The 72089-nt window shown below is 44.4% G+C and overlaps 1 protein-coding gene across 1 annotated transcript; it reads right to left on the reverse strand.

Annotated features, from left to right (window-relative positions):
* Positions 1-23207: 23207 nt before the first annotated feature.
* LOC142790716 (uncharacterized) lies at positions 23208-45844 on the reverse strand. Its single transcript, XM_075885334.1, has 4 exons — positions 45770-45844; positions 35629-36438; positions 24731-24781; positions 23208-23279 (listed from the first exon to the last, which is right to left on the reverse strand). The coding sequence occupies exons 1-4, from the start codon at positions 45842-45844 to the stop codon at positions 23208-23210; spliced, it is 1008 nt and encodes a 335-aa protein (XP_075741449.1).
* Positions 45845-72089: the final 26245 nt, after the last annotated feature.

Consider the following 72089-nt stretch of genomic DNA (forward strand, 5'->3'; position numbering starts at 1 on the left):
TTAAGACCGACGAAGTGAGCAATCAAGACATTCGTCCCTAAAAGTAATAAAACCACGTCGCGCTAAGTGTCACAGCTGTAATTACGTTAGCGCGCCTGTAATACGTCTCTAGACAGCGTTCAATCTAAATCACGAGTAGTTCCACGAAAGGAACAAGAGAGTGACCTATATAATTACATGCAACCCGTGAATGCAGAATGCGGCATTCTGATTTCGCTTGTGCATTGGGCTGTCTGTTTCTATGATAGCCGAGCGTTTTATAATCGCACCTACTCGCAAATCTGGCGTTGGTGGCGCAATCGACACCTCCATTGCGCATGCTATTGTCTCGTGCCCACGTTTTAAGTACGAAGCAATTCTTAGCGAACATCGGCGACATTCAACGTATCTATCTATCTATCTATCTATCTATCTATCTATCTATCTATCTATCTATCTATCTATCTATCTATCTATCTATCTATCTATCTATCTATCTATCTATCTATCTATCTATCTATCTAGCTAGCTAGCTAGCTATCTAGCCGCCTACGACTTTTAGCTCTCCTGGCTGTTTCGATAATGATATCGGTACCAAGCTTCGTACGGTAAAACATGACTGCATGACGAACATATTTGATTTGTCATAACATGAAAATATTGACATGTGTGTCATGATTACACGGTTTACATTTCATGCTCCAGCAGCTATTGTGGTGGTTTCGTTCAGATGACATGTTGCAAAACTGGTAAGGGATGACATGATTGCATCGCAAACATAAGTGACAGACCCCAACATGAAAATCATGACAAGCTTGTGATGTAGCAACATGACTACATGCCACGCTATTGATGCACTCATGGCCATTTTGCTAGCATCACATGCACAAAATTCGGTATTACGGTACGTGAATGGATGATGAAGGTATCTGACTGGAGAAAACTTGATTTTGTAGAGAAGCCTGTCATGTAACAACATGACTACACGCTGCGCTCATGATGCGATCGCGGGCGTTTCACTAGCTTCACACATGCCAAATTTGGTTTTACGTGACGTCAATGGATGACGATTGTATGTGACTGGTGCAAACATGATAATCATAAGGTGCGTGTCATGTGAAAACATGACTACATGCCACAGTCAAGGTGCCAACACATTTCGACGGGACGTGGTGCGCGTGCTCGCCGGCGTTCATTTTGTCACGTCACGCCAGCGTTGCCACGCGAGGCACCAGTCCTGCCATATACTCGCAGGCGCGCGCCACGCTGCGTTTCTTTGACGCATGCTCGTTTCAGCGCGTCCAGTGTCCCTACGTCAGGAAAACAGGGAGTTGCAGTGTTGTCTGAATGACGCATTGGCGCGAATTTTGCACCAGTAGCCGTCGGGCCACGCCGATGGACGCTGGTCGCGCTGGTCGCGCCTGGCGTCAGACTGTAGAGTGTTCGCGTTTTGATATTGTAGCGTCGCTGTGCCTAGCGTGCGCGCGCGTCAACGATACAATGGAGTATATAATTGGGCGTTTCAATATGTGCTCGCAGCCGTTTTGCTAGCTCCACAAGTACTAAAATTCGTTTTGCGTGGTGATGTCAATGAATGACAAAATATATGACTGGTGCAAACATGAAAATTCTGACACGCGTGTCATGTAAGAACATTACAATATACCACTCTAATAGCGTGCTCACGGCCGTTTTGGTAGCTCCCCATATACTAAATTTAGTATCACGTGACGTGGATAGATGAAGAACGTAAACAACCCATCCAAACTTGATAGTCATGACACGGAGGTAATCTACGGCATCATTTACCTCCACCTCTTAACGTTGTGCTGATTTTAAAGTGACACATCAACCTTTCTTATTCTTGCATTGCGAATCATCGATTGCCACTGTACGTAGGATCGGCCGATTTTTTTTTAGTGTGAAGCATTTCTTGGGGAACTTCGGCGACTTTTAGCATATCTATCTATCTATCTATCTATCTATCTATCTATCTATCTATCTATCTATCTATCTATCTATCTATCTATCTATCTATCTATCTACCTATCTATCTATCTATCTATCTAACTAACTAGCCGCCTATGGCTTTTAGCTCTCCTGGCCGTTTCGATAATGGTATCGATACCAAACTTGGTATAGCATAACATGACTAAATGAAGAACATATTTTACCAGACATGACATGAAAATCATGATATGTATGTCATGAATGTCATAATTTGCATTTATTTTGCTGCCACTCCTCCGGTGGTTTAGTGCACGTGCCATGTTGTAAAACTGGTATGGTATGACATGATTGCATAGCGAACACAAGCGACAAACCCCAACAAGAAAATTGTGACATACGTGTCTTGTAACAACATGACTGCACGCCACGCCCATGATCCGCTCACGGCCATTTCACTAGCGTAACATATACCAAATTTGGTATTACGGTACGTGAATGTTTGACAAAGGTATGCGACTAGTGCAAAGATGACAATCATTAGATGCGTGTCATGGAACAAGATGACTACATGCCATGCTCATGATGCACTGGCGGCCGCTTTGCTAGCTTCCCATGAGCGAAACTCGGTATTACGCAACGCGAACAGATGACATAGGTGAATGGCACATCCAAACATGATAATCGCGACATGCGTGTCATGTAACAAAATAACTACATGCCACGCTCAAGATGCGCTCGCGGCTGTTTCGCTAGCTTGACAGATGCCAAATTCGGTACGAATGTATGTGACTAATTCAAACAGGATAATCATCAGATGCGTGTAATTTGAAAACTTGACTACATGCCACAGTCAAGGTGCCATCACACATCGACGGGACCTGGTGCGCGTGCTCGCCGGCGTTCATTTTGTCACGTCACGCCAGCGTTGCCACACTAGGCACCAGTCCTGCCATATACTCGCAGGTGCGCGCCGCGCTGCGTTGCTTTGACGCATGCGCGTTTCAGCGTGTCCGGTGTCCTTACGTCACGAAACGAGCGAGACGCAATATTGTCTTGGTAACGCATCGGCGCGATTTTCCCGTCGGTTACCGTCGGCCCGCGCCAACACACGCTGGTCGTGCAGGTCACCCTTGGCCAGACTACAGTGCTCGCGTTTTGCTAACGTAGCGTCGCTGTGCCCCACGTGCGTGCGCGCCAACGCTACATATGAGTACATTATTGGGCCTTTCATGATGAGCTCGCGGCCATTTTGCTAGTTCCACATATACCAATTTGGTGTTACGTGACGTCATGCATGACAAAATATATGACTGGTGGAAACACGATAATCCTTTACACGTGTGTCATGTAAGAACGTGACAACATACCACGCTAGTAGCGTGCTCGCCGATGTTTCGCTGGCTCCACATATATTAAGTTTAGTATCGTAGTAGCACGTGACTTGGATAGATGACGAAGGTAAACGACGCATCCAAACATTATAATTATGACACGGAAGTCGTGTCCTGCATCATTTACCTCCACTTCGTAACTTTGTGCTGATTTTAAAGTGACATATCAACTTTTCTTATTTGTGATTCGCATATCATCAATTCCCATGGTACGTAGGATCCGCCAATTTTTTCTTATCTGATGCGCAGAAGAGCACGCAGCAATATGACATATAACTGAAATTAAATAGAAGAAACAAGACCTGACGTCACTTTCTATAACAAATAAAAACTACAGCATCGACAAAGCATCTATTGTATAACACGTAACCAGTCGGCAACTAAATAATAAATCGCTACTATTGAATCAAAAATCCATTTAGACTTCCACTGCATAATTTTCTCTCCTCTATGCAGAATGCCAACGACGCATGCACGCAAGGTAACCATGTGAACGCCGCAGCATTAGTGCGTTACGAAGACATAACACCCGCTGAAGAGAAACGGTCGCAGAGCGAACCAAACTCGGCGCTTAGCATCAGCAACTGCCTTGCTCTCTCATCGCAATGTGCCGACGCCGTCAATTCCGGCACGGAAGCAGCGCTCACGAAGCGTACAACGCCTCGCACTGGCCGGCGAGGCGTTTCCAGTTTCCTTTCCAGCTGCCTCCCAGAGCGCCACAGAAACAGCAGACAGGGAGAAAGTCTAGACTACATCTAGACTGAACGTTACCAGCTATGAGACGACTACGAGCTGGTTACAGGTGTGCCCTGGTCGTTTATGGTCACCCATTCGTACTGTGACATCTACAGTGTTCCGTCAATATAATGGGGAATGCAAGAACGAACATAAAGATGTTTCGTTTGTTGAAGAAGAACGGCCCACGCGTTCAGTTTTGTGTATCTGGTATGAAACACTTCGTGTTACATAACAGTGGCAATGCACACTTTTTATTTTGGGGAATTTCTCTCTGGATTTTGTTTCGACCAGTTGTGACCCCGCGATCTCCGACGACAGCGCAACTCTGGCCGACTGGGCTCGCCTTACGCCATCTCCTGACGCCGACAAGAGCTCTCGCCGAGTGGTGCCCTGTCCTCGGACTCCTGCGACCAAGTCCATCTTTCTTATATCCTACTTACTTCCGTCGTTTTCTGTCGTTCACACTCCCTGCACCTCGCTCTCTCCTTCCTTTCTATCTCTTTACCTTTTAAGCCTATCCTTATAATCTCTCCTTTACCCGCACCCCCCGTAAGCTACTGTTGAGGTGTCCTCTTACTGAGAAACAATTACGGGGCTTAATTTTCTCTTCTTTTCATTTAGAATAACTCACACACTTTTTATTCCTCAGCAGTCTACCACGACGAAAACTTGATTTTATGAAAGACGCCGTTGAGCGGCGTGTGCGACCTTTGATTTGAAGCAGTCGAGATTACTGTAAATGAACACAATACTCTTATTGCCATTGTGCTACCAAAAGATATTCAACCTACATATGACGATAAAAAGCGCTTTCACTGCAAAGGACGTGGGGAGTAAATGTAGGTCGGCTAATCATAGCTTTCACAATATTCCGGGAAAAATTCCGGCAGGGCGTCGCCTTCACAAAAGCATATAGAACCCTCATCGGATTGACCGACAATGCGGATTGCGACGTCTGCTGCACCAAAGAAGACATCGACCATCTGATATGCCTTTGACCTCAATTTGCCTCTGAAAGACAGAAACTTTCGGACGCATTGAGACAATTGGACGATCGGCCACTCTCTGTGCAGATGCTACTGGAACACCGTCATTGCCTTTCATCTGCTCAAAAAGCAGTCAAAGCTGTCTTGTGCTTTTTGAGGACTACAGGCCTATGTGACCACCTTTAACTTTTGTGTAGTGCCACCGCTGCATATGCGCCAGCCGAATGACTGACAATCCTCCTTTTTCTTCTCTCCCTTTCTCTTCTCTTTCCTCTCTCTCTCATCTTTATGCCCCCTTCCTATTCCCCCAGCGTAGGGTAGCAAACCGGGCATGTGCCTGGTTAACCTCCCTGCCTTCCCTCTTGTTGTTTACCCCCCCCCCCCGACAAAAATACCTATCACAATAAGAAGTGGCACAATTATGGCATCTAATTTCTAGAGCGTAAGTAGAATTCGGTTGACCACCTAATAAATATCAGTGCGCGATAAAAGAGTGAAAATATCTCTAAAGATAGGAGGGCAATGTAATTATTTTGGGGACTTGCTCTCTGGATTTTGTTCCGACCGGTTGTGCCCCCGCGATCTCCGACGACAGCGCAACTCTGGCCGACTGGGCTCGCCTTACGCCATCTCCTGACGCCGACAAGAGCTCTCGCCGAGTGGTGCCCTGTCCTCGGACTCCTGCGACCGTGTCCATCTTTTTTATATCCTACTTACTTCCGTCGTTTTCTGTCGTTCACACTGCCTGCACCTCGCTCTCTCCTTGCTTTCTATCTCTTTACCTTTTAAGTCTATCCTTATAATCTCTCCTTTACCCGCACCCACCGTAAGCTACTGTTGAGGTGTCCTCCCACTGAGAGACAATTACAGGGCTCAATTTTCTCTTCTTTTCATTTAGAATAAGTCACAAACTTTTTATTCCTCAGCAGTCTACCTCGAAGAAAACTTGATTTTATGAAAGACGCCGTTGGGCGGCTTGTTCGACCTTTGATTTGAAGCAGTCGAGATTACTGTAAATGAACACAATACTGACATTGCCATTGTGCTACCAAAAGATATTCAACCTACAGATGACGATAAAAAGCGCTTTCCCTGCAAAGGACGTGGGGAGTAAATGTAGGTCGGCTAATCGTAGCTTTTCACAATATTCCGGCAAAAATTCCGGCAAGGCTTTGCCTTCACAAAAGCATATAGAACCCTCATCGGATTGAACGTCAATGCGGAATGCGACGTCTGCTGCACCAAAGAAGAAATCGACCATCTGATATGCCATTGCCCTCGATTTGCCTCTGAAAGACAGAAGCTTTCGGACGCATTGCGACAATTGGACGATCGGCCACTATCTGTGCAGATGCTACTGAAACACCGTCATCGCCTTTCATTGGCTCAAAAAGCAGTCAAAGCTGTCTTGTGCTTTTTGAGGACTACAGGACTATGTGACCACCTTTAACTTTTGTGTAGTGCCACCGCTGCATACGCGCCAGCCGATTGACTGACAATCCTCCTTTTCTATCTCTCTCTCTCTCTCGCTCTATCTCTTTCTCTTCTCTTTCCTCTCTCTCTCATCTTTATGCCCCCTTCCTATTCCCCCAGCGTAGGGTAGCAAACCGGGCATGTGCCTGGTTAACCTCCCTGCCTTCCCTCTTGTTGTTTACCCCCACCCCCCCGGCAAAAATACTTATCACAATAAGAAGTGGCACAATTACGGCATCTAATTTCTAGAGCGTAAGTAGAATTCGGTTCACCACCTAATAAATATCGGTGCGCGATAAAAGAGTGAAACTATCTATAAAATTAGGAGGGCAATGTAATTCAGCGACGATAGTTAGCAAAGTCTTCACCCATACACGCGTTTCCAGAAAGAGGGAATGCTAGAATGCTTCTGTTACAGACAAAATAATACCTCCTTGCAATGATCCACATAAAAAAAATTCAGCAGCTGCCATGCTTTTACTCGCCTTGGGCCAAAATACAAGCACTAACAGAAAAATATACTTGCATTCAGGGCACCCAGAAGATTTGTTGGTGATTTTCGCTCACACACGAAAAGAGAAAAAAAGTGGCAGATCCCGTGTACAGTGGGAATCGATGATATGCGAAGCACGAATGAGAAAGGTTGATATCTCACTTTAAAATCAGCACAACGTTACGAGGTGGAGGGTAATGATGCAGTTCACGACTTCCATGTCATGTATTTCATGTTTGGGTGTGTCGTCTACCTTTGTCATCTATTACCTTAACGTTATACCAAATTTAGCATATGTTGACCTAGCGATACAACCGCGTGCATGCAATAAGCGTGGTATGTTGTCATGTTCTTACATGACACGCGTGTCAGGATTATCATGTTTGCTCCAGTCATATATTTTCGACATACATTGACGTCACGTAACAGCCAATTTGGTATATGAGGAGTCCGAAAACGGCCTCGACGGCATCATGGAAGGCCTAATATACTTCAACGTAGCGTTGACGCGCACGTACGCTGGGCAAAGCGAAGCCACGTTAGCAAAACGCGAGGACTCTATAGTCAGACGACAGGTGCGACTGGCATCGGTTGGCCCGGCCCGACGGCAACCAGCGCGAATCGTGACATACTGTATTTCGTGGCGATACGTTACGAAGACGCGTCTCCCTCCTTTTTTGATGGAGGGACGCCGAACGCGCTGAACCGCACAAGCGTTAGAGCAACGCAGCGCGGCGCGGGTCTGCGGGTAAGGCAGGACCAGTGCCTGGCGTGGCAACGTCAGCATAACCCGACAAAATGAACGCCGGTGGGCACGCACACCGCCTCACGTCGAAATGTATTCGTGGCCTGACTGCGGCGTGTAGTCATGTTCTCCCATGACACGCATCTCATGATTATCATGTTTCAACCAGTCACATACCTTCAACATCAATTGACGTCACATAACGCAAAATTTAGCATATGTGAAGCTAGCGGACCGGCCGCGAGTGCATCGTGAGTGTGGCATGTAGCAACGCCTCCTAGATTGAATGAAGTCATATTACATGACACGCATATCATTATTATCATGTTTGTACGTGTCATATATCTATGTCGTCCCTTTGCGTTGCGTAATACTGAGTTTCGTACATTGGAAGCTATGGAAATGGCCGGGAGCGCATTATGTGCGTTGCAAGTAGTCATGTTTTGCATGACACGCATCTCATGTTTATCATGTTTGCACCAGTATCATACCTTCGTCATTATTTCACGTCCCATATTACCAAATTTAGTATATGTGACTGTAGCGAAACGGCCGCGAGCGCATCATGACCGTGACATGTAGTCATGTTTTTACGTGGCACGTATGTCATGATTTCGATGTTGGGGTCTGTCGCTTGTGTTCGCCATGCAATCATGCCGCACCATACCAGTTTTTCAACATGCCATGTGAACAAACCCACTTGAAGAGCTGTAGGACCATGAAATTGAAATCATGTCATTCATGATATACATGTCGTGATTTTCATCTTATGACTAGTCAAATATGTTCTCCATACGCTCATGTTATGCCATACCAAGTTTGATATTGATACAATTATCGAAATGGCTAGATAAATAGATAGACAGATAGATAAATAGATAGATAATTAGATAGATAGATATACAGATAGATAGACAGGCAGACAGACAGACAGACAGACAGACAGGTAGACAGACAGATAGACAGGTAGATAGATAGATAGATAGATAGATAGATAGATAGATAGATAGATAGATACGCTCAAAGTCGCCGAAGTTCGCTAAGAAATGCTTCGCATTTAAAACATACGCACTGTTTAATCCCACGCGCTTTAGTTTCTGCCGTAGTTTCCGCCGCTCGAGGAACCCATATAAACGCGTCCTCTAGCGGTAGCCGGGCGCGTGAGGCGAGACTCGCTGGTTTTGCTGGGGAACCCGGTGATTGGGACGGCTGGAGAGAACAACGCCACGCGCCCGCATTTTCGGAGGCCATAGAATAAAGTCTGCGCAAGAGCCAAGTTACTTTTGCTCGTGCAACAAGCTTTCTGAGCGACCTACAGCCAGGCAGCAAGAGGGGATGTGCGTCAGAGAATGAGAGCCGTTGCCGAGCAGCGAAAGCCTCGTGGTGTTCTAAAGTGGCTGCAAAAGAACATTTTGTTCAATGAGGATAAAGTGGGTAACGGGACGGCATAGAGAAAAGTACTGACAAATTGTCCCTGTTTGTTGATGCCGTTCATCTTTTGACAGGGAGAAGTTGGCACGCGCTCGCTGGAAGAATTTATCACGCTTGACGCATATTTCGTGCCACGCCCGCCGCTCACTAAGCCTAGGGCTCTCTTAGTTTGTGTTTGAACGTCTGGACCAGGGAGCTCCCCCTTGAACTTACGCCTTTATTGTCCCGTCGGCAACTTTTTCCCTGCCACACGTCTGCCACACTCGTAGCATTTTTCGGAAGTAAAATTTCTCCAGGTGCAACCTTTGAAATTTTACGACCGTTAGAAGAAGACAAGGAAAAATGCAAAGACCGCCGTAATTCGAATAATGGTATCATCACGCCTGCAGTACCCTGTCGCTATTAAAGCCCATGTCAAAAAGCGTAAAGCAGACACAAACAATGGCGAAGGATGCGCACATGCTGGCGCTCTGTTCCTCTATCTATACATGCATGTGCGTTTGTCTCTGTGCGTAATCCATATATATCTTCAAGGATTATACGTTCCTTCTATTCCAAACATGTATTGCAGCAAATTTTGTCCATTTACGAATAATGTTTTGGTGAAATTGAAAAGGTTTCTATTCAATCATGAGTTTACTTTTTCAGCGAGAAATTGGTGTTGCTTCAATAAAGGTTTATTTGTGGTTGCTCATAGTCGAACAAAACAATCCCTGAAATGAAAATATGTGTGTTCTATTCATGCACTATAAAACCCAAAAACCTATTTATTATAAATATCTGTCCGGAATCCTCACGAGAACGAAACACATGGGTACATACTGATGAAAAAAAACGCGCATATATTATGTACTACGAGAAACTGGTGCAAACAGTAGGCCAGATAGTACGATGGCGTGGTCTTCATCATCTGTTTGCCCCTCCTCTTTTATTGGTGTTATTGATCGATGAACTTGTCTGTCTGTCTGTCTGTCTGTCTGGCTGACTATCGGGCTATCTATCTATCTATCTATCTATCTATCTATCTACCTATCTATCTATCTATCTCTCTATCTATCTATCTATCTATCTATCTATCTATCTATCTATCTATCTATCTATCTATCTATCTATCTATCTATTGCAAGCTTGCATAACGATTTTCGTCATATACGTACTTCGCAGCTTTATTGAAGCAACGTTCTCTGAATACAACTGTGAACTCAAGGCAATGTCTTATTCACATTATTACTGTGTCATTCCGGCTAAAATATCACGCAGTATGCAAGTCGTTTATAAGATATTGAAAGCTAAAGTAAGGCGAACACTGCTATATTACATGTGCATTGCAGTAGGTTTGTATCTGTAACATCTAGCTCGCAATGTGTGTTTTTAGTACGTGATTCTCAGGATAAAAATCGCCTGTCTCTGTTCCAGCCATTTGTCTTTAAGGCAGCTAGAAGCTGCTACTAGAGACAATGAAGAATGCTGCGAAATAATATCCTAGACAACTTACTGGGTCAGGCAGACCATAATCTTAACGGCTGCTGCCTACACTGCGTTGGACTTATGCCTTTGCTAACAGTAGTGGTTTTACATCGATGCTTTGTACAGTTAGCCAAAACATAATAAGCTCAGCCCCATGGGACAGTTTCACGCTTAATCCTAGTGAGCCACAATGGTCGCCCCACTTATTGCGACCCGACACCCAAATAATTAGGAGCCAGCACGCCTCACAGATTGTTCAGATTCACGCGCCATAATCTCGCCCCTCGAATGCGGACTCTCGTGCGTGTATTCTTTCTCGAGTGGCTCCTCACTCTATAAGGCCCTATATCCGGAAACGAGTCCGCTTAGGACTTGGAAAGGCAAGCTTATAATCCTTTGACTCGGTGCACGTCCTGTGCGGAGTTTTCTGAGTCGACGGCCCCATTTATCTAACGCGCACTTTTGCAGCTACACTCGAAAGCAGGATGATTGCTGGTCGTTTGAAACGGCTTATGTCCAGATTCAGCTGTACTCTTAAAACTTAGTTTGCCTTATATATACGAACTTGATTTGAATAGTGAAGGGAGAGCAAAACTTTGTCAAAATGTTTTCCCGAACTACGCAGATTATGGAGGACTATGAAATCAGAGGATTTTGCTGGTGCTGAGTGTGCTCTGCACAAAAGCTTTCGCAGCCGTTCATTCCTCTCAACCTCTGTAGACAGCTTTTGCAGTCTGGGATGTCACATAACTGTGTGGACGTGAAGCTTTAGGTATGGGTCTGATATGTAGCTTTCATATAGAAATTTTGTGTACTTGGAGAACATCTCCTCATTGTGTACTTTGCTGTCGAGGTATGTGAATGCATCTTTAGGTGTGTGTATTGCTGTGCTTGCTCCGAATATACGTTATTCTGCCAATCACGTTTTACTACTAAGCACTGTGCCATTACCGCTTCGGCGTTTTTGTTTTTCCTGGTTTTGCGCAGTGGACATGACTTTCTTTGTAAGACATTGTTACCACTTCCTACTAACTGAGCCTTCCTCCTGAAAGATGAACCGCATGATGTTTGCAGCATTCTCCTCTTTGTACTGTAGAAGCCAGCTCTTGAAAGCAGTGCCTTGAAGTGAAAACAAACATCTGGGCATACCCATAGCCAGGAAATCTGTTCGCGGAGAAAGGGGGGCACCTTTTGAATGCCTTGAAAAACACCTTTATATATCAATTTCACGGTGAAATACAGACCTCCATCTGAACTGCGGGGAGAGGGTAGTGTTAAACAGATATCTTTGAAGAGTTTACTTTGTGCAATTCAGACAAATTGCTGAAACGGTCACATAGTGCGGGCAGGTGGCACCTTTAGGTCTCTGTTGAGCGCCCCATTAGCCGGAAGTACTTGACAGTGTCTTGTTTGAAGTTAATATTTATACGTGAATCAGGGTTGTTCACCGGTGCATATTCTAATGGCAAATTACGAGGCTTGGTACAAATTATTCTTAGCTAATTTCTTCCGAAGCTTTGTATGCCGCTTGACCTATGTGTCCGAGTACTTTCCAGGAAATTGACTGCACGTAATCTCTAAATACTATGAAAAGCACTTCAAGTTTGGCTGCACACGTGGCAATGTAGTGGTGCCAACCGAGTCCAGTACATTCTTTTTATTGTTTTGTGAAATCCAAGCCCTTCTCCAAGCCACACCTTGGCTAGAGTTATCGAATAACATTTATATATATTAATAACAAATGCAATTTATGGACAAAGAACAGGCAAGAAGTAATAAAAGTAGTTTCTTCTTGAGGAAATTTACCAATATTATGTTCAGGTGGCTCATTCAAACACAGCCTTAAGACACTTGCAAAGGCCCTAAGTGGCAGTAGGCGCTCAGGAGCAGCTGCACTATGCCAGTAAACGTTAAGGTGCATCCTTATAATAAGCTAGCAACCTCATGTATTTAACATCTGTGTTTAGGTTATGAAAATGTTTTAGCACAAGTGTTTAGTCGTCTAATTAAGCTTAAAAGGCCATCCTGTCAAGTGGTGACAATAAACGTTTCGATCAAGGAACGCGCACTAGTAGAGGTTTGCGCTGACAAAAAAGACACTTTGTTGACCTTTAGATGGGTGGACTCTCGTTAGGAGCAACCAATTTTTCGAAATTTTATGCGTATTTTTCCGAAAGAGGATGACACATAGGCTCTCTTATAGACAAGGAGGGCAAAGAGTGCTACACATATGGTCAACGTGTGCGGATAGCCATATACTACTGAGCTGATGATTTTATCGCCGACTTCTCTTTTCTATAAGTAATAATTTATTTTTGCTAATAAATTTGAAGCAACAACAATAAACTGAAAGTGTTACTAAGTAGAGATGGTCGACTAAAATATTTGTGCAGTAATTGTGAACTGGCAGCTGATCTAGTTTTTAATCGAATGATCACTTTTTATGTGACCTATTCAAATATTCGACTGCTTGACATTTTCAACTAGTACTTTAAAAATGGTATCCAATTGCTTGAAAAATATTGTTCGTCTAAGAATGAAACGTTCAGCAAGTTGGTATGCCTTTCCGGATTCCGATAAAGTTTTTTGTCTGCCTGCCTGCCAGCCCCGCAGAGTGGGTATGTTCCATTGTTTTTGAAGTACAAGCAAACAAAACAGTACTAGCCTGGAAGGCTGCCTACACGAGCGCACCTTTCAGCGTAGAGTAAGGTTTAGTGGAATCTTGAACAGTGGCACACACACACGCTACGGGATGGGCAAAGAACCATATAGTTTTCCAAAAAATTCCTAATTATTGGAATAAATTTCATCTCGTTAAGAATAAAAAAACTAATAATGAACGTAACGAAATCACAAATACAAAGAAATTGAAGAGTAAAAGCATAAATAGTAACTGTGAGCTGCGTAATTGAATAAAGATAACCAATAAATAAAAAAACGCTTTTTAAAAAATGGCAACATTGGTATGCTCTACAATCTAAATCCCTTTGAACCTTTGATTAACTCCTCTAAGGCAGTTGCAACTTTCCCGTCACTGGGGCCAAGGGACAAAGCTCAGAGGGAAAGCATATTTGGTACATTTAGTTCTATAGTTTAAGGAGTCAGCGATGGCACCTGAAGTATCTTTCCGCGAAATAGAGTACCAGTTGTAGGAAAAGTAAAAGTGTTCTATTGTGGCGTGTACTCGGCAAACAGAAAATTTAAGAAAAACTGCCAGACCAGCTCTGTCTAAATAATAATTTAGATATGTGGACTGAGAGCGTATTCCAGGGACTGCAACTTCAAGTTGTCTTGTTTGACCTAATTTCTTGTTCCAACAGTGTCTGAGGGGCTGAAATTTGGTTGTGGTCGTTGATATTGGAGCAGGAACGTTTTATAACATCAATTTTGTTCTTATTCTGACGCCTATTACAAATTTTCATGCTGTAAATAGATACAAAAACCCGGCCATTCAGCGTACCTTTGCTAGATTATCCGTTTTCCCTCGGAAAGAGGCCCTTATGTCCCTGAAGCCAAACCAACTTATTCAAACTTCAGTGCACTCACAACAAGCGCTGAAATGAAATGAAAGATTTCAATACACTCACGGCATACACGTCCCCATTTTCTGAGAGATAAGAACACACCGATAAGGAGTCTGTGGAAATTACTGCAGAACTTGTGAATTGTTGGAGTGGTAGAATGATCGCTTGAAGTTCTGCTACAAAGATGAACACCAAATCTGTAAGGTGAAAGAAATAATCTCAATCTGGAGTAGACGAGAAAATACCAATTGTGCACATTTTTCCACCATGAGAAGCATCCGTTGCGATGACTACCTTTATTGGCGTGTGTGCCAGGTAATACCTTAAAATAGAGTTAAAACTTGTTAAGACATTAGTTGAACATTTCTTGGAAAACTGTAGTGTTCTGTGTTGTTATATTTGCTGTCAAAACGTATTGAAGTCAAGTCACTAATTGGAACATTATATCAAGAAGAGCCCGTTTGTCCAGAATTTCAGGCGTACGAAATACCGGCGAGTATGATCCAAAAAATAAAACCGGACGGGCAATGGTTTCTGTACGTCACACGGTGGAATTGTGCTGGCTTATAAATGATTGCATTGCTGAGAACTTCTTCCGGGCAGCAAGGGGGGGGGGGGAGTTCCCGAGATTCAACCTTGATTCCTATGAATTTAGGAAGAACTAAATATTGCATCAATGCTTGTTTTTCGATCATTACGAGAAAATGAAGCGTATAAGTAGGCACCCCAGAGTATGATATGCACCCAATCTCCAAAAGCGGGTGAACGAACGTCCAATATATCTACAGGAGCATTTTTCTGTGGATGCCTATCTGACAACTCAGTTGCCTTAGTAATCAAACCGCGCGACCATACGTTACTGCGGTATATTGAATGCAATTTTTCCAAGGCATAAATTGGTCATGAATCAAACCAACACACTTTACATTATTCTCTTGTGGAATACTTTTCAGATAAAAATTTCGACACAGTTCTGGTGAGGTCCCGCCCATCTATAGTAGCAGCGTGCAGCAAACTCTCAAGTTTCCAGTTTACGTTCACGCCTGCGACGCCTGAAAAGCCTCTAAGTGAAACATCTCAAATATTTTTGCAGGCCGGTCGACCCGTGTTGCGTTTCACGTGCAGCGATGTTCGGGTGTGACTGACCTACTCATATAGCAGACACGAAGATTTTATAAAAATCAAACAAGCATTTTATTACAAAAAGGGGAATGGAAAAATAACAAAAATGAACCAAGAGGAAAAACAAGATTGTTCGCGTGTTATAAAGGGCTGGTAGAAAACAGACCATGCTCAAAACAAACACTAAAACAAGTACAAAGAAACTTAATCAGAACTGTTATTATAATCACTGAACACCAAGGAAACGCAAGAAGTTTACAGAACAACTACAAAGACGTCGTGCTCTCGCTTTTAAATTTCTATGTGCCATGCAGCCAAAGAAATACAATTATCTAAAGATGGCTACGCTAAAAACCCGGATCAGAAAAAGTCAGAATAAAAGTTCACCAGGCCAGCTCGTGATTTACATAAGAGAGTCGACGGTGTGCCGCTGATGGTCTCGCCAGCTTAGTAGAAGAAGAAGGTGCCCAGTTTTGCAGTTGTCTCAATACGTTGCGAGGGACACTCCGTATTCGCCCCCTACGCAAGACTTACGACACCGAAATGATCGCGATCTTTGCTTTTCGGACATCAACTGCCGAAGCAGTGCACTTCTCTTCGCGGCATACGCATCCCCCTTGAGGTCATTTTCCTAATCACGTTCAGGTGCAGTTCAGGCGCAGTGAAGACTCTCATCGGATGTTTTTTCTCAGCACAAAGGCGAAGGGCCGTGCGTGCTGCCGGAGAGCCAGACGTTTGCTACATTGATAGAGCGTCATGTTATAATGGTCTTTTAGAGGGTATGTCAGTAAAGCTCGTTTGTTAAAATTTGAATACAAATGCATATTATCAAGCTCTGTCAGCGCCTGCCTTGTTGTTGATGATGACGATGATGATTCCACAGCCATGGCTCATACCCTCTTAGGAGTATCGGCCAAGAATCGATCATTTAGTTTGTTTGTTTGTTTGTAGCCTAGAATCCATGGCTCATACCACTGTGGTGGATTGGCCAGGAGAACATATAGTCTCATATGGACAATAACTACGCTATTGCTTACAACAAAAAAAAAGGGAGGGGGGAGTTGTAGAATGAAGACAGTATAATAAAAAGAGAAGAATCTAAAGATTCAGATAGTTAGAAAAAAATCAACAAGAAAGTAGACACTAATAGGTATACCTTGATTTTGGGAGCCAACCAGAGAGCTGAATTTGCCAAACCCGAATACTTTGGCCTGTCACGGATTTATCCAGATTTGAAAATTACTTCTCGACCCACTATTTTTTTAGTATCTGTTAACGTGGGCTTTATGTTGAAAAACAATTAGTTTTGAATAAAATTACACATCGCATTGAATGCATCTCAGCGACAATTTCCCAAAACAGAGGCACCAAAATTTAGAAAACTTTCTGTGATCAAATTTAAACCTAGCTTCGCAAATGGAATATCTAGAAGTCTTTTCCTAATTATTGCATAGTTCCGACATGAGCCAAAATAATGTTCAATGGTTTCTGATTCTCCGCAAAACGGACAAAGGGGGAAAGTGTCAGACCAGCTCTGTGTACATACAAATTTAATTGGGGGACACGGCACTGGAATCTGGAGATGATAATTTCAAGTATTTTTACGGACTACACTGGGCTTTCCATGGAACTTTGAGGTGTTGATAATCTGTACATTGTGTGATATTTTCTAAACTATCTGTAGAAATAGCAAATTGCCTATATCTCACCACCGAAAGTGAGGGTAACTCGGGAGGTACAAAAATTACTGGTCCATCAAGTGATGCTCGTGCCAAAGCATCTGTCAGTTCAATTAATTGTAATCCGCAGTGACTTGGGACCCACACTAATTTCAGGAGTTTTAAATGCAGCGGTGCTAATGTGTGGAACACTGCTAGGGCACGAGATTTTTCGGAGATTGTCAGAGCTGCACACACCGAAACTGAGTGTGTTAGGATGATTGTACTGGTCTCGGTCGTAGGAATTTTTCGAACAGCTAAAATAATAGCTAATAGCCCGGTTCCAAATATGGGAGTGAAATCTGGAAGCCTCACTGAAAAAGACCAGCCGAAATAATCAGACGCAATTCCTACGCCTGCCTTTTCATTGTTGACAGAAGCATCTGTAGCTATTATATTCTTTGTTTCTGTATGTACCAAGTAATCTTTTAATGTAGTGGTCAAAAATATGACATTGCAACTTGGCTTGTGAAGGGAAGATTTCATCGTACTCTAATTTAATGTTGAGGGTGGAGGAATTAGTTTCAATTAGCGTGCTAGTGTCTACATTTATGCAATCCAGTTTCTATTTAACAAAAATTATCTGAGGGGTATGAATCCAGGCCAATGTGCAAGAAAGAAAGAGTCAGGGTCACTGATAATTGTGTACTCTCATCTTCGCGCCGGTAAACTGTAGAACTTTAAGAAGGTTTGAACGGTTAGAATGCAGAATCGACAGAGGAGTGTTGGCAATCGCGCTTCTGGGTACAATACATTATTCACCACGAACCTGGGAAGTCCCATGCATATTCACACAGCTTCTCGCTCTAACAATACTAGCGGTTTAAATTTATAACCAGCGGCCCCCGAGAATAATACACACCCAAATTTCAATATTGGTCAAACATACATTTTATATATCATTACCGTCGTGTCTCTGCACAGCCCGTATTTTCTGTTGCTTAACCTGCGTAATAAACCTAACGCCCGTTGTGACTTTGCTGTTATATATTCTATGTGTAGGCTCCAATTTAGATTTTAATATAAAGCATTCCTGAGTTCTTGACTAAATCTACTTTTGGAAAAGGTTCCCGATTATATAATACAGAAATTGAAACTGTATCTGCTATAGGAAACGCCAAGAGCGCACTTTTACTGATGTTCATTGACAATGAAATGGATTGCAACCAAATTTCTAGAGTAATAATATATCTTTGCAATTTTTGATGTAGTGAGTAAATGTCGCTCTCTGCAGCGAAGAACGCGATATCATCTGCATAAATTTAGACACTGACATCCTGAACAGTCGGAATAGAGCTCACCAGTATATTGAATAATGTTGGAGATAGGACGGCCCCTTGGGGAGCATCACGTTTCTGTTTGAATTTACGCGAGCAACAGCCATCCGTCACGCAGTACGATTCCCTTGAATTTAGGAATTCTGCTATCCACTCAGTAATATAATGAGAAAACTTTAGGCTCTGCAAGGTGTTTAGAGTGCTCGACACTGTCATACGCTTTAGCTATGTCGAGAATTACTAATGCGGCGTACTGTTTCCTTTTACGAGCAAGCTGTATTCGACTGTCTAAATCCGCATGGGCGCACCAAATTGAGCATTTACTGCAAAAACCAATTTGGTTTGGCTTTAATATGAACCCATTTGTCACACTGGAGTTTATTCGGCCATTTAGGACCCTCTCTAGGAGTTTCACGATGTTAGAAGTTAGCGAGGAGGGTCTGATATTTTCTACGGTAAAACCTAATCTTTGCTTTTTTATTATTGGAATTACCTTATCTATTTTCCAGTCATACGGTATCCAGACATCCTTTAAGGAGCAGTTTATGAGATTGAGGACGTCGCCGGGGGATCGCTTGATTAAAGTTTTAATGATAGGAACTGTGATTCCATCTGGACCAGGAGCTGACGAGGTAGATCTCGAATTGCTTTTGATGCTTTTGACCATGTTACGTTTTCGAAGTCAGTGCTTATGACTTCGCCAGTGCTTATGACTTTTGCCAGTAGAAAGCCATATTCGAAGAAAGTCTAATTTCTAGACCTCTGCCAATTGACTGCAAAGAGTTCTTCTTTTCTTGCAATGATAGTTTTTAATAATAACTATTTACTGTAGATGGCATATTTATGCGAGATCACATATATTGAAATAAAGCTTTCTTATATTTAGGTTTCGAGAGAAAATCGAAATATCTTTTATCACATTCTTCTTTTGCTTGAGTCACCGTGTGTTTAAATACAGCAGCGAGAAATTTATAATCTGACCAGTTCTTATGGGACTGATTATGTATTAGCTTATTCCAAGCTGCCTGTGGTCGTCTGTGATCTCGTGAACAGTTGGAATCCTACCAGGGGCGATAGGGTACTCTCTTCGCCAATTGAACGGCAAATTCAGCGTTTTAGTATGCCGTTATAATTACTACGCTTAATTTCATAGCTTTAGTGTCACTTCCATCCTTAGAGAGAGAGTCTAAAGCAGTTTTTATGTCGTGTTGAAATTTAGGATAATTTTTATAGGTCCGGGCATGGAAGCATGATGGTTTGACGGGGCAAGCGATTTCGAATATTATTGGAAAGTGGTCACTGTTGGAGGTACAATCAAGGGCTGTCCACGATGTACTAGCAATGGCCGAGCTTACAAAGCTTAAATCTAAGGCTGAGCGTGAATGCCCTCGAATAAATGTGGGAGTTCTAGCGTTAAGGCAAAATAGGTTGTTGTCTATACCGACCATTCCCACAACCGTTGTCCACACTGATCTGTTCTAAAACCCCAGCATGTATGGTGAAAATTGAAGTCGCCAACCATAATTTTTCTTTACAGCCTGAATTAGCAGCCATATTAAGCAATCTCGTGTCTTGAACGCCTACAGGAAAGTAGACGTTTATTTGCGAGAAAGGCAAGTATCCTGGCAAGGTAATATCTAACGCGAAAATTTCGCAATCAGAAGACATACATTTGTAGGAGTTTTTGACTTTAAAATTATTTTATTGTTTATAAAGAACGCTAAACCTCCGCCTTTGGATGGACGAAAGGTTTGGAAGTTGGGTAGGTGAAACAAGTGATGTGTGGAAAGCCAAGTTTATTGTAATGCAATAATAGCCGGATCGAATCCGGAAGACAGTAATTACAGATCTGTTATGGCTGAGTGAAGAAATCGGCAATGCCAAAGTATAATTTTAAGAGAACCTATGAGCTCGTCAGAGTGCTTTCGGCAACTACCTTATCTAAAATACTCTCTTTTAGAAAATCGGTTTTTGAAAGGTTGTCTTTCTGGTATTTTTTTGCTTTTTACATAGTTAGGCAAGCCAAGTTCTTTCAATACAGAGAACATAGAACGCTTTAGGCATTTGAGATCCATGTCCATATCTTTTGTGTCCTGAGAAGCTTCCTGTGTACGCTCGCTTTGCCTCTGAATGCCTTCTCCAGAAAACTCTGCAGACTGCGCATCCGGTGGAGTTATCTCAGATTCTGCCTCACTTGTCGTGTGTGCAGACTCAGCTTTTTTTACAGCCGTACTTATATCTATCTGTGCTGCATAGACTTGTACGATTCGGTTATTTATAATATGCGACAGCGACTCACACAGGTTGGTAGCAAAGCGTTGCATAGCCTTATTCACAGCCTTCTTGTTCATGTCCGCAATTGATAGGGAAAATGATGCTTCCATTGGTATGTTATGGCGGGCAGCTGCTCCTGCGTACCCTTGAGTTCCGGCCTGAATTTAAACAATGGCATCTTTCGCGAGCATCGCCTTCTGTCTACAATTTCAAGAATTTGGATTTCACGTGTCTTGGCTGAGCACTTTCGGTTATCGGCGCAGTGTGCTTCATGGCAAAGACAGCACTTTTCTTCATTACTTTTACAGTCGTTTTAGTTGTGCGTCTCACCACGAATTCTGCATCTAGGTACTGATCTGCATACTTTCAATGTGTGCCCACAACGCCAGCACTTTACACACTGTAGGGGACGAGGTGATAGCGGCTCCACTATGTATAATAAAGGCCACGCTTTGATTTCGGTTGCAGATTCGACCCGGCAAATGTAGCAATCACGGACTCCATTGGGACCTTGTTCTTGTCCACAACTCGACTACATCTATGAATCGCTATCACACCTGCTTCTGAAAACATATCTAATATCTCAGTTGCAGTCAAATTGACATCGACTCCCCGAACGAGGCCTTTGACACAAGCTAGGTGAGGTGGAATGAATGCTCTCACCGGATTGGTAGCGAGTACCGAGCCTTTTGGTAGGTCTCGGACACAGAGCTGGTCAGACGAGAAACAGAAAATGCCGCCCTTGCCGAACTGCCTGACCTCTGTGATGCTTTGGTAGTGACTTGTCGCGGCTCTGAACTCTGTCTGATTCATTTTTGAATTCTTCATCCGTATGATACCATCGTTGCTTGGAACCTATGCTACAGGAACGGATGAGATGCCATTGCGTAAAAACAAGTCGACTGGCAATTCCTGCGAAGGAAGAGAAGCAGAACAGAGAAAAGCCCTTGTCCAGGTGTGGAAAACGGCATCTGTCTGGTCTTCATATCTGAAAACACACTCGCTAATATATTAGGACACTATAGAAACGCTTGTGAAAAAATAATAAACAAAATCAATCACAACTACTGAATCCTTGGCCAAACCCTCAGAGCAGGCAAACATCAGTCGCTCTGGCCATGACTTGCTCGTGGATGAATAAAACGGGCCTATCGATTTAATTCAGCGAAATTGATTTATTCAATATTGAAACCACCCCCACAATAAATGAAAAAGAAAACACATATTAAAAAGAAAAACACATGTTATAATCTATTATTATTATTATTATTATTATTATTATTATTATTATTATTATTATTATTATTATTATTATTATTATTATTATTATTGTAGCGAAGCCTCCGAACTTTGAAATGGGTCAAACTATTGACTACCTTCTAGTGGGGCTACCCAACAAGGACGCCACTCGTGCTGGGAGTCCGTGCTTGACCATCGATGTCGCCATAGCGTATGATCGCTGGTTGTCGGCTAGTAAACACCTTAACAATTTGGTGTAGGTGCGGTGTTCTCTTTAGATGCCCTTGCAGCTTCGATCACGTACCCTGCCGTCTACCATGTCCCACGACGCCTCTTTGCAAACGACTCCTCCACCACCCCCTTGTCCCGGTGTCCGCAGGATCCGTTATCAACCTATTTTCACTGGCGCCGATGGTACTGACGTGGAGGACTGGCTTGCCACTTACGAGCGCGTGAGCGTCCCCAACAAATTGGACGAAGACGGCAAGTTCACGAACTTGGTGTCCTACCTTGCAGGCGTAGCCAGTTTGTGGTACAACAACCACGCGTCTGATCTTGCAACCTGGTTCGATTTTAAGACCACTGTAATCAACGTTTTCGGCCGCCCTGCCGTTCGAAAGCTGCAAGCTGAGCAGCGCTTGTGTGAACGCGCTCAGCAGGCTGGTGAGTCATTCACCAGCTATATTGAAGATACACTGGATTTGTGCAACAAATCCAATCAAACCATGCCCGTGTCTGACAAGATCCGAAACATCATGAAAGGCATTGGCGATGATGCCTTCACGATGCTGCTTGCCGAAAACCCCGGAACAGTGGCTGAGTTCATCACACTTGCCAGAGCTACAATGAGCTCCGCCGGCAGCATTCGATGACCCGTCGTTCCCCACCACAAGCTGCAACGCTTGCTGGCTTGGAGGCCAGTTGTGACCAAGTGGCGTTGATGGTCACAACTGGCCTCCTTCTCCCTCCCATTCGTCGGGCAATTGAGCAGGAAATAGCGGAGGTCATGCCTGCGTACCACTCTCAACAACCGCCGGCTCCTGTGCCCCTCAGCTACGCCCAAGTTGTCGCCAGGCCGCCTCAAGTCGTTCCAGCACCGGCCGCTCTGACTTACGCCGAAGCTGTCTCTCGACCTTCGTCCTTGGCAGCGGGTATGCCCGCTACGTATGTTGGCGCAACCCCTCAGCCGCATTTTCAGCACACCATGCAGCCTTTTCAGCCACCGTTCCTGGCGAGACCCACCCTGGCGAACCGATGGTGCACACCCGACAACCGGCCCATCTGCTTTGCTTGTGGCTACGCCGGTCACGTAGCCCATTATTGCTCTCGAGTACAGCCAGCTCCCATTTCTTTGCCTGTTGCTGGCCAGCTTAGCCGTCCGTATTACGACGAACTTCCATCTATGCCACAGTCGTCTCGCCAAGGTCCGTCTCCTCGAAGGTCGCCGTCTCCACGACGTCGTTCCCTGTCTCCTATGCGGCAAAGTTCGGCAGCTCATGAGCGGGAAAACTAGTCGTCGCAGTCCCAGAAGCAAGGACTGTGACGCTATCGCAATGTGAAAGCCCTTAGAGCAGCCAATCGAATGTAATTGACGTGCTTGTGGACGGTGTTCATGCATCGGCTCTTATTGACACTGGAGCTGCCGTGACAGTTATGGACAAAAAAACTTTGCCGCTTACTTCGAAAAGTGACAACGCCACTTTCTGGGTTGTCCTTCCATACTGCTAGTTTACATCATATTCATCCTATAGCGGGGTGCACAGCTTGCGTTGTCATTCAGGACGTTCTGTATGTCGCCCAGTTCATCATCATTCCGACATGATCTCATGAAGTAATTCTGGGATGGGACTTTCTCTCCCACCACGACGCCGTCATCCATTGTGCCTCCGCCGAAATCGAACTGTCCCCCTTCTCGCATTTGACGCCAGAAGACAGTTCCTCGACACTGAGCAAGATTCGAGTGAAAGACGATACAACAGTGCTTCCAAATTCGACGACGGCTGTGTCGGTCCACTGCGCTGGTCTCTCCGACACAATTGCACTCGTTTCGCCTTTCAACCGCGCTTCTAGCAGGAAAGGGTTATTAGTACCTTTCGCAACAGTGCAAGTCACCCAGGGCAACGCCGCTACTTTTGTGATCAACGCATTTCTGTACACTGTTACCTTGCTTCGAGGGGAATGTCTCGGCAGAGTAGAACTAGTTAGTTTACAACGCACAAGTCCTAGACGTACCCGATGACTCGCGTTGTCCCAGTTCGCGTACCATCAGTGCTGTTTACACTTCTGATCCGTCATCTTCTGAAGTATTTGGCCCCTCCATTGCTGACAACCTTACGGCAGTACAGCGTTCTCAGCTTATGGACCTGTTGCAAGAATATCGTTCTTCTTTCGATGTCGGGCGAAGTTCTCTCGGTCGCACGTCCGCTGTTACGCACCACATCGACACTGGTGCCTATCTACCTTTACGGCAACGTCCATATCGCGTGTCGCCTGCTGAACGTCGGGTAACTAACGAGCAGGTTCATCATATGCTCCGACGCGACGTCATTCGGCCTTCGAACAGTCAATGGGTGTCCCCTGTGTTTCTTGTCCCGAAGAAAGACGGTTCTGTGCGGTTCTGTGTGGACTACAGACGGCTCAATAAGACCACTCGCAAGTATGTTTATTCACTGCCGCACGTGGATCACGCGATTGACAGGACGCCTTCACGGAGCCGATTTTTTTTTCTTCTCTCGATCTGCGCTCGGGGTGCTGGCAAGTACCAATGGCTGACGACGCTCGACCGAAGACCGTCTTCATCACACCGGACGGCTTGTACGAGTTCAACGTCATGCAATTTGGTCTATGTAATGCACCTGCGACCTTTGAGCGCATGATGGACACCGTTCTGCGCAACTTCAAATGGTACACGTGCTTGCGTTACCTCGACGATGTCGTTGTCTTCGCTCCGAATTTCTCCACGCATCTCCAACGTCTGAAAGAAGTTTTCGCACGTGTGAGCAATGCCGGCTTGCAATTAAATCTGAACAAGTGCCGCTTTGCAGCACGGCAACTCACCATCCTAGGGTACGTCGTGTCCAAGGACGACATTCTTCCTGATCAGGCCAAGCTTCACGCCGTGGCCGAATTCCCCAAACCTGCTTCCGTCTGCGTAGTTTCGTGGGCCTCTGCTCATACTTCCGACATCTCATACGAAACATTGCCACGATCATATCACCCTTGACGAAGCTCCTTGGAGGTAACGGGCCCCTTAATTTGTGGTGATCCGAGTGCGACGACGTGTTCACAAAGCTCCGTCATTTGTTGACGTCTCCTCCTATTTTACGCCACTGCGACCAAACGGCCCCAACGGAGGTGCACACGGACGCCAGCAGTGTAGGCCTCAGCGCTGTCCTGGCGCAGCGCAAACACGATTTCCTGAATACGTCGTCGTTTCATCATTGAAGGATACCTCAGGCCGTCCCGCCCGTTGGGCTCTTCGCTCACAAGAGTACGACATCCGCGAACTGTACCACAACGGACGCCAGCATGCTGACGCCGACGCACTCTTGCGCTCCCCTCTACCTGAAGACGACGTGCCCTGCTCAGTAACCTCAATTGCTGTTTCTGCCATCGATGTCGGCATCCTCGCCACCGAACAGCGAAAGGATAATTGGATCACCCCGCTTATTGACTTGCTCTCTGATCCGTCCGCAACACCATACACGCGTGCCTTGCGTCGTCGAGCTCAGCAATTCGCCATCCGTGACGGCCTCCTACACCGACGTAATTACGACGCTGATGAGCGGCAGTGGCTATTTGTGATACCCCGCAGTCTGTGGTTGGAGATATGTGAATGTTTCCATTCTGATCTTCAATGCGCGCACTCTGGGGTCTCCAAAACTTACCATCGCATTCGACAACGCTACTTCTGGCGTGGGATGAACCGCTACGTGTAGCAGTTTGTATGCTCTTGCCTCGTTTGCCAACGCCGCAAACCATCAGCACACCTGTCGCATACCGGTTTGCAACCGTTACCTTGCCCTGACCATCCGTTTGGGCGTGTAGGTATCGATTTGTATGGACATCTTCCTCTGACGTCAGCTGGTAACCGCTGGGCCATCGTTGCCGTAGACCATTTAACGCGATACGCCAAAACCGCCGCTCTCCCTGCGGCTACTGCGCGCGATGTTGCGTCCTTCTGCTGCATCAATTCATACTGCGCCACGGACCACCCCGAGAGCTTCTCAGTGATCGAGGCCGTGTCTTCTTCTCGGAAGTCGTCGAAGCCATTCTGACGGTGTGTAATTTTGTTCACTGCAAGATTACGGCTTTCCACCCGCAGACGAATGGCCCACTGAACGCTTTAACCGCACCCTCGGCGACATGCTTTTGATGTACATCACCACCGACCACACGAATTGGGATAATATACTGCCCTTCGTTACGTATGCCTACAACACCGCCTCTCAGAGCACGACCTGTTTTTCACCTTTCTTCTTGCTGTACGGAAGGCACCCGTCGCACACTGTGGACACAATACTCCCGTACACGCCGGATTCATCTGAGTGTGCACCTATTTCTGAGACAGCCCTGCTTGCTGAAGAGTGTCGGGAGCTTGCCAAGACTTTTACGACGCATGAGCAAGAGCGGCAGAAGTGTATTCGTAACGGCTCCATCACGTCTGAGCGCACGTTCCTTTTTGGTGCGCTTGTATGGCTCTCGATCCCGACGTCTGTAGCTGGCTTCTCTTCCAAAGTACTTCCCAAATACGAAGGTTCTTACCATGTCATCGAGCGCACATCTCCGGTCAACTATCTGATCAAGCCCGTCAAACAATCTGCTGACATGCGCCACCGCAGGCACGACATCGTCAACGTGGAGCGCCTGAAGGCTGACTGTGACCCGCACATAGTAACAAGCTGTTAGGTCGCCAGGCGGCTCCCTTTTCGACCCCGGGGCGATTGTAGCGAAGCCTCCGAACTTTGAAATGGGTCAAACTCTTGATTACCATCTAGTGGAGCTACCCAACAAGGACGCCACTCGCGCTGGGAGTCCGTGTTTGACCGTCACTGTCGCCATAGCGTATGATCGCTGGTTGCCTGCTAATAAACGCCTTAACATTATTATTATTATTATTATTATTAGGAGTAGTAGTAGTAGTAGTAGTAGTAGTAGTAGTAGTAGTAGTAGTAGTAGTAGTAGTATTTGGGGGGGGGGGGATTCGGGCTTTTGTGTATTCCAGGATTTGTTTATTAAAACAGTTGTGCTGATATACATTTGGTGGGATGACTTTAAAGTGCCAAGTGTAGCACGTCGACTCCTGAGAGAAAAAAGTGTTTTATTGTATTGGGTTTTCTAACTGATATGGGGAAAAATTTAGAAGTGTATATATTCCAGAAATTTTCAATGCACTCCCTAAAGATTTTTTAGCGAGTTCAAAAAAGCAAATAAATAAATTACTGGCTGATTGTAAAGTCACATGGTCTACTTCTATGTCAAGTATGCTCTGGGTCCCTTCTTTGTTCATCTTTTTTAATTTCTTTACTGCCTGTACAAAAACAATGGTGTCAATCGTTAGTCTGTTCGTTGGCAAAGAAGCAACAATAGTTTTTGTTTTCCTTGTATCCACATCGCTGTAACCGGCTCTGCCGGGCCTAGGCGCACTAGTCCTTGGGGCTTAGACAGGCTCGTTTCTTTGTATTTCCTATGAATTGGTACAATTTAATATTATTAATATTATTATTATTATTATTATTATTATTAAAGGTGGACCAAAAGATAGACTTGACAGTTACCGACCCATTTCACTTTTACCTACCTTATTCGAAATAATTGAGAAATTCTTACTGCAATACATGACTGCCTTTCTAGATAAATTTTCGCTCATTTCAAGCCGTCAGGTTGGTTTTGTCGCAGGTCGTGGCACAATTGATCTACTTGAGGAATTTTTCGATGAACTCAATGATGCTTTGGATCATAACATGTTTGCCTGTGCTTTATTCCTTGATATCTCTAAAGCATTTGACACCGTAAACCACTCTACATTGCTTGAAAAAAATTATTTTCATGGCTTTAGGGGTCCGTTCTACGACTTTCTTAAAAATTATCTTTCTGATCGTTCCCAGGTGGTGCGATCACACAATCAGTTACCTTTCAGTAATAGGCTTCCCTTGAAAGCTGGTGTACCACAGGGATTCATTTTATCTCCTCTTTTATTTGATATATTCATAAATGATGTTGCTGCTACTGTTCCAAAATGACTTGTATTTCAGTATGCAGACGACACTGTTCTGCTAACGAAACATGTATGTTACAAAAAAGCGTTATCAAGACTACAAGACAGTGTTTATGAGGCTGCGTCATGGTTTACAGTTAATGGCCTGGTGAATAATCAGAAAAAAACGAAATTGTTTTCCTTTAAAAATCCATTGAAAGCAATGATTACGTATGCACCCCTACTTTTTCATGCCCGTGATTGCGCCTCCTGTGAGTGTACTCCCAGTGAATATGTTAACTCTATAAAATATCTTGGTGCATTCTCCGATAGCAACCTGTTCTGGAATGATCACTTGGGGTTACATTTGTGACAGACTACGAAAAGTCTCGTGGTAACTTTTCAATGTTAGATCAATTGCACCCACCAATATTAAAGTGACAATCATGCTTGCTCTTGCGTAAAGTATCCTACGATATGCATCACTTTATTTGCTTTCTGTTCTTCACGATGACAGTGTCGGGTTGACAAAATTTTAAAAAGTATGTTGAAATCCATTGTGTATAATCGTTCTCAACCGACAATATAAATTTATTTTCTCTATTTGGCCTGCCGCCTTTCAAAGCGTCCTTTAACCAAACTGTTTTATTACGGCATTTCTGGGGCTCTCAGTTCAAAAACGAATGCATTACCCCTCGTATATTTTGAAAAACTGCCGCTTCTCTGTACCATTCGTCAAAACACGATATGGCAAAGCTACTAGAATGGTCTATGTGTCTACTGTTTTTAATGCCATACCCGACAGTGTTTTTTCGGCAACGACTAAACGCAGTCTACGAAAGAGCTTAAGGTCTCTTTAATGCTGCATCAGTTATCGCATTATCATCTTTTCTAGTTTCCTGCATACTGGGTATAATCAGTTTAAACTTTTTTCAATTCTATTCTTCACATTAGCGCTGTTTAGGTAGTATTGCTTCCGCTAATTTGATTCTCGATTGTTATTGTGTTTATATGTAGCGTAAATGAGTTACATGTATTCTTTCTTTGATTGTTTACATGAAAAGCTTTTCAATATATATGTCATCGCTCATCTGCCAATCTGCCGGGCCAAGTCTTCCAAGCCACCGTCTGGCTTCAACAGGCCTGTTATTTGTTTTGTACAACTCAAGATGACAGCAAAGATTAATAATAATAATAATAATAATAATAATAATAATAATAATAATAATAATAATAATAATAATAATAATAATAATAATAATAATAATAATAATAATAATAATAATAATAATAATAATAATAATAATAATAATAATAATAATAATAATAATAATAATAATAATAATTATATTATTAGTATTAGTATTATTATTATTATTATACTATTAATATTAAAATTTTGTTATATAACTCATATTGAGTTTATGAATGTCGCTTGTGCCAAACAATATTGTGTTCTTTCTCTGAATGGTGAGATAACACTTACTTTTGTATCAATGCTTCAAAGACCATGTTATGAGTATATATCTTGCAAAGGATTCATGGTGCCCTACCATGGTTGTTTAGTGGCTAAAATCTTCGGCTGCTGACCCCAGGTCGCGGGATCGAATCCCGACTGCGGCGCCTGCATTTCAGATAGAGACAGAAATGCCTTAGGCCCGTGTGCTCAGGTTTGGGTGCACAATAAAGAACCTTAGGTGGTAAAAACTTCCGAAGCCCTTCACTACGGCGTTTCTCATAATCAAATGGTTGTTTTCGGACGTAAAGCACCCCTTATCAATCAAGAATTCATCGTCTCATTTTCATATTCTGTCAATACCAGGTCTCTATTTGATGTTCGTGAATTCAGTCATCTTGGTGTTCTTTCTGATAGCATGCTATTTTTTTGTGCTCACACCTAATCGTGCTGCCATGCATGACCTTTATTCTTTGGCTGTGTTTGTAATATTTGTCGAGAATTCCGTTCCTCTACATCCTTCCACAGACTGTACACTGAAATATATCTTCCTCAATTTGAACATGCATCTGTGATCTGCAATGGCACTGTTGAAACTGGCATTGATGCCATTGAGAGAGTCCAGGAGATATTCATAAGCATTTACAAAGATCCTTTCGCTAGAAATGACTCTGAATGTCATTCCAACACTGCCAGATTATTATCATTGCCATCACTTCACTGCCGACGAAATCACACTGACCTTTGACTTTTTCACAAACTACTTCCCGATATGATAATCTGTTATTTGCCTTTGATGTTTGTAAATTTCTGAACTCCACGTAAAATAACCAGAGATAATCGACCAATATATGTGCCTGCAAAATTCTTTCAACACGCTGCTGTTCAAAGTGTACAAAGTATCTACATTGCTAACTTGCATGATCTTGATGTTTTTTATAGTCCCTGTACTTTTTGTATCTCAGCTCTGCACTGTGTTAAAATATTTGTTACAGTGTACAGATTCTGCCCTTCTTCCTCTTTCAGGAAGCCAACTACATAGTTGTGTATTATCCTCTTTACTTTTGACGTGTTTTACACGATTCTCGCCTTGTCCTCTTATTCTTCCCGTTTTCCACTATTGTCTTTTTCCTGCGTATTTTACTGTTTATTTGAATTTTTATAGGTATATTTTATTGTTTACTTTTATTGTTTACTTTTATTGTTTCATTTTTGAATGCGCCCGCAGTAGGACCTCAAGTTGTTCCAGTTCACGGTAAATAAATCTTTGATTATTATTATTATTATTATTATTATTATTATTATTATTATTATTATTATTATTATTATTACATTCTTGCATGCACACAGAGAAAAGAGTGAGATAAGACGCTTCCGAAACATGCAGCTGATGGAGGGCTAAGAGGTCCCGTGAAAGGTGAAGCAGAGACGAGGAGAAAAAGAAAGCAAATAATCACTCCTACTGCATGTACGTTCTCCCAGTTAATCAATTCAGGTGAAGCTTATACGACGGACCTCCTGCTTATCCTCCCGTAATGCTCGAGAGACAAGTTTTTAAATTATGCTTAGGTCGTCCGCAATTTGTGGCAACCAATGCCTTGTACATCGAAGCCAGGCTCTATTTCTTTGATGCACTGGTTAAATTATTAGCAGTGCGGTCATTATTGTGGCTGCATGATTCTCCAGTTAGGCGTTCGGACACTTTATAATGCCCATCCTGACTGCTTATTTGGAGAATATTGGCCAGGATTACATATGCCTGAGATTTTAGTTATAACCCATCTAAGGGACCAAACTTTTAGTTTTAACAAAAAAATACCATTTTTTATGATAAAGAGTTCTGTTATACTTTTAAACAATGCACAAATAGCGTCGCTTTCATTTTTTAAACCCTATATTAACAATTGACAAAAAATAACGAGAGTCTTAGCAACGGATGCTTCACGAAGCGAAGAAAAATGTAGAATTGGAATGTTCAGTCCTACTCTAGACTGGTCGTCTTCTCTTCGCCTTTTAAAGTTTGCGGCTAACTTTATTGTAGGATATTTAGCAATTAGTATAGCCCTGTGTAAATTATAGCAGCATCAGTAGGCTCAGAAAAAAATTTATATGTATTTGCTACCAGTATATTCGACCCTCACTGCCAATGAGGATCACACGTCTTGAAAGCTTGAAATTATTCTTTCCACTGCACATAAACTTAGTCAAGTTAGCTTGTGTTCCCGGGCGAAAGGGCCTAAATTATGAAAAAATGACTGATGCTCCAGCTATGTCCTCTTCGAGTATCCCGGGGTGAGGTGCTTTGCCGGCATCAAAATTTATTATAGTTGTTGGATTTACGAGAACAATTATGTTAGTTCAATTAGCCACACCGTCGTAAGGGACGCTATTAGATTTCGATTATTTGGATCACCGGTAGGGCTTGAAGGTGAACGCCATAGACGACGGAGATCAGGGCGAGTGCATCTGCGCACCGACCAAAGGGCGGTCGTTGTTGGGGTCAGGGCCGGCGGTTGCCGTTATAATTTTTTAAAAAGTTTTATTAGATATGTTGACTTTTCTGAAGAAAAAAATCAATTATGTATATTCGTATAATTGGAACATTTGTTTGATTAAGCGTCGCTCGATTTTACCATCCAATGACCTTAGTGAAGATTATGTGTAAAGGTATGTTGCATACTAAAAACGCGAAACCCAGTCAGTTTTCAAAATGCTTGCGCAGTTTCACTGCCTCAAAAGTGACTACATGGAAGCCATTCATGTTTTAAGTAGAGAACTGTTCAATCTTCACCCCATCAGCAACAACACTTTCCCTCAGACTACACCCCAACCTTCCGGACAAATTCGTCCAGTGTGAAAAAAACACAGGCTCTTCAGGGCTCATGCAATTCGAAAGAAAAAAAAAATTGTGAAGTAACTTCTAGCTGCGCATGATGAAACTTTTTGTGTTGATATTAACTTTTATGATGATTTAAAATACGTAGCTAGTTCTTAAGTAAGTTTGATATGGTTTTTGTTTCGTGCGATGACAATGTCTGAAGTATACTTTATTTTGAAAAAACATTTTATGTCACTAAAATTTTGTGAGTCTGAGACACTAAAGACTGATTCATAGCTTCAAAATAACTGTAGAATACAATAATTAGGTGTAATATTCGACATCATTTCACTAAATGAGCATTGTTCGCAGTCTCACATTGCACTGGTTGAAAAAACTTGTCTTTTACGTGGCAGTAAGCAAGCTAATATACTACCGGCTCACGTACTAAAACGTGAGCCAGTAACACAAAAGAAAAATTAACAAAATGAAAGTTTCCGGATTTAAAAACATGCTTGATGACTATAGCAATCTTATAAAATTTGAAACACACGCTGTCTAAAATTTTAAAGATGGCATATTTTCAACAGCCGAACAATTTATTATTCAGATTTGCGTGGTTGTGATCGCAAAACTCTGTTTTGCGATCATAACCGTAGCCATTTGTAGCGTTGGAGCACGCAGACAGAAGAAAAATGGAAGAAGACAACAAGTGGAAACAGCGAGAAGGACAAATAAAAAAATCAAAATAAATATTCTTTACGAGAGGAGGTTCGCAAAATAAATCCTTCGGTCAGATAGAGAGCATCGTGAGCTGTGGGAAATCAGGAATCGCTAGCAAATTGACCGTTAATAAAAAGCGTGATTGTTCGCTCTAGGCAAAGTAAAGAATAGAGAGCGTGAAAAGAAAAAATAACGAGAAATAAAAACAGGTAGGTAAAGAGCATAACTTGAGAAAAAAATAAAAAATAGCGAGAGAGAAAGAAGAACTTAGCATAGCCTCCCCTGGAGGTGCTTTACTGGACTGTCACTAAGCAGATAGGCCCCTATGTAGCGCTGGCCATGGCTGTTTTTCAAAGCGTTGCCAATGTTCGCTTTCTTTTTCGCTATCGAGCGCCGGCCACGGACGCTACACTTATCTCGCTTCAGGTGAACCCGAAGGTCCCGACAGCTGGTGCTCAGCAGTTTTAGAATGTAGACGCGAAGTGTATAAAAAAGTGGTGCTAGCAATTGCAGCGCACCTATTGTCACCATATTCTAGTGCACCTAAAGTGTTTGTAGAGATCAATGTAGCCAACGCTTGCTCATGAAGAAACATCGGTGGCATCACTGATTGGACGCCAGTAAGCCTACTACATCCCATCTAGCTCACTGTAAACAAGCCGAAGAGGGCACATGCCAAATCATGACTATAATAGTTTTCTGCACTTCATTGGCGTTACGTAATTTTAGCGAGAACATCTCAGTGGTACTTGATTGTACGTCCTGGTATGCCTGGTGCAGACTTTGTGCAGTAAATAAAGCGCAGCAAATGTTACACGATTAATAAGAAGGGAGTCTATAACCTGACTATACTCCGTTTCCCACAACAGGGACAATGCCGTAGGAAATAGCGAGGCTTCTTGCCGCAGATGCATTCGGATTAAATAATATTTCATTGTTGAAAAAACAGGTCACTGACCAATGTCAAATAAAAACAAAGACGTTTCGGGATCCGTACGGATCCCTTGTTCACAATGGGATGACGGCTGAGCAACAGGTTCTTATGTAACGTTGAGCGCATGACGCAAAGTCCGGGAGTACACGTGGTTTAGTGTGCCAGATGATCTATTGATTGTGTTACTTGTCGTCTGAATGATTAGTGATTCGAGGTTCAGTCTGGTTGTAAAATTCTTCTCCGTGGCCATGATGCGTGCGTTGTCCCAGCTTATCTCAAGGCCCGTCTTCTCGGCATGCTCTGCGAGTGCATTTGTCACTGTGTGGCCCTTGGCGACGTCATTCTTGTGTTGGTTCAGACGTCTGCAGTAATTTCCACTTGTGCCAATGTACACCAATTCGCAATCGGCGCATGATATCTTGTAGACTACACCAGGAAAGTGTTGCCGAGGGAGAGGATCCTTCACATTTAGCAACTCAGCTTTAAGCTTGCTTGCTGGAACATGCGCGATCTGCACACCACGTTTTCTGAATAGACGGGCTAGGGCTTCGCTTATATTTCGAATATAAGGAATTGATGCACGCTTTTTTGTAGACGATGTGTTATGCATGGCTTGACTAGTTGACTGCAGTTTATGCATGATTTAGTTGTTTTTCTAATAAAAATCTTGGGGTATCCATTCCTGATCAGGTAATCTTCAATGGTCCGGAGCTCCTTCCTCAGGCTTCCTTCATCGGAACAAGTGCGAATCGCTCGTTGAACTAAAGACCGAATCACTGAGCGTTTGTGGGCTACCGGGTGGACTGACTCATAGTCGAGGTATCTACCGGAGTGCGTTGGCTTTCGGTACACAGCGAAGGCGAGGACTGTGGGAGAACGTTTTACAACTGCATCCAAGAAAGGGAGGCAACCGTCTTTTTCTTCTTCCACAGTAAACTTGATGGAGGTCTCGATGCCATTTAGGCAGTCAAGGAAAGCTTGGACGTCTTTCTTCTTTATCACGCAGAAGCAGTCGTCGACGTATCTCAGAAAAACCTTGGGTCTCGGCTGAAATGTTCCCAATGCTTTCTGCTCAATTGCTTCCATTGTGATATTCGCAGTTGTGACCGAAATCGACGCTCCCATTGCGGTACCGAAAACTTGCCTGTAGAATTCACCCTTGTACGAGAAGTAAGTGTTGGATAGGCTAAATCGTAACAAGGTGCACAGCTCGGTGACGTCGAACGGTGTGCGATCGGCCAATGTCGTGTCCTTGTGAAGCAATTGTCTGGAAGTGTCTACAGCAAGGTCGACGGGAACACTTGTGAAGAGGAGCAGACATCAAATGAAACCAGTACTTCGTCGACATCCACAGTGATACTCTTCATTTTGCTTATAAAGTCATTGGTGTTCTGGAGGTTAGTTTCAGTCTTGCCTGCAAGGGGAGCCAGGATGCCGTGAAGATACTTTGAGAGGCTGTACAGGGGTGACCTAGTGAAATCTACTATGGGTCTGAGAGGCGTTCCGCTTTTGTGAATCTTTGGTAAACCGTATATCGCTGGAGCAGAACCATTGGTGCACAGCAGCTGGAAGTATAACCTTTGTGCTGATGCAGGAAGCGTCTGAAAAATACTAGAGAGCGTCTTTTGCAGGCCAGTTTGGACTTTCGAGGTAGGATCTTTGTTAATCTTGGCGTACGTTGTACAGTACCCCACTATCTCCATCATCTTCGACTCATACGTCGACCGGTCAAGCACAACCGTCACGTTGCCTTTGTCCGCAGGAAGTACGGCAATCTTCTTGTTTTTGTGCAATGCCTTAATCGCTTTTTCCTCGTCTTCCGAGAGGACTTGCTGGCAGCCAGACTTGCGAATCCTCGATAGTATACCTACTGCTCTCGTACGGACTTCGTCTCGTTCACTTTCTCCAAGTAGACCAATAGCGTTTTCGACAGCACACACGACCTTGCGAGTGTCCGGCTGCTTTGCTTGGTTGAAGTTGAGACCACGGCTCAAAACTTTGCATTCCGCAGGAGTTAGCTCGTATGACAAGTTCCTGACCTCGAACATGAGTCCTCTGGTTTTCCTGCCTTTTTCTAGCAAAGCACTCAGTTTGCGCTCTTGTGACGTTTCCTGCTTTTCTGTTCGTCGTCGCGATGCTTGGTTCGCAACGAGATGTATTTCAGGGAGTAACTCAGGCATGATGAATTCCAGCTGGCGTGTTGTGAAGAAAATGTCAGTCTCAAGGCGCTTCACAGTTTGCTTGCAGTCTTCTATCCGTGCTTGAAGAAGCTGCCGTTCAGCTTTCGAAATGACTTGATGACCGAATGCCGATTTCACGGGAGGCTTTACCTGCAAAGATTTTGGGATAAGTTGCTTGGACTTACAGGTTCGGTTGAAACGCAGGTGCGTCTTGAAGGCTGCCAGTCGTGTAGATGCACTCAAGAACTGACGAATCCTGGTGATAGCCGATTGTTCATACTTGTGGCGGATGCTCACGTAGTCGAGATTTCGACGGAATTTCGTCTGGTCAGGTAAAGCATTGTTGAAAAAAAACAGGTCACTGACCAATGTCAAATAAAAACAAAGACGTTTCGGGATCCGTACGGATCCCTTGATCATTCAGACGACAAGTAACACAATCAATAGATCATCTGGCACACTAAACCACGTGTATTCCCGGACTTTGCGTCATGCGCTCAACGTTACATAAGAACCTGTTGCTCAGCCATCATCCCATTGTGAACAAGGGATCCATACGGATCCCGAGACGTCTTTGTTTTTATTTGACATTGGTCAGTGACCTGTTTTTTCAACAATGCCTTTACCTGACCAGACGGCATTCCGTCGAACTCTCGACTACATAATATTTCATTGTAATTAGCCTCCCTGCCCCACCACAAATGAATTTTTTTTTAGTTTTTGCAGTTAATAGTCATTCAAGTTAGCAAAAAGGCAGGAGAAAGAAATGGGTGGAAGGACAGAGAGTAGCCAGTTCTTAGAGTTGCTGGCTATTCTGTGCTGGAAGAGAGCGTAAAGATCATAAAATATGACAGAAAAGAGATGTTAGAAAGACAGAAAAGAACGAAAAAGATAGGACGAAAGACTAAGGCCAGTTGTGCGCAAAAAAGCGTAATAAAGTATTCAAACTATCAGGGCATTGGGTGGACTCGGCGAATCATCCACATTTATTCATTGCGACAAACGCCGTTCATCTAGCTTATCTAGAGCGGCAGTAGGTTCTTTTCTTGGTGTGTTGAAATGGGTACACAGACTCAGAAGATGGCCGATTGTTTCTTCGTAGCAGCTGTAATTGCATCTAGAGGTGTTGGTCATTCTTTGAAGAAAAGTGTATGCGTTTGTGAAGGCCACCCCCAGTCACAGGCGGCACAGAAGAGTCTGTTCAGCTCGAAATATTTTTCACGGAAGACGAAGCACGAGATCGGTATCCAAGTTATTTAGGCGAGCGTTTCTGAACTCCGTCGAGTAGCACTGTACCAGTGTGAGGTCACGTGCAAGCGAACGACGCCTTGTAGCTGCATCGGCTCCTGACAACAGGATGGCTGTGTATTGCGTGCCGTCATGTGCAGATCTAGCCGCCTCATCTGCGTGGTCGTTGCCAACTGCCAAATAACCTTAAGAGTCGGCCTCTACGGGGATGAATCGCCTAGTGTCTATACGAGTGGGCCGTGCATGAAGCATCGAACTGGCAAGAGCACAGTGAAGATGAAGAGGAAGATGAGGTTGAGACAGGGAGAATAATTGGTGGACGACATTCGTCTCAGTGTCGCTCAATCTATGAGTTAATTACCTCCAGGAAACGCTACAATTTGGCGCAGCCGTCAAGCGAACATGCTGGTGACATTCTTCGTTTACCGGACGTTGTCAACTGGACTAAGCTTCACCAGCTACCAAGTGCACGGTAAGCCAGCGAAGAACATTGCCCGCGACGTTACAACACCTGACTTCATCGATTGCATGCTGCAAGGAGCTTCAATCATCCGTGCAGAATTTCTGCAGACGGAATCCATCAGTCTGGATTTGCCGTTGGGAGAGCTCGCAAACTGGGTCTTGAAGCCTTTTCTCCGACGCACTGTTCAAGAGAAAACTTAGGTGGAGGTGAGCATTATCATATATCTCATCGAGCGACAGCAACGACAGATTATGCAACAGACTGAATTTCTGACAAACGTTGTCAGACTGCATGACCACCAAAGTAAAGCAGTGGAACCAGATATTTTCGAGGAAAGCTCCACCAGCCCTAACTACTGGTTTTCGTTTTATCAATGTGCACGTGAAACAAACGGTAGGATCTCTGATGACCAGAAGGCTAAGAATATGTACCGCTGTCTAGGTAGTGTATCTAGGAAGTGGTACGACTTGCAGCTTCTACTTGAACCACCATCACAACATGGTTGAATACTGGGATGCTGTCCTGCGTTTCACCTACTAGTGTGGCTCATTACTAGAATACTTTCTTGAAAAATGGCACCTTTTGTGCGAATTGGAGCCTATGCTTGCACCATCAGCAGCTGTAGCTTTAATTACGGAAGGGCTGTGTGCCGATGTACACAGCGAAGTTTAGATAAGCCCCGCCGCGGTGGTCTAGTGGCTAAGGTATTCGGCTGCTGACCCGCAAGTCGCAGGCTGAAATCCCGGCTGTGGCGGCTGCATTTCCGATGGAGGCGGAAATGTTGTAGGCCCGTGTGCTCAGATTTGGGTGCACGTTAAAGAACCCCAGGGGATCTAAACTTCCGGAGCTCTCCACTACAGTGTCTCTCATAATCATATAGTGGTTTTGGGACGTTAAACTCCACATATCAATAAAACAATCAATCAAGTTCAGATAAGCCACAAACACATTCGAAGATCTTCTGCAATGCCTAGAATTCGTCTTGCCAACAGCGGAATCACCGCGACAACTACCACCCTGTAAAGTAGAACAAGTTTCTGACTCAGCTGAGCTCACCAGACCACATGAACTGAATGCTATTGAACAGATAGGTCGGTTGCCTTTTTCAACCGTCTGTCTAAATAAAATGGTGTGGCTCACACCATTCTTCTAGTCGTAATAAGAGCAGTGGCCAACATGACACAAGGTCTGTTCCTCAAGCTAACATTACCACCAAGAAAACATGAGGGCGAAAAAAAGATCCAAATGACCGGCGTGTATGATGTGTACGTCGTATCCACTTGGTTACTTCACGTTCCGTTTAAAGTAAATGACGTGGAGAAGAAAGCCCTCATTGACGGTAAAGCATCGGTGTCCATAATTAATCAGAGGCTCGCGGACTCAAGCTGCGTGTATGCTTGAATCACCCTGAGCATTCAAGGATACGATGACATTGTGAGTTCACGTAATGCGTGGGCTTCTGTAATTCTCGAATTCCAAGGCCATAGAAATAAAACCAACGTGTTTGGGCTACCACATGTCATTTACGAGTTTTTCTAACTCGTCCTGATATGAGGAAGCTAAAGATGAACATTTACTGGGACGACAAAGTTCTAATTGAAGGCAAGGTAGCAGGAAAATATAAGATTGAGTCGCCCGCACAAGTTTACTGTGGAGAATATATACCAACAAAGTACCTAGAGCTATTGTGCATAAGAAAGTACCCTTCAGCGGTAAAATCTCTTTAGGTTCACTTGATCTCACAAAAAGCGGTTGTTCGAAGAACTCCATAAAATATGTTCAATAAAAAGGCATGGTTAAAAGTAGAATTACAAGCGAAGCTAGATGCTGGCATATTTAGACCTTCCATGTCACCATTTGCATCGCAAAATGCTGTGGCTTCTAAAAAAGATGACAGTTTTCATCTCTGCACCAGCTACAGGCTTCTCAACCATCTAACTGGCCTGATACCATACCTAATCCCAAGACTTGATGACATTATTGATAAGACAGGCGGCTGCCATTGCTGTCCAAGGTTAGACCTTTGCAAAGGCTTCTGGCAAATTTCACTGACAGAAGACACAAAGAAGTGCACTGCATTTATAACCCCATTTGACCTATAATAATATAACCACTATATACCATTCGGGCGGAAGAATTCTCCTGCCTCGTTTCAAAATATCATAAACGAAACTCTGGAGCAGTATTTGGGCACATTCCGCAACGTTTACATAGACGATATAATAGTTTACTCAAAAACAAAAGAACATGGGAGGCATTTGTCACTACTGTTGAGAGCGTCAAGTGTTTAAAGTCTCAGAGGGAAATTCGAAAAAAGTGCTTTCTTTCAAAAAAGGTACTGTTCCTTGGAAGAGTCTTTGACTGTTTCACAAAAAAGCACAAAGTAGAAATCTGTGGAGAGAATCTCAAAATTAGTAAAGCCCTATGACATACATTCATTGCATGTTTTCCTGGGACTGGCTGGACACTTTTGGCCACTCTTTAAAGACTATGCAACTAAAACGTTATGTATCACACGCTTGACCCAGAAAAGTGCACCGTTTCAGTGGGATTGCCCCTGTGAAAGGGCTTACTCTGACCTTGTATAAATAATATCGTCGGACCCTATCCTACGGATCCCAGACTTCTCCTTACCCTTTGTGCTAAATACAGATACGTCACACTATGCGACTTGAGCAGTCTTTTACCAGAAGCCAATAGACTTAAATCATCAAAAACATTATGTAGCAAGATATTATAGTTATACAATGAAGCTGGTTGAAGTCAAGTACTCAACAACAGAAAAGGAAGCATTGGCCATAATGAAAGCTGTGCAGTACTTTCGGACGTACGTAGAAGGTAAAAAATTTACTTTTTTTACGAATCACCAAGCGCTGCCTCACCTCCTCGGTATGTCAGAACCAAGAGGACGAATCGCCAGACTGGTAAATTACCTGCAACAGTTTGATTCCGTCGTTTCGCATCGTCCAGGTCCTCTATTGACTGATGCAGGCGCACCGTCCAGGCTTTTGACACCCACAGCGGTTGACAACCCTGTACAAATAAATCACCCATAGCTCTGGAAAAGAACCGAAGCACTCAAACTCAGCAATAAAAATACCACGTCCCATCAACGATGGATGCTAAGATTCTACATGTTTACCATGACACTCCTGAATCAGGTGGACATGATAGTTTTTGGCCCACGTGTGGCAAACTTCTGAAACAATTTACGTGGCCAGGTATGAAATAAGACTTGAGAAACTGCATCCGCAGATGTCATGATTGTCAAACAAAGTCTAGTTCAAGCAGCCCATGGACATAAGGGTAACAACAGAGCATTCTAATCTTTCATTCGACGTTGCTACTTTCGATTTTGGAGAGCTCGAAAAGAAAAGGGAAGGGGCCAGGAATACGCAAACGTTCGTGCTTGCTTTCGATCAGTGCACGAGGATGGTTACAGCCAAAGCTGGAAAGGAAGACGTCAACAGCGTCATTAGTCTACTGAAGTCAGAAATTTTCTGATATGCAAAGACATTGGTGTGTGGCAACGGCCCGGCTTTCAAATGCACAAATTTTTTAGAATGGGTAAAGGGCCACGGCATGAAAATCAAGTCTGGCTCCCCTTACTATCCAGCTGAGTGTGCCTCGCTGAGCGTGCTATATGAGACGCGACGCATTACATCAATGTGTACGCGAACTTTTGACGTGGTTGTAAATGCTGTCTTGAAGCTGCTGTAAGAAACCACAACCGTTCCTGCACAAGTGTTGTCGGATGCAGCCCGTTGTTTGCAGCTTGAGGGACTGTACCAGTGCTTCCAGCAGACCGTGAGCTTGGCTTTCTTGAGAACCTGGTCCTTTCCGAGAGAAAGAAAACTGCGAAACAGCAACAGACCTACAAAAGACGGATGAAGAAGAACATCAACAGCAGACGTAGCAGTGACAAACCAGACATACAACCAGGCGACTACGTTCTAGTACGAAAAGAAGTAGGGAAAAACATTGATAAGTTTTACGGACCCTTTAAAGTTGCTAAACGGCTTCGCGACATGGCATGTTGAGGAACTTCTGGTACCAGGGGCTCTCCAGGCAGGCAGAATGCGCCTCCATTAGTAACATCTCTAAATATTACAGCAGGAGGTGTGAATAATGAGTCCGGGAGGGGGAAGGGCTCCGTGCATTAGGCATCGAAAGGGCAAGAGCACAGCGGATATGAAGAGGAAGATCAGGTTGATACAAGCAGAATAAGTAATGAACGACATCCGCCTCTCTGTCACTCAGTGTATGAGTTAATTACCTTCCGGGAACGCTACATCTCTATGTTGTCTTTTTGTTTTCTATTTCCTTCGCAGCCTGTCAGGACGCGTCACTATGGAGCTCGCATGAGTATTTACAACCGCAAACTTGGCCACGAGACGCGTGAAGGTTTACAATCCACTGACCAAACTTCTTACATAGCTTTCGCAGCGTTGCACCTTCTGTGTGAAATGGAACATAGTGTAACTTCGTTCTATGAAATGTGGCTACTGTTACGCTGTTCCCATAGCAAAATGTTATATCACAAATATCGCTTGTTCTGGTGTGAGAGAACGCATCGCTTGGGTATTGACTATTGCTGCTTTTTAGCTTTCAGTTCTTTATTTCTGTTTCTTTCTATCTCTTTCTGGAATTGCCCTTTCACTTTTGATTTTTCTCTTACGTTCTTCTTTTTGTTACCCTCTTTTTCTGCCTTTCGCTTTGTTCCGATCTATCTCTTTTTTTCAAATCTCTCCGAACACCTTTTCTTGGTCATGAGATTTATCGCATCACACGCCACACCGGTGCACGTGTTCTGGGAGCGAAGCAGAAAATGAACAAGGACAAGAACAAAGAGCTCGTGCTCTTTGTGCTCCACATTGTGAAAGAAAAAATTGTTCAGGATAAGAAAAGACAAAACTTGACGAGCCCTAGTTGGGAGCAATGCTCAGTGGCTGCAGGGGAAGGATGAGAGGGTGATAAAGATGTAAAGAAGAAAGAACATGAGAAATGGCGTCCATGGTCGAGGACACGATGGGCCCGGTTCATAGCCATTTGCTCGTGGAAGGGAGAAGGTTATGTGGCTTCCACCTTTTTGTTCGCTCTATGCGGCGTTAACAAAGCTCAACTTGGCCTTTCATACACTAATCGAGAAATACAAAGATAACAGGACAGATAAACAAAGTGAGGAAAGGAGACGCAGAAATAGACAGTGAGAAAAAACGAAATAGAAGAAGTGATTAAGGTATGTTGAGATAGAGATACAACATGAGTTTTCTAGCCTAAGCTGTACCTCTGTATAATCACAAAGTCACATAGACCTCTCTAGCTATCCTTGCTTCTAGCTTCAAAAAGTGACGCTAAGCTTCTTCCAAACTTCAACGTCGGATGTCTATCGTTTCGCACCAAACCCACTCGCGAAATTCAACGTAACTCATCTGCCATTCACACTGGTGTCATATTTTTGAGCTGTTACTTGCGCAGATTTCAGCTAAACAGCAGAAATCTCTAAAAACGGAAGATGAATTCAGCGAAGTGGTCTATAAGGACCGTTGTACATCCGGTCGAATAAAATGTAAACCTGCATGACATTTACGTGAGCTTTGAATCACTATCGAAAGTTACATTCAAATAATCCCACCTGTAGGAAAATAGTACGCCCGCCATCGAAAGCTCATGGTAATGGTTTAAATAGTGCTCTCTCAGTGTTTTTTTTTGAAAGTTAAAACTTAAGATGCCTTATGAAACGCTAAAGTTGGTCATTGGGGTCGATGGTGTCAACACGATGGGCGCAAAAAGTTTGATCCCATGGTAAAGCCGCTGTATCAGTTCACTGCGGCTGGAGCTCTGCGTGCACCGACTCAGTATTACGCACCTTATTTACAAAGCAACTAGCATACAGCTCATAACAAATTTAACAGGCAGCATGTAAGTCACTTAACCCGCTGTTGCGGTCACCTTTTCTTCAACAGGCGCTCTTTTTTTTTTGCTGCCATCATACTAGATATAAGAATATCTTGCTGCTTGCCTTTTTTTTCCTGCAAAAATTCATCCTGTTGATATTTCGAAGGGCTTCGTCATTGCCGAGAAAGAGGGATATTTTCGCAGGGACGTCCATTAGCAGCCGATAATTCTCTATCCTGCTAAAGTTATAACTTTTCTCTTATTAGTATGTCGTTATGCTCTACCACACGAATGCTAAAATGTCACGAAAGTTCCATGTCTAAGTTGAGTAATCATTGAAAAAATGAGAAAAAATAAAGAAAATGTACCAAAATGCACGCATCCTGTCAACAATGCGTTACTTCAATCGTATTCACTGCAGCTACGCAGCACTACGAATCCCATAGATTGTAGGGTGTAGAAAAATGTTTTGTGTCGGTACTCTGACACTCAAAAATTGTTTGCGGCCGAAAGTTTGTGTAATTACCACACCTTCCTGACGTCGTTGGACTATAAAGTCGGGATAGGGGCCCACCACAAAGACTCTTTTTAATTAAAACCATTTCACCGCAGACGTGCCCTAGGGAATTAACTGCTCATTAAACTCCACTTCAGCATCTTCGCGTCCCCTTTTTGTTCGAATTTCACCTAGACGTGCGTTCCAGCCATTGACAGGGAGTGATTTTTATCTACGTACTAAGACACGCTAGCAAAACGCACTACTTCAAAAACTCCATTAATACTATGATTATAAAAGTTGGTAATTTATTAAGATATGTAAGATGTGCGAGTGAGCTAATCGGAGTGATAAAAATACCGGAGGGACACGAGTGGTGTTCCTTAAGAGAATGTGCGTAAAAACTTTGAAATACGTTCTATCAGGGCATCACAGGTTTCAGCAATGCGAACATCATTGAGCTCTTGAATATGTCAAAGGCGACTCCGGTGTTTTCTTACTAGCACACGGTGGGCTTTGACTAAATGAATCACACCCAACCTCGGATATGAAGCCGTTAAGGGGGCACTCGGTTTTCCCGTGAGAATGTCAAATGTTGTTTCGTGGCGGCTGAGTTTGCGTATTACTCTTGAAGAAATTGCCGAGGCTCAGCGTACCGCACAGTGATATTGGTGGCTGGGTACGCCAGCTGGTAGGCATACCTTACAGCCAATCGGGGAATCGGTGGTGACTCGTGATGGTGCGCGCCTATACGACTTACCGTGAACATAAGGGGTAATATCATGGTTAGTCCGTTTCGCGAAATGTGCACCCTGTGTCCATTGTAGGGAGGCGAATGGCGAGAGCTAGGGCTTTGTTGCGTGAGGCAATAGATCAGGAGGTAGAGCCTGCGTTTGTTGACGCAGTATGGATCAACGGGAAAGATGCTCACTTGGTGGTAGTGGTAGATGGAAAAGGAAGCGTTCGAAATGCCGGTTCCGTTTATACGAAAGATCTGAGGGTCACTGAGCAGGTGGCTAGTGCCCTAGCACTGATTGGTTCAGAAAGATTTTTAGTCTCTAGTAACTCTCGCTCTGAAAATAAAGCCTTCTTGAGGGGAGTTATTAGCGAACCGGCTTATAGACTGCTGCAGGGTAAGGACATCACTCCGCATACCATTACTTCGTTTCCGGCGCACATGGGTTTAGTGGAGGAAGCCTCACGTAACCTCACCGATGTGGCGCACAGAAAGGATCGAAGATTAGTGTACCGTGCAATACCTGAGGCGGCTGAATCTCCCGCTGCAGAGTTTAGGGACGCGCAGTTAACGTACAACAATATAACCAAACATTATCACTTAGAGCAAAGGGAATTCCCCTTGCCACAATCCAGACTTAACTGGCCAGGTTACATTAAGAATTCTACAGACGCGAATGTACCCGAACCCGATGATCATGAATAAAATTATTACGAACTGCGGGGTTTTGATCTAACGTAGTAAGAATGAGGGCTTGCTCGATTTTGAACACACGCTTTAGCGCTGCTCGGCAACGGACGGTGCGGCTTCTCACAGAAAACAGTGGTGGCAGCAAATGCTGCACAGTGATGCACTCGCGGACGAACTCAGGGCTGTCCACAGGGCCCATGTGGTGGCAGAGGGGCTTGGCGTCTCTGTATCGACGTGGAAGCGTCCTGCATTAGTCCTGGACTGATTCTCAGGACCTTAATTCAGTTCGCCATACCATACCATACAATAGTTATGCGGGCCCATTGAAGAGCTAGTTCACTCGAAGTTTGCAACAGACGTATCTGAAATTCATGTGTCACTAGCCACCTGTTTAATTGCTTTACAACCAATGAACATTGATAATGAGCAACGGTTCTCTTCAGGCGTTCTATTAATCGCTTTCTTTCTGCACTAACCATTACCTTCCCTGCTTGCAACCCATGAGTGCTCTATTTTTCTGCCTGTTTATGGGGTCGCCATACAACTGAGTAGCAATGATTTTCACCGCTACCCACAATACTTTTTTTCTACAACATAAGCTAACCTGTTGGCTGGCAAACCAGTGTCCAGTTATCCAATAAAAGGTTATCATGCTATTATTTCGTCACTTCACATCAAGCGTTTTTAATGCGAAGCATCTCCTTGCGTACTGCAAGCACTTTTGGTATGTATCTATCTATCTATCTATCTATCTATCTATCTATCTATCTAGACGCCTGCGTATGGGTGATATTGTGACCACCCCCTTAACTTTTTCAGCAAATCAACATTAGCTTGTGAAGGTAAGATGATTGAAGAATATGACACAGTGATCATGACATGAATACGTCGTCAAATACTTTTCGCCAAATGTGTGGCACATACGCGAGGATGGTTATGTGCCACAGAAGAATGACAGTTTACATCAACACAGCAACGGCGGATACAGACATGGGTACGTTTAATGGACCTTTGGAAAGAGTTGACAACAGCAGCGTTGACCCGACAAATGAGAAGAAAAAATGTCACGGTCCCTGGAGGAATTGAAACCCAACACTCGGCGTGACAATCAAGTATTATATCACAGAGCAACTTCAGGTCTCGCAAATACTTCAAATGAACCGTAATGTTCGTGAAGTGTGCAATGGAGATGTGGTGCTGGCTATACAAATTTTGAAACATTACATATGTACTTCTACGTCACAGCCATGAAAGCTGATTAAGATCGGATTAAGATCAACTGTAGTTAGGCGCAATACACTCGAGGGAATGGACAGTTTACTCGAACCAAGCAACGGTGTTAACAGACATGGGTAATTTTAATTCGAGAGCATTATTAACGATCAATGCAATCCCACGAATCCAATGACGACAACTCGGGGAAGCATTGGGTGACAAGTGCTGCCCAGATGGCACACCTAAATTTTAAAGAACCCACCTGCCTGGCGAGCTGACTGAAAACCATCTAGTAGCACAGAGCCGCCGCGAGGTTTACTACGAGCACGTTTAAACGTGTCCCCTTGAACTTCATGCATCAGTATCAATGACTTTACCCAATGCGCGTCGTATTGGAGGTACTTTGGAACGTGCGACCAGAGAAGATTGTAAGCGGGCCTGCAGTCGGGGGATGAACAACGTTTATTGTCGTTGAAACGAAGTACATATAGGCAAGAATGGTGACGTAACAGGTCACGTGATTTTAACGAAATGGTTGGTGACGTCGGAGTGACTCAGCCATGCTACATCTCCCTTTTCTTAGGGAATCAAATTATTACACTGGTCTTTCTGGTTGTGGATAGCGGCAGGGCTCCCAGCGTGGCCTTGTGCTTCTCCGCAGCTCTTGAGCGGGCTGGGCGTCGTCTAGTAGTTCGGACCCATCACGAGGTCTTTCTTCACGCTGTGTAGGTGTGTCTCGCAGATGCTCGCGTGTGCGTCTAATTTCCTGGCCCTCTTCCGTCTTCACCACCACGGAGCGTGGCGCGTCAGCTGGCCTTAGAACGACTGCAGGTGTCCAGGTCTTTTCATGGGTATCGTATGTGGTCACCCTCTGGCCAGGCGATAGAGGTGGTAGGTGCCTGGATCGGCGATTGTAGTAGATCCTCTGGCGTTGGCGGATTTCCTGGAGACGGTTATGAATGGCTCGGTTGGGCACAGTTTCCAGCACCAGGTGGCTTGAGGGTACGGGCAGCAGGGTCCTCGTCTGCCTTCCCACCAGTCTCTGCACATGGGATTTCAAAACAGAATCTCGCGGTGTAGTACGCCATTCAAGCAGAGCGATGTGGAAATCAGGCGTTCTAAGAGAGCACTTCTTTAATAGCTTTTTTGCTTCTTGCACGGCTCTCTCTGTCATACCATTTGAGCTCGGATGATATGAGCTTGACGTTACGTGGGTAATGCCAAGCCCATATAAAAAGTCTGAATTCTGTGCTGTTAAATGGCGGCCCATTGTCACTGCACAGTTTAAGCGGTAATCCATGAACCGAAAAAATTTCTGTGCACCAAGACTTCAGCTGATTAGCAGTGGTATGGCGAAATTCCTTTATTTTAAAAAAGAAGGAATGGAAACCGACAATAATGGCAAACTGTCGGCCCCCGTAAAAAAATAGGTCCATTCCTACAGCTTGCCAGGGCAAGTTTGGAACCTCATGGCTCAAAAGTGGCATCTTTGCGTTTCGGGGCTGATGCTTTTGGCACATTTTGCAGTTTCGGCAAAATTGCTCTATGTCGCTTGCCAGGCAGGGCGAGAAAATGACGCTTCGTGCCCGCGCCTTCATCTTATAGGCTCCGGGGTGTGCGACGTGCAAAAGAGCCAATATTTCTGCTTTCATCGAACTTGGTATGATCACCTTGTTGCTGCGAAATAGAAGCCCGTCTTGTGCGTGTATCTCCTCCTGATAAGACCAGTATGAGCGGATGGCTTCTGGAACCTCGTGCTTCTTGTCAGGCCAACTGGTTAGCGCATATTCCGGCAGCTTGCAGAGAACGGTATCGTTGTTGGTTGCTGCGAGAATACTTTTTATACGGGGTTCCGAGGCTGAAACAAATTCCAGCTCATTTACTTTACACAGCGCAGTTTCCTCGCACATGCTAACTGTGCTCGGAAAACGCGACAAAGCATCAGCAAGAAAAAGATCTTTGCCTGGCTTATAAACCAGCTTAATCGGATAGCGCTGCAAGGTCAGCCGCATGTGTTGCAAGCGAAGGGGACACTGATGTAGCGACTTGTTAAGTATTGGTACTAAAGGCCTGTGGTCGGTCTCTACGATCACTTCTGCCTGACCAAAAACATAGTCATGGAACTTCGTGCAACCATGCACTATCGCAAAATTTCCTTCTCAATTTGTGCATAGTTTTGTTGCGCCTCTGTGAGTTACCGGGACGAAAAAGCGATGAGGCGGCCGTCTTGCATGAGAACTGTGCCGACTCCCAACTGGCTTGCGTCAACTGAGAGAATGAAAGGCTTTTTAGGGTTGAAGAAAGCTAAAACGGGTGCTTTCGTCAAGGATTGACGCAAGGTCTCAAAACTCTTTTGCTGCGCCGCAGTCCAAATACATGCAATGTGTTTACGCAACAGTGTTTGAAGCGGAGCGGTTACTTGTGACATGTTGGGAATGAATCGCTGCACGAAATTCATCGTACCAAGAAATACCTGCAGTTCTTTCTTGTTCTTCGGTTCCGGTATTCCAAGTATATCTTGTACCCTCTCCGGATCAAGACGTAGGCCTTCTGTAGTGAGTATGTGTCCCAGATACCGGACCTCCGGCTGCAGAAACGTACTCTTCTTGGGGTTAAGTCGGAGGTTGTGCTGTTGACACCGGGATAACACAAGTTTTAAGTTGCAGTCGTGCTCTTCTTTAGTTCTGCCCCATACTAATACGTCATCCATCACAACCGCAACACAGGACAACCCTTCCGAAACGCGGTGCATTGCTGCTTGGAATATTTCTGGGGCCGAAGCTATTCCGAACGGCATGCGAAGGAACCGATAGCGACCATGTGGAGTGCTCATGGTGCAAAGTTTGGAGCTCGACTCGCTAAGCCGAATTTGCCAAAACCCTGAAGCTGCATCAAGCGTAGAAAAGAATCTTGCTCCGGCAAGCCTAGGAGCGACATCCCCTAACGTTGGCATGGGATAGTTTTCACGGAGTGTGGCTGGATTGAGTGATGTTTGATCTAGGCAAATTCGAACTTTGTCTCATTTAACAACGGTAACCATATGGCTAGATCATTCTGTATGCTCAGTTACCTTTGTTATGACGCCCTGATTCTCCATTCGCTGAAGTTCCGCTCTAGTCTTGTCCTCCAGGGCCACGGGGACTCTTCGAGCTGGTACGACGACACCCACGGCGCTGGGCTTGAGTTTTATTTCGTACTCGTAGTACTTGAGCTCACCCAGTCCTGTGAAGACATCTGCGAAAGGTTGGGCTGGCTGGTAAAGTTGATCGACATCAATGTTCTGTACCCGGCGGATAAATTCAAGGCCTTCGGCTGCTGAACCACTCCGAGTCACTGGTACACTTTGCTCTACGATGTAGAATGTTTCGTGGATCACCCCCTCATTGGCTGAAAGCCGCAGGTGAACTTTTTTTGGGCGGTTGCCTTGTGGCTGAAAAATGCTGTTAGCGCAACCCGACAAGCCTGCTCTCGTAGATCCGGTAGCTTTGCAACGTCCCTCCTTGAAATGACGCAACGATTAGCTCCCGTGTCTAATTTGCAAGTCATTGGTTGACCTTCAATGTCCACCGTCGCGCTCCAGTGGTCTGTGTTGACCGTGCTCACCGTTAATGTTTGCAAAAAAATTGCCGTCTTTTGCGCATAGTTCCCGTAGTTCTTTCTTCTTGCAAGGAACGGTTCGCGAAGACGTTGCCGATTTGCATGCTCGGGCAAAGTGGTTAAATCCTCCGCACTTATTGCATGTTCTACCGGTGGCGGGGCATCTTTCGCCGCGGTGTGTGCGATAGCCGCACCTGCCGCAGGCATCCCCTTTTTTTGCGACTGCGTTAACTGCCGTGTCCTGCGCTGTCTCCGCGGCTTCACTGATTTCACGAAACTGCTGTTTTCCTTGCTCTTGCGTGCGACAGATATCGATAGTCTTCTTGAATGAAAGGTTTTCCGCAATCAGTTTCTGCTGCAGGTTCTTGTCACGAATACCAAGAATAATACGACTGCGCGGCATCCGGTCTTCCATTACCCCAAATTCACAGTTTATGGCTAACATTCGTCGCTCCGTCAGCCACTCATTGAAAGGTTCACCTTCCCTTTGGTTTCTGGACCCAAAGAGAAATTCATGATAGGTAAAGTTCGTTTCTGGCTTGCAGAACTCTTCAAATTTGGCAATTAAGACGTCTACGTTATTTTTGTCCTCTTCGGCCTCAAACGTGAAGGTGCTGTATAACTTCCTTGCCTCTTCGCCAATAATCACTAGGAACGTGGCTGCTTGCACTTCTTTCGCTTGTTTTGTCAACTGGGTAGCATTGGAAAATAGCGTGAACTCACTCTTCCAAGTTTTCCATGCAAGCCAGGTGTTGCTCGATGTGTCCAGTGGCTTTGGCGGCGGCAAGATTGTTGACGGCGAAATCGCTGGCGCCGTGGCCATTTCAGCTAGGCACCGCTGCCACTATGTAAGCGGGCCTGCAGTCGGGTGATGAACAACGTTTATTGTCGTTGAAACGAAGTAGATATAGGCAAGAATGGTGACGTAACAGGTCACGTGATTTTAACGAAATGGTTGGTGACGTCGGAGTGACTCAGCCATGCTACAAAGATTTCGAAACATCGTGGGAGAGCAGCGATGCAAGCAATTACTCCCCGCTACGGCTTCAGCGATGTGGTTTGTGTGGTCGGATACTATCGCGAGACTGCGCTGTTGTAATTCGGAGCGCTGTCCGGTGTGAACTACGTCTACAACTTGCAAGAATCAGTGTGATTTTTCAACGAAGTGCCAAGCATTGTATGGCTTATTCTTACAGGTAAGTGCATTGAAATTGCGATTGCGGAGCTCGACGATCTGTGCAGACTGCTCGTTATGCGACCGCTTTCAAGTGAATTTTATGCCTCAGGCAGTACTGAGGTAACATTCTCCCAAGTGACAGCTGTTGTGAGCAAAAGCATCACATTTGCGTAGATGGTAGTGACAGCTTTTGCACAGTATCTTATAGAAGCCTTTTAGCAAAGCGCTTACATTTACAGTGTGTTCAAAAGCTCAGGTAAAGCCACAAAATGCTCGTATTGAATTCTTCAAAAAAAACACAGCATATCGAGGGAGTGCATGTTTATGAGCGTGGCGAAGTGTCGGTCCGTGTGTCTATCCATCCGCCCATCTAATGAACACTTCAAGTACTGTCATCTCGCATTTTTTGATCTTATATTCAGCATATAAAAGTACCGTCATCCAGAGAACATTCCAAGGACTACACGAGGGGTGACACTCGCACTTTCTTACGACCTGCGTTCCGTGCCTACTTCTCTCATTTCACTCTCGCTTAACCTTCGCTAAGCCTTGCTAAAACCAAGGAGGTTGAGCCCAGCGAGTTTAATGTGACCACACTTTCTGGTCAGATATACAGTGGTAAAAGTGCATCTATCTGATAGTATTTTTTTACTAAGCGTCAAACTCAACTTAAGTTTCGTTGGAGATTAATTCTGCAATACTCGTCTCTTTAAAACATTTCATCGTATTCAACTATATTTTTATTTATGTTTAACCTGCTCAGGCTTCCTCCTCAATGGAAAAGGGTGCGTGCGTGCCGCTTCTCTAGTCCTGCCGTGGAGGTGGCTACCTACTACTGCGACGACTACATACATCACGGATGCACAACCCACAGCATAAGGAGCTTCACCGCCAAACAATTTTGAGGCTGACGGTGAATCGTCAAATGAATGTTTAAGACAACCTACACCCAAAAGCTCAATCAAAATCATAGATTATTGGTGTTAGCGGCAATGGAAAAATATCTTAGAGGCAATGCTTTAAGGATGCCGAATCACCATCGTCTACAGATCGTTCTTAAGCTATTGATTGGCGTCGTCTAAGCTGGATATGCCTTTGAACAACATGGTGGTAATTGACTTAGTGGTGGTTCTATGCTTATCATGCAGTGTGTGATCAGTTATAGAGCAAGCGTAGATCATTATCGTTTTTCAGCAGTAGAAGCCTTGTAACCGGTCAAGAGCTCTGCACGTAAGTCAGATTTATTACCGTATTTAGTCCCTTTTGACGCGAGGGTTTTTTTCTTCGGATTTTTGCTACTGAAGTCGACCCTCAAGTATCGGGTACTGAAATTTATTTAATTGTGATAACAATTATATTGACACTCTCGTCTTAATTTTACCGCCGGCGTCGGCGTGGACGTTGGCGGCACCGTCACTTACCGTATTACTTATCTTTATAAAAACATAAGGAAGAAAAATAATTAAGGAAATTTCTCAAGCTGGCGGAATAGAACGTGAGTGCGAAACGATAGCCACTGAGCCACGAAGGAGCACCTCCTTCCATGTCCAAGTGGAAAGCTATTTATATCTACCACTAACCGCTGGTGACGGGCATCTCGGGGGGGGGGGCGACGACTATCGAGTTTTCAGCTTCACCAGCAAGATGGCGCAATGTGCTCGCGTTGCCACACCATCACGACGCGACGGCGCGTGCTCTCAATCCCTCGCGACTTTACCCCGCGGAGAGGAGGGGGGTCGATGATCATTCACGTGCCCTTATCTCGTGGTTGGGAAGATCGTACATCATGGCTGGGCTTGGATTTGCACCGGAACCATTCTCTCGTAGGTAATGGGAGCACAATGGTCAATGCAATCGTTGCACAGTTTGCGTTTGCAAAAAGGAGGCACTTTTCACACACAGCGAACTAACTGAGACGATTATTCCCAATCATCTGTACATGTGAGTACGTTTACTTAGTGATATGTGCGTGATAAACACTGAGCCCGTTTCAATCTACTTGCCGTTTTGCGCTTGACCTTCCAGTTTCTTGCTATCGTGTGGATTGCTTCGGCTTTGCGGCAAAGCTGGGACTATCTTTCTTCCTAGGCAAAATGAAATGTCACCCGTCATGGTACTATCACTGTCATGTTACAATTGAATAAGTACGATGGGCGTTATACAGGGCGTGATTCTTACGCAACCGAAGTTTTCTTCGGCGTTTTCAAGGCAAGTTTTAAATTAAAGCTTTGTGATAATTTCCAGAGCACCAACCCATGTGCATGGGGGGCAATCGAAGCTGAAGGGAGTGAACTATGAATGCTATGTAATATTTTTTCATGTCATTAAAACATTTTGTGGATGTGGCGTCTATGAATACATCAACAAAGGCGGTCTCGATGTTTCTTTGTTATTGTGTGACCATTGCGCTCGGCGTTATGGTTATTGTTAGTATTTGTTTGTACGAGTGAATGTTTCCAGCCGCAATCGACAGGGTAGTGCTTCATGTACGGGGAAACCCAGAGCAGGTTCTCCATGTGCCCTAAGGTGCAAATTGTGCACGTTGAAGATGCCGCCTAATACAAACGATGAACGATTGGAAGAACGGAGAGGTGGATGTGTGGAGAAAGAGATTGATGTAAAGACAGGTGGACAATATTACAGGCAGATAGACCGTGTAGTCATTCTTAATAGTGATGTTGTATACTTTAAATATGTACTGTGAGGCAATGTTAAGGAAAAAACACTCTTTCTTCATTCGCTGAGACTGAGCTGCAGAATTATTGCCAGCGTGGTGATGACCAGTATGTAGAAAATAAATCGGACGACTGACTAATGCTTACAGTAATATCCCCCCTGGCGTGTCAGCAGCCAGTCCGGCCGCCTCTTAGAGAGAAACGGGACGTCAAACGAGTTGCTTCATACACTCAACTTGAACAATCCCAGAACCACGATAGTGGCCAGTCCAGAAAAATCTCGGAGGAAAGAAAGCGATAATTATCTGGGGATGTTTGCTGACTGATTATTTTTGGGCCAATAAACAATGACCGTAATTTTTCACACACTACTTAAGTAAAAATCAGCATCCAAAGCAGCACTTCATCCCCTGGACTGAAAGAAACATCGCGGTGAGAGCTGTGGCAGAGTTGTTTTCGATCTCAGTTCTGTATTAAGGTAAGCTCATTGCCGGCATTAGTCAAGTCTGGAAACGAAGTGCACGGGTAAGGTGTCCGAGACATCAGCGGGAATATTCAGAAAAGAAACCTCGATGATGAATGTTGGTGAATGGCCGCACACGAGATAGAAAGGAGGGCAACCAGTAGTTTGTTAGGCAGCGAGGTTATGGCCAAACGTCACAAAAGGCAAAATTGTTTGCCAGTTGTCAAGAGTGGTCCGATATACATCCATAACATGTCTGTTAGTGTCAGATGAATTCTCTTATTCAACCCATTCGTTTTAGGGTGGTAGGCTGAATTCATCTTTTGTACTGTGCCACAACGTCTGAGTAGATCATCACAGGCAGTACACAGAAAACTCTTGCCGCGATCACTCAATGAAGCGCGAGGTGCGCAATGACGCCATACAATGGCTTTAAGAATTCTGTGACATCTGAAGCAGACCCTGTACGTAGAGGGGCCATCTTTGCGTAACCTGTCAGGGGAGTAACGGTTGTCGCGATCCCTCAATGATCTGTTGGCGTGATGGGGAGAGGTATGACTATCTCTATCCAAATGGTGGTGAAAAGCACCTCGTTAAACAGAATGGGCTGCATTTGGCTAGCTGGGCATAAAGTTGATCACTTGCACCGTGTACATACAAGACAAGATCTAACTTACTTGACCCCAATTGTAGAGAGGCCTGGCCATAAAAAAACGTTGCTTGATATGGCCGTGAGTTTTGTTGAATCCCAAGTGGCCTGCACATGGGTCGTCGGGAAAAGCGTAGGGTTCTTGTTTTCGTGGAGAACGAGGAAAAACTGAAGCTAGGTGGTGTCGATTCATATTGTAAATGCAGCAAAATACCACATTGACCGTGATCTTAAAATTGTCATAGATGTCGTCACGCTTTTGGCTTTAGGAGGCGTTATCTGCCCCTTAGGAGTTCGATAATGCGCTTGCAGTGTCAATCATAAATCTGGCTAGACGAGAACTGAGCCTAGTGATTCGAAACCAGCAGATCAGCCACCGGTAGTTGGGAATTATCCGAACTACATTCGTTATAGGGTGACGTAGCGTCGTGATCACGCGATGACGATTAAATAAATGGTCTCGACGGTAATAGTGGGAGAGGCTAGTGAGAAAGAGCGTCAACATCTTGACGACTTTTGGCAGATTTGCCGACTATGTCGAAAATGTAATTTTGCAGGTGCAGTACCAAAAGACCTTGACGACCAGACATGTTTTTCAGTGAAGATTGTCAACATAGGGCTTGATGATCCGTAACGACTGTGAGGTGGCGTCGTAAAAGTATGGTCGATTTTTGTGTGTACCGTAAGACATTCCATTACACGTGCTTGGTGTGGAAACTAGTAGATCGCCTTGGAATGATTGCGTATTTATTTATTTATTTATTTATTTATTTCCAATACTGCTGCTCTCATCTGAGAGCGTAGCAGGAGGGCAATACAAAAAGTGCAATATATAAAACATAAAACATTTCAGGAACAATGAAATATCTAATAAATGTAAAAAAAGAGGTTACAATAAATATAAGGCAAGAACAAATAGCGTTTACCAAAATATATACAATGAATACATTTATCACACTATTGAGACAGGCCTGTAGTTATATCCTCTCTGTGTCGAGGATTAGTTGCTTGTGCCTTCAATTTTATTAACAAATTCCGAGAATGATTTGGTGTTTGTGATCGATGGATGTACTTGATTCCATTCCCTAATGGCAAGTGGAAAAAAAGAATGCTTGAAGGTTTCATTACTATATGAATATTCTGTTAGTATATTGGGATGCTGTTGGCGTGTAGGTCGGGTTTCGGAAAACGAAATGTACTTCGACACGTTTATCTTGAAACTGTTGTGAATTATCTGAAACAAGAATTTTAAGCGGGCTTCTTTCGCCCTTTCTAGCAGCGTTTTTAGATTGGATGCGTTTAAAAGGTAAGTTGGGGAGTCAGTGCGCCTGTACCTGTTGTGAATAAATCTTATCGCTTTTCTTTGCACTGCTTCCAGTTTCCTTATGTTAGTCTTTGTATGCGGGAACCAAACCACGTTGGCATATTCTAAAATCGGTCTTATAAATGTCTTATAGGCAAGCAGCTTTATTGGGGTGGGAGCTAGTTTTAGGCTTCTTTTAAGAAAAAATAACTTACGTAGTGCTGCTGCGGAAACGTTATCTATGTGCTGGGTCCAGTTAAGGTCCGAAGTAAGCGTCACCCCTAAATATTTATGTTGGTTTACTTTAGGTAGCATGGTGCCGTCGACTGCATAGTTGAATATTGAGGGCTGTTTTCTTTTAGTTATTGTGATCACAGCGGATTTTTTTACGTTTATTGACATCTGCCATTGTTTACACCATTCGGATATTGTGTTTAGGGAGGCACTCAGCGCAAGGTGGTCTGTATGGCTATTGATTTCCTGATATATAACACAATCGTCAGCAAAAAGTTTTATGTTAGAGTCGATGTTTGTTGTAATGTCGTTGATATAGATTAAAAATAACAATGGTCCAAGAACTGATCCTTGTGGTACGCCTGATGATACAGAAACGGTTTTCGATGTAGCTTGTTCAAAGAATACGAATTGTTTTCGATTGAGCAAAAAGTCCTTAATCCAACTGGCGAATGAGGTGTTACCTAAGATGGCTTCCAATTTCGCAATTAATTTGTTATGGCAGACACTGTCAAATGCTTTTGAAAAATCTAATAGGACCATATCTGTTTGACTGCGGCGATTGAGGCTATGTGCAAGGTCATGTACAACTTCGGTCAATTGTGTAATAGTTGATAAACCGTTTCGAAATCCATGCTGGTTGGGAGAAAAAAAATGTATTTGTTCAAGGAAAGATGTGATGTGTTTAAAAATAACATGTTCTAGTAGTTTGCACGATGTACTTGTAAGAGATATAGGTCTATAGTTCGATACCAGGACTTTATCTCCGGATTTATGTATTGGTATGACTTTAGCTAATTTCCAGTCAGACGGTAATTTAGCGAGCTGCAAGGATTTCCTAAAAATTATTCCGAGATATTTACTACTCCATTCCGCGTACCTTTTAAGAAATTCGTTCGGAATGTTATCGGGACCACTAGATTTCCTGGGATCAATTTTCAATAAAAGATTCATGACACCGGCATCTGTAATGATTAGGTCATCGATGGTCGTGGTAATGCGCGAACTAATAGAGGGTACATTTTTATTTTCAGCTGTGAATACAGATTGAAAAAAGTTGTTAAATGACTCAGCTTTATCTTGTTTTTCTTTTGCAGATAGTTGTGTCACTGCCCCCTTTACACTGAAATGTTTCCAGAACCTGCGAGGGTTATTTGCAAGGAAACTCGGCAGAGTTACGTTAAAGTAATGATCTTTTGCCGCTTTGGTTTTATCTCGTAGATCAGTCTTAGCGTTCTGCAGTTTTAAAGTTATCGACTGGCTTTGGTTATTTTTTGCTGTTTTACGAAGACGATTCACGCGACGTTTTGAGTGAATAACTTCACGCGTGATCCATGGGTTTGACCTCTGCTGTTTTCTAGTTTTTTGGGGAACATACTTATCGATACAAAAAAATATAATTGATTTGAACTTAATCCATAGAGCGTCTATGTCACATGATGCGTCCGACGCGAGTTGTGAAAAGTTGGCAAACTCGTAGTCTAAGTGTGTTAGTATGCTGTTGTCGTCTGCTCTTTGAAAGTCAGCAATCACAGACACTTCGTCACGATTGATTTGGGTATTGCTAATAGGTAGAATGCATAGCGGTATATCGTGGTCCGAAATGCCTTCAATAATACTCGATTTAACGGCACTTATCGGGAAGTGTTGGCTGAGAAGGATAAGATCCAGGATGTTTTTAACGGCACCTTGTGTGCGCGTAGGCTCAGTTACGATTTGTTGAAGGTTAAAGGCAAGCATAATATCAAGGAGAGCTTCAGAGGCTGCTGACGAGTGATGCATAGTATTCCATTCTATGTCAGCAAGATTGAAATCACCCATCAGCAGTACTTTCGAATTTCTCACATTTTGATGCATGAATTCTTGAATGGCCGATATACTTTCATGACCCGATGACGGGCTCCGGTAAACACACCCAATGAACACAGTCCCTGAGTCACACGTGAGTTTACAAAAGATTGCTTCAGCTTCTAAATTGTGCGCCAAAACGTGGAAGGAAAAGCGATTCTTTATCAGCAGAGCAACACCACCCCCTCGCGTCAGACGGTCCTTGCGGATTACAGAATAACTTGGGGGAGCAATTTCAGAGTCGTACACGTCAGGGGTGAGCCATGTTTCAGTGATAGCCACAACATCAGGTTCATATTCAAGCAACAGATTTTCAAGAGCTTCGATTTTGTTTAGAATACTTCTAGCATTTATATTCAGTACAGTTATTTCTTTAATTTTGTGCCTTGACGAGTGTAAGGCCGCCCCTTCGTGTCGTCCTTTTTTTGACGAAGCAGAACTTTGTCATTTTTTTCGTTATTCCAAACGAAGGCTTGGCCATTAATATAGAGTTTGTCGAAGGCTAGTGACACCTTCTCGTGTTTCTGTCGATTTTCTTTTGCACTCTCCCAAAGCCTCTTTCTGACTTCCCGTATTTTACGCGAGAAGTCTTCACCAATGGACAAGCCAGAGTTTTTCAGTTTGTACCCATTTTTGAGTATTCCATTTTTTTGTCTAGAATCCAGCAGTTTGAAAATCACTGGTCTGACTTTATTTGTCTGTGCATTCCCTAATCGGTGTATACGTTCGATTGCAACTGGTTCAAGTTCCAGTTTTTCTTTAATAATACCTTCGTTTACGGCTTGTTCTAAGCTTTCACTTGTTTCTCCCTCCTGTTCAGCTAAGCCGTACACAATAAGGTTTGACCGGCGGCTTCGATTTTCAAGGTCATCTATTCTTTTTTGCAGTGTTTCAATTACCTGTTTCATGTTTAATATTTCACCGTGAGAAGCTTCGACTTTCTTTTCTAGTTCCGTTATTGCGTCAAGCTTTTTATCAATATCGGTCAGACGCTTCTCTTTTATCTCTTTTATGTCGGAAGCAATTTCCTTTATCTGTCTTGCGATTTGGGTTAGCTCAGGCCCAGGGTTTGTTTCAATATCGCCCCCAAGGAGCAATAATTTCTTCGCTAGGTCTATACATATTGACACAATTCCACAAAACTGCCGCGGGCACAGCAGCACAAGCAAGAAACGGTTGTCTGATCGAATACAAATTCCATGTTCCCCACATCTTTGTATCACATCTTTGTTGTTCTGGTAAGTCTTGGGAGTTCTTACTTTTGGAAACGATGTACGCGCTTCGCATGCAAGGGCATCAGCCTTTTAATTGCCCTCAATGCCAACGTGGGATGGGATCCACTGGAACTTTATATAAAAACTCTTGCCATTCAGGTGTTTTATTAGTGCCAGAGATTGCCTGGTGAACTTTTCTTGAGGTAAGCCACGATGCAGTCTTTGTAGCGCCGATTTGGAGTCCGTCAGCACTACAACATCTCGTGTAGAAAAGGATCGCAATTTTCACAAAGCCGCCATGATTGCAGTGCCTTCTACCGTTGTGGACAAAACCACGCAATCCAGGCGGCCCGACCATGACACGCCCAGGCAGGGTATGCAGAAAGCCGCTGCGCAGCTATCCGTTTGTGAGCACACTGATCCGTCGGTGTACACTGTAGGTGGCTGCGGTACATGGTGCTCAAGTGGTCCAGCGCAAGAAATTTTGCTTCCGCGGCTGGAATGCAGCGCTTCGCTGGTAGATTGAGTATGCTGAAGTTACACGAAACATCCACAAAAGACCATGGCAGGTCCATAGGGCGCCGTTTAGGCAGTTTCAAGCCTACATATCGAAATGTGTTTAGCGCCGCGTTGAAATGTGAGCGAGTTCTTGCTCTTAGCCGCCGGAGAAGCGCCGTGCCTGCGAAGGACTCGCCCAGTCTTGACAGCTGCGTCAATCTGGCCTGAGACGCCAAAAGGCGGAGCGGAAGAGACTCGGCTTCATTGGTGACCGTGTTTGAAGCCGCCTGAGGGACTTCCATCGCCAAGCGAAGATCCTTTGTGTGCACTGCCTCTAGGCGTTCGAACTGGCTTGGTGATGGTGATATCAGGGGCCGCTGATAAAGAATGTGGCTTGTTATAAGCGCATCATTCAATTTAAGCAAGGACATAGGATTGTTGCCCCAACGGACCCCTGCTATGCGACGAAGAGCGTTGATCCTTTTCACTGATGCGGTGACTATACCATCAACCGCACGTCGCTATAACAGCTTGTTGTCGATGGTAATGCCCAGGAAACGGACACTTGTTGCACAACGAATTGAGTGGCCTCGAATGTTCAGCGACAGACGTGGTGACTTCCGTCGCGCTCCCGGGAAGAGCATGAAGGCCGATTTTTTCGCTGATAAAGATAAGCCAAGTGTCTACAAGTGACGCTCAATGATTGAAATGGCGGCGTGTGCTATCCGGGCCAAACGTTTGTGCTGGTACCCTGAGATCCAAATGCAGATGTCATCGGCGTAGATGGATATTTTAACTGCTTTCAGAGCTAAGTGCAGAGTGTCGGGAAGGCTGGCCATGGCAGCGTTAAAAAGCAAGGGAGATAGAACACTTCCTTGTGGGACGCCGAGGGAAACGCGTCTCTCTTAGCTCGTTACATTTCCAAGCTTAACACGGACACAGCGGTCTCCGAGAAATTCACGTACGAACCGAAGAGCATTTCCCGATACACCCATGCTTGGAGCCCGTACACGATGCCTGCCTGAAGCACACAATCATATGCCTTGGCAACGTCCATAAAGACGACGAGGGTCGAGAGTCCGCTGACGTGGTGATGCTCGATGTGGCTTAATAGGTTCAAAAGAATGCCCTGGGCACTCAGTCGTGGGCGAAATCCGGTCGTACACGATGGCCATCGTCTTCCTTGTTCAAGGTACCAAAGTATTCTTGTACATATTAACCTTTCCATCAACTTAGATACGCATGATGTAAGAGATACCGGTCGATATGACGCGAGGCTCGCAGGATCCTTTCCGGACTTTAGGACTGGCACCACTCATGCTGTCTTCCAAACAAATGAGATCTCTCCCGTGCTCCAGACATGACTAAATATGTCCGAAAGGGCCCTTTTTCGCTCATATGGTAGATTTGTCAGCATTTGATTGCTTATCAAATCGATACCCACGGCACAGCGTCTTCTCAATTTGCTAAGTGTCATATCCAGCTCTCGAAAGGTGAATGGCGTATGCATGGTGTGAAAAAACAAGGGTGACAGAGACAGAGGAATCGCCGCTCCTGCTGATCTACCAGATGTGTACATGTCTGCAAAATCCTCTGCAAGGGTTTGCAAATCTATCCCTTGTTTCAAAGGAGTGCTTCGAATGACCTGTGTATTCGAATCTTCCCAGAAAGACTATTTATTACTGCCGATATCTTTGTCAAGGGCGTAAACGTTGATAAACTCTCGGAGAAAGCGGCCTATTGATTTCATCCTAATTTTTTGTATGGCAACGAATTGCAGCGTTTATCCTGTTATATTCGGTTTTCGGAGACGGATTTCCTTTTGTTCTCATTATTTTCCGCTCCGCCCGTCTACGTGCTGCGCAGAGATTCTTCAATTTCAAGTCAGTAGTAGGAAAATGGTCGGGCAGTTTCAGAAACGAAGTTGCTGCTCGCTTGATTTGCAACATACCTGCGAACAGCTCACCAGTGGATTCGTCCTACGCTTCTCTGTAGGTGTCCCAGCGTGTTACATTGCAGAATGGTCGATAAGCAGTTCGAAATCCCAGGATATTGGTGAAGATGGGGAAATGGTCGCTGCCCATCCTGTCTGGAGCCATGGTCGATGATACCAGAAAGTCCGTGAAGTGAAGTTCAAGGTCTGTTGCACTCCATGAATCTGGTGGCCTGAAAAATGTAGGTTTGCCATCGTTCGCCACACATAAGTCGGCAGCATCCGCAGCTGCTAGAAGTTTCTTGCCTCGAAAATCTACCCTCTTATCTCCCCAGAGTGGATGGTGCGCATTTAAATCACCACAGATTATTCGAGGAGCGGGACATTGAGTGCAATGGTCTTTTAGGAAAGTCTCCATGGAGACCTTTTTTCGTGGGCTTATGAACACCAATACCACACTCAGTTTTCTGTTTCCCAGGCACACTTGCACAGCAGCGACTTTCAGTGAGTTGGAACAGAGGTCTTGCACTGGTAAGGTGACCTGAGGTATTTCCAGCCTTATGTATATCATTGCGCTTCCATTTGCAAACGACGTTATGCTCGGGTTGCCGTGTCGGGTGTACCCTGGGAGTGTCCTTGCAATCGGTAGACCGGCTTCAGAGAGGGCTAGAATCGGTATTGGAATGTCGCGCAGGAAAAGGTTGAGTTCGCACAGACGTTTTAGAAGACCGGTGCAGTTCCATTGCATTATTAAGGGCACTTTTGAAGGACGAAATAGACCAGGTGGGCGAGACAATGCCATTATGCTACAGTGTGTTTGAGGAAGCAGAGCAAAGTAACACTGACTCTAGAGCCAGGACTGCTTCCAACATATCCTTCGTTAAACTCGCAGGCATCTTAGCGACGTGTGAACGTAGTGCGGTGAAAAGAGCGCGAATAACGTGCTCGAGGTTTTCTTGCTGTTTGCTTCAAGATGGTGCTTGAGGTGGGCTCAGTGCATCAGCGTAGGTGCGCTTGGCAGACTCTTTCGTGATACATTTCCCACCAGCGTTGAGCACTTGCGTTGACTTAGCACCAGCTCTTGTCGAATTTAGGCGCGGAAAATTTCCTGCGTACTCTTTATCTAAACCGCCATGCTGTGGCACGCCGCACGTCTTCTTTCTGAGCGATGGTTCGTTCAAAGTCTTTGGGCCGAAGACAAACGTCCTATTTCTTCGCTGCGCAGCTGTTCGTGCTGGACATCGACCGTCGCTAGCTGGGTGGTCGACCCCACAGTTTGCACACACAAGTTTGTCTTTACTTGTACACGTCTTAAAACCACGAGGCCCCCTACTGCGCTTACATCTTTGTTCCCCACGACAGTGATTAGCAACATGTTCAAAACGCTGACATTTAAAACAGCGTGACAGCGTCTCCACGTAGTTTACCAGCTCGTGTCTGGTGAAGCCAAGGTTGATCTTTTCAGGACGTTCTGAATCGGGAGCGAATGTGGGAACCACAGAGTCAGTGCGCCTTGATTCCCACTCGGAGGATGAGGTTTGGACCCGTCGTATTATTCTTCTTGCGTGATATACTCCCTGAGGTCTCAGGTAGGTTAACAGATCTTCGTCCGAGTACCATCTTGGGACCCCTTTTATATTGCATGTATTTTTCATGTAGCTGTGTGGTACACGGGCAGATATGGCAAGGCCGCAGATAGTGTTGGTCTCTAGAAGCATATTAGATTGATGTTCTGTCTCTATATCCAAGAGCAGGGCTCCCTGTTCTGTGAAATGGCTCTTAACTGGGGCTTCACCGAGAATTGTTTCAATTTTTGAGTATAGGTCAATAGGATTCGCTTGCCTCAAGTTAGCCCCTTAGGATGTTGGAGCAAATAACACAAGAATGCCCACCGTCCTGTCTTTGCGATGTCGCACAAAGCGGAAACCACCCTCGTCCTTGTCTAGATCTGTGAGGTTCGCCCCGTTGTGGTCCCCGACGACAGTTGATTCGTCCTCTGATTCAACGCTGTGTTGTCGCTTGCAGTCAGGTATGCTTGCGCAAACCAGCTCGTGCTTCTGACCTGGTGTCACACCTTGGGAGGTCATGGCGGCGCTCTCCCTGATGCTTGTTTCGTTTCTTCTAGCACCTTTTGACGCGGCGGGCTGCGCAGCACCCGTCGGTTGCCGTTACGGCAGGTAGCTTTTCGAGTGTGCCGACGTCGTGAGCAGTGCTGAGCCGTAATATAAACAAAAATAAACGATAAATGCAGGCAGAGCTACTTAGCCAAGCAGCAACAGCTTCGTCGTCTTCTTCCTCTCTCTCAAAATTAAATCAGTTTTTACACGTTTTTACGAGTTTCTATATCAAAGTGTTGAATTTCGGTTTTGTGAGCCGTGATGAACGCCATGTACGTCAGCCCTAAAAAACTTCGCGCCTAAAAGCTGACACCGACAGCGTGTTGAGCACGGACGCATAGAATTGATATTATGGTCCCAGCAGGAATCCAACCCCAGCATTCTGAGGCAATCAAGTATTGTACCACAATGCTACGCCAGTTCTCAAAACTGCTTTTCAAGTAGACCTTAATGTTACAGAAACGTCAATGGGGGTTCCAGTGTTGGCTATTCCATCTTACCAACAAGGCATACTTACTCCTATTGGACAGCCATCTTGTCGTGTCAACGATAGTTGAAGTGAAGCGCCATCCACTGAAGTTCAATCATCTAGCAGTGTCCGGGGCTACTATCATTGCGGGTACGGGCACTACATATTAGCTACCCACTCTGGTGTTCCTTATACAAGTGTTGATGTTGCCATTGTCACACATTAGCAAAACATGCCATTGTTAAGCATATGTCTGCGTGTTCATCTGTACATGTATTTAGCGGTATTTCGTATGTATTGCTGAATAAAAACTACCACGCATTCACCTTCCTACGCATTCTTCGCATCACATCAATTTCCAACATTAGTTTGATCTGCCGATTTTTTTTAAGATCTGAGAATGCGATAGGCGATATTTTCTTCTTCTCGAGTAAGAATGAATTACTTCGTACATGTTTACTGCTAGCGAGGTGACGCGAACGCTTTGATGCAAGTACTTATGTGAGAAGGCCGCAAAAAAGAGACCCTCGCATACCTTTTCACGTGTCAACTGAAGAAAAATTGAAGTCACGCCATGCAGTTTGCTACGCTTAGTTCCACTAGGCGTTCCTTTATTTGACGCTACGAGCACTTTATCGACCATGCAGGCAGCCCAGACTGTGAGCGCTGCCAAGTAGGAGAGACTTTTACACATCTATTGTGTCACTATTTTCAATATGTATCCCAAGTAAAGGCGCTCAGTTTAGCGTTGACAGGCGTGGGTGTGACAATGCTAACTGTGTTTTTATATTATCAGTAACTTACAATTAGAATGTGTAAATAACAACGTTCTCTGACTGATTTATCTAAAAGTACAACACCGGACAGCGAAACCATTACGATATGCACTTCTTTATTTTACTTATTTCATTCATAAATACTGTGATCTCACGCAAGATCTTTGCAGTGTGGTGCACATATTTAAACGCATAAAGACACAAAAAACAAGGACGAACAACCAATCAGTTTGTTTACACTTGTGTTTCACAGAACAAAAAAGGCGAGTTATATATTCCAGAATCGTTTGAATCAAACAGGTAATAATTGGCACAGTATTAATAAAAAGAAGCACACAAAAGAAACCAGAGCCTGACAAAAAATAGTTCCTCTTTAAAGTGGTATTTATATTGCGATAGTGAATCTTGTCTTACAGTCTTCTTGCTCAACTAGTTCTAGTTCACTACTGTTGTAGGAAAGAAAGAATAATTGGAACAGTTGATACTTGTCGTTCATGAAGTAACTAATGAAGGCCTGTACCCTGCCGTATAATCTGCGAATATGCAAGAAGGTCGTACGCGTCGATCTTGTAATGGCCTTTCATTATTAAAAAAAATAATTTTATACGACATATGCAATTTAGATAAATGTCCTTGAGATAAGACCATGACCTTGTGCACCTATTTCGTGCTCTTCTAACTATAAAATCCAGTATGTTGTCGACACCCGAACTTGCGCTTTTGACAATAATGTGTTATTGTTTTCTTTTTAGTTTGTCTTTTTACGTAGGTGTGTTGCTCTTTCAAAGTGGCACTAAAATTTATATTGTCCTACGGTTCAACAGCATGAGGACCGGTGGCAATGCCGCTCATCACACTGACAGGGTTGGAGCGCAAATGTAAGAGTACAATCAGCTAATTTGTAGGGCGGTAAAACGTCGAAAGTCAAAAGCACCTTACATTTTAATAAAATACTCGGCAAGCCAACAGGGACCCAATAGAGGTAGTTGTGTCTCAATCCTGAGGCTGATCTTGCTGTTCATTATTGGACGTACGATACCTGGTGCCAGTGGAGACAGTGCCTTCATGCACAGCGAGTTGAAGATTCCGTATGTGCAGCGTTGATAACGAGGTGAACATGATATTTGGGCCAGAACTGTGCCTTCATAGCATAAATCCGCCTCAAGACTCAGTTGAGCACTATCAAAGCCACCAAGTGACAATGGACCGCTTGTGAAAGGGCGAGTAATAAGTTCAATTTTAGGTGAATAACAGTAAGCTACTTTTTATTTTAGGTTGGTACAGGCTGTCGCAATGAAGGGGCAGCAGAGGTTTCGAGAGACGATGTAGAAAATAGTGAAATTAAATTAACGGGTTCTTCACGCATAATGACATGTTTTTTTTATTTTTTGAACAACATTTTGATCACGAATTTGTGAGCCTAAAATGCACACAAAGAGGTAGTTGTAATAGTAAACTTGCTTACAAAGTCATAAATGGGCACAAAGGATTTTATGGTTTTGCTGAAGATATCTCGAAGAGAAAAGCGATTCTCTCTTTTATCCTTCTATATATTCTGAGGGTTTTATTGAACCATAAAGCTACTACATGACGGACATGTCTACATGTCTACATGTCTACATGTCTACATGTCTGTAACCACATTATTGTGGTTACAGCCACCAATGCTGTCTTCGGTAGCATTGGCGGTGGCGGCGGCGGCCAGCAATGGCGCACGCAAGCCTTGAGTCTCACAACAGCCTTCGCTATAAAATTCTAATTCAAAACTGCGTTTAATTCTCGCGACAAATCCTTTCAGATATGTTTCTAAAGTTTTGTTCCGGGAGCTTCGATGCGTGCGGCAAGGGTAGCTAGCGAAAGTAGACATCTGTTTACACTGTGAAGTCGATTGATTCCAATCAGCTTCTTCCTCGTTCGCATTCCACATCGTAGAGTGGCAAGACATTGCGCTCCTGAGTGCTTTCGACTGTGCTTTAAAAAATCACCAGGCCTGCGTGATACACGCGGCACAGTCACAGAAAAAGTTTGAATAGTGGTCTTTGAGATGATTTTCTGAACAACCTTCGGGTAAGTGCCAAAAGCATACTTATGTATATATATATATATATATATATATATATATATATATATATATATATATATATATATATATATATATATATATATATATATATATATATATATATATACATATATATATATATATATATATATATATTTATATATGGTATGAAAACCGGCAAGGGGGCAGGGGGAAGAGTAGGTAGAAAAGTAAGGAAGAGGAAAGGAGGAGGAGAGAGGCGAAAACACATACACAGACTGGAATGTCACAATCATTGACGGAGTGGGCCTTCATCACTTTTCGGCGTGAAGCTTGATCTTTTCGACAATCTAAAAATGACTGCCTCTGACAGCTGTACTGAGGGCAGTGGCACAAGTTATGTTCGATGGTTTCTTCGGTGCAGCAATAGTCACAGACAGCACTGTCTGTCCACCCGATGCGACAAACATAGACATTCGTATAAGACATACAGAGTCACATGTGGTAGAGAGAGAATGGTTTTCTCAGTTTGGGATACACCAGATGTAATCGTTAGTTGTAGACACAGACTTGACAGCTCTAGTGAGGGCAGTGACACAAAAGAACAACCAGGCACCACACACTGCAAATTGCGTAACGAGTGGGTAGTCAAATGCTCCATGCTTCAACCCATTGGGGACCTTCAGGCATAATTCTTTACCGTTGTCAGCCACTCCATGAAAAACTGCAATAAATTTCCCTCATTGTGAACGGGATACCAAGCTCAGATGAAGATTACACACATACATATATGTGACGCTATGCTGAATGGGCGACGTGGCCTGGCTTATACGCCATGTTTATTCCAATCTGACTTCTTCCTTCTCTACCTCTGCTAACCATCACTTGACACGTCACACGATTCCCCCTGCCCCCGAAAGATGGCACTGGTTACAAACTATAACAAATTAAAGAAGTGAATGAACAAAACAATGCCCAAATTCACAGTTTTACGTCCAGACGGAGTTCCACAATCTCACAAAATCTTCAAGGCCGATTGAGCAGTCCGATGAATTTTATGACAACTCTGGTGGGCGAGGTTGACTGTTGCAATCTGGCCAACTGAAGCACGCCTTGAACGTAGAAATTACTGATGACACAGCGATTCTCGTCATGAATGAACAAGGGTCGAAGTACTTGTAGCATTTGAGAGTCGGATGTCGTAGGCACGAAGTTCTCCGTCGTAGACGCTGCTTTCTGTGTCGTGGCTGAGACAGAACGAGTGCTTGCAGCCTGCATGTGCGAGAACCGAAGCTGATGATATGATGCCTTTGTTCCTTCATTGTACACGTGGTAGCTGCAAGTCTCTTTCGTAGCTTTCCGTGGTCTTCTCTCAGTTTGTTGAATCGTAGACACGGTGTTGAGAACTGGTGCAGAAAACTTTGACGACGTCGCTTTCTGTGAAGATGGCTTAGGCATCGACTTCGTCTTTGCTTCTTTAATTGATGTTGTCTCTGATGATCTTTCAGCCACAAGTGTACTCGTGAGGAGGTTTCACTTGATCATTGTTCTTGTTCAAGTAGCCGTTGCAGTTCTTGGAGTTCGTGGAGCTGCCTTTGTTGAAATTGCTCGTCTTCTTGTGAAAGTTCGTCAGATGGGCCTCTTTCAGGAACATGAGTCTGCTTTTCTTTAGATGGTGATGTGATCAGTAGATTGTCGGTAGTCGACACTGTACTGCTAGGCTTGTCCTGCGATGAAAGCAGCGTGACAGGCTGATGAGAACACTCGCAAGATGGTTGTGAGTCATCCTTGATTGTAAATGCTTCTGTCAGTTGACAATGCGCCGGCGTTGGTGGATTCGAAATTGCTGCAGTGCTTTGACTCACATGTGTGTTGTCACTTGACGATGAGAGCACAACAGACATGGCTTCAGGTGGTTCTGATGGCGTATGTTTTTCTTTTTGCAGCGTAGTTAGGCTGACAATGTCTGTCGAACGACCCTGGTCCGGAACGTCAGGGTAGGGGCTGGTATTGTGAGGATTCACTAGCTCGTCACGCGTGAATTCCGTCGCACGCTCGAAACCGTCTGGGCCTTGTGTGTGACACGAAGCATCAAGGAATTTGGGTGGTTCAGTAAAATGTGAAGTGTTGTGGTGCAGTGAACACGTTGAAAATGCCGATTTCATTGTTCTTGGAAAAGCCGGCTTTAGGTTTAGTCTTTTGCCGAAATGGTCTAAATTCCTTTCGGTATACGGAGGCTTTACCTTGTCTGTTGCGACGTGCAAGTTACCAGTCGGTGTTCGAATGCGTAACGTTTTTTCGGAAGAGTCATATGATGGTACAATGGTGGTGTATTTTCTCTGAGGTCTCGTTTGGAAAATAGGCTTCCTGCGGGAAGACTTCGCGTAACTGTGATGGGTCAGTTAAAAAGCCTTCCGCTGATGAGGTATGAACAGGTCTTCATTGTATTCTTTGAAACGAATGATCATTTCTTCTTTGATCTTTTTCCAAGACTCATCGTTCTCGAAGATGTGGGTGAGGTAAAATTTGAATGCCTCACCTGAGATGTAACCAGTAAAGTTGATGACCATCTCCCGTTCCGACCATGATGCAGCGGTAGCGTGGGGCTCAAACAGGTCGAACCAGTCTTGTACAGGTCCATCGACCGCTGCTCCGGTGTACTTGGGGATGGGAAGGTCAGTAGATGCTTCTGACATGATGCTGGTCGATGCGTAATGCTAGCCGCTTGCACGGTTGTCCATGTGTGGTCAGGGTGTCTTGCGTAGAACTGCGTCGATGCTGAGCGACTGATGAAGGGGCAGGCAGGTCTCCATCCTGTCGACTTGTGTGACGCTATGCTGAATGGGCGACGTGGCCTGGCTCATACGCCATGTTTATTCCAATCTGACTTCTTCCTTCCCTACCTCTACCAACCATCACTTGACACGTCACATATGTATGGGTCGCCCTTTTCATAACAAGAAGAGCAGCTCGTGCAGAGAGTCGGTCCCCGCATTGACTGTCGCTGTCTTGAATCATCGCGGAGTGTCCGCCAATAAACCTCTTAACAATTTGGTGGAGAGTGCCGGGAGTGCTGTGCCCTTCAAACACCTTGGGTCCGCATTCGATGCCCTTGGAGCTTCGATCCCGTACCACGCCTTCAACCATGCACCAAGACGCTGCCAAGCAAACACTTTCTCCTACGCCGACGCCATGTTCCGGTGTCCCCAGCATCCGCGACCCTCCTGTCTTCACCGGCGCGGATGGCACCGACGTCGAGGACTGGCTGACCATGTACGAATGTGTGAGCGTCCCCAACCATTGGGACGAGGCAGGTAAACTCGGCAACCTGTTTTTCAACCTCGCGGGGGTGGCCGGCATGTGGTACAACAACCACGCATCTGATTTCCCGACTTGGTCCACTTTTAAAACCGCTGCCGTCGAGGTGTTCGGCCGTCCGGCCGTTCGTAAGCTGCAAGCCGAACAGCGTTTACGTGAACAAGCCCAGCGGACCGGCGAGTCCTTCACAAGTTACATCGAGGACATCTTTTACTTGTGCAAGAAAGCTGACCTGAACATGTCAGGCAAAATCACGCATGTTCTAAAAGAGATCGGCGACGATGCCTTTACCATGCTCCTGGCAAAGAACCCTCGCACTGTGGCAGAAGTCATTACGTTATGCCAAAGTTACGACGAGCTGCGGCGGCAGCGCTTGATGACACGTCCACCACCACCACGTGATCCTGATCTCTTGGCCTTGTCAGCAGTTCCTGAACACGCAATCTTGCCCTCCGAAATCAATCTTGCTAGGAAGCGCAGCCACTATAACACAGAACACACAACAGAAGTTAGAAGTTAAATGGTAGAGAAGTAAAGGTAGGGAGGTCAATAACCAGTTTGCTACTCTACACGGATTGCTGCCGCAGGTTGAAATTATGGATCCCAGTATCCTACTCTCTTCTAGGCGGCGATGGGTGTTTGGGCGCACGTTCAAGAACACTAGGTGTTCAAAATTTTCGGAGCCCTCCACTACAGCGTCTCTCATCATTATGTGGTGGTTTGGGACGTCAAACACCACATATCATCGTCTTTTTCTGCTGCTATGACCCATCGCAGACGACGCAGCGCCATGATACGCCAGGAAAACAGAGCGTACGCGGCGTGGTGAATAGTCGAGATCAGCTGACTTATGCGGGCGGCGAAACGCTAAAAGAGCGCCATGAACTCACCGACGCGCACGTGCATATCTAAAGAAT

The sequence above is a fragment of the Rhipicephalus microplus genome, chromosome 2 (assembly GCF_043290135.1).
Source record: "Rhipicephalus microplus isolate Deutch F79 chromosome 2, USDA_Rmic, whole genome shotgun sequence".
NCBI lineage: Eukaryota > Metazoa > Arthropoda > Arachnida > Ixodida > Ixodidae > Rhipicephalus > Rhipicephalus microplus.

Bases quoted from the DNA above. Each gene is read 5' to 3' on its own strand.
- LOC142790716 (XM_075885334.1), bottom strand. From the start codon at position 45,844: ATGGGCCCTGTGGACAGCCCTGAGTTCGTCCGCGAGTGCATCACTGTG. The intron at 36,439-45,769 runs GTGAGAAGCCGC...TTACCTGACCAG, and splicing joins TGCTGCCACCACTGTTTTCT to ACGAAATTCCGTCGAAATCT. The intron at 24,782-35,628 runs GTGGGGTACTGT...AACTTCTTTCAG, and splicing joins AGTCGAAGATGATGGAGATA to ACGTTGGAGATGCGTGGAGA.